This window comes from Nuphar pumila, chromosome 1 (genome assembly GCF_984573655.1).
Source record: "Nuphar pumila chromosome 1, dmNupPumi1.hap1.1, whole genome shotgun sequence".
Classification (NCBI taxonomy): Eukaryota; Viridiplantae; Streptophyta; class Magnoliopsida; order Nymphaeales; family Nymphaeaceae; genus Nuphar; species Nuphar pumila.
In genome coordinates this window covers 178,579,988-178,652,076 of record NC_143249.1, presented here as the reverse complement: position 1 = coordinate 178,652,076, position 72,089 = coordinate 178,579,988, and the positions used below count along the sequence as shown (strand labels likewise).

The following is a 72,089-nucleotide window of genomic DNA, read 5'->3' as shown; positions in this document are numbered from 1 at the left end:
TCTTCTACGCAACCTACTTTCCGACCCACGAGCGCAGTAGGAGATGCAGAAGTTCTTTGATCTTCAGCAGGAGAACTCCACTTTGGCAGAGTACGTCACGAGGTTCAGAAGTCTGGAGCGCTTCTGCCCTCATGTATATGTGACTGAGAAGGAACGAGCGATGAAGTTCGCTCGTGGATTAAAGCTCGCCTTATGTTTGAAGGTGATTACTCATGCCCCCTCGACTCTTGAGGAAGCTTTGGAAACGGCTATGCTCTTGGAGCAGGAATGGACAGAATCTCAGAAGACGCCGCATTCCAGAGGAAATCAACAGGTGACAGGCCAAAAGAGTTGGCCTAATAAGTGACCATTTCAGCAGAATTCGGGTGGAAAGAAGTTCACCCCACCAACAAAGAGAAATTGCTATCAGAACAACAACCGTCAGCAGCAGCACTACCGTCAGCCTCAGTAGCAACAGAAGCAGATCGCCGCGTCACCGAGTTGCCTGAGGTGTCGTACTGACCACCCTGGCAAACCATGTCCTCGTGACATCGGTGGGTGCATCTATTGTGGCAAGATGGGTCACTTTATCAGAGAGTGTTGGAAGAAGCAGTCCGACGACCTGAAGTGGAACACGCCTAGAACTTCACAGCAGACCTACCAGCGTCTGCCTCAGCCACAACAACAATCTTACCCACCACAACAATCTTCCCAACAGAAGACGAGTAACCATAAGACAGTGGCAGGGCGTGCTTACGCAGCCACCATCGAGCAAGTGACCAAAGGAGAGTTGGTCCAAGGTACTATTCTAGTCGCTAGACATACAACTTTTACCTTGTTTGACTGTGGTACTTCGCATTCTTTTATAGCTACTAGATTTGCTAGTTCTTTGCCTATGACTGTTGTAGTGTTAAATTACCCGTTGGAGGTTCGTACTCCGACTGGTGATCAGTCCTTGTGTACTTTATACCTTCCGAGTGTTGAGGTGTCAGTGGCAAGTCAGAACTTGTCAGTTGACTTAATCCTGCTAGATATGACGGAGTTTGATGTCATTCTAAGCATAGATTGGTTATTTGAGTATCACACTCAAGTTCTGTGTAGAGAGAGCAAGGTAGTTTTGTACCCTTCGGATCATCCGATTTTGGAGATCAGCCTCTCTCGACCTGTTCGAGACAGTCATCTCATTTCATCTTTCAAGGTTCAGAAGTATCTGCGAAATGGGGGTACTGCATTCTTGGTTAGTATCGCCCCAGTTGAACCGGTGTTAACCCCTATCGAGGATCTTAACGTAGTTTGGGAGTTTCTTGATGTGTTTCTTAAGGAGCTGCTCGGATTACCTCCGAAGTGTGAGATCGAGTTTTATATTGAGTTGTTACCTGGAACAACTTTAATCTCAAAGGCATTGTATCGCATGGCTCCAGCGGAACTCGAAGAACTGAAGCGTCAGTTGGAAGAGTTGATGAAGCAAGGATTTATCAGAAACAGTGCATCGCAGTGGGGTGCACCTGTTTTGTTCGTAAAGAAGAAAGACAGAACCATGAGGTTGTGCATTGACTACAGAATGCTCAACCAAGCGACGATTAAGAACAAGTATCCATTGCCGAGAATAGAAGATCTCTTTGATCAGTTGCAGAGAGCAAATATATTCTCAAATATCGACCTCAGGTCGGGGTATCATCAACTCTAGATCAGAGAGGATGATATCTCGAAGACAACTTTTCGAACTAGATACGGGTTGTATGAGTTTATGGTGATGCCTTTTGGGCTCACGAATGCGCTAGCAGCATTCATGGATTTGATGAATCGTATCTTTCGTCCGTATGTGGATACCTTCATGATTGTATTTATCGATGATATCCTGATCTACTTAGAGACTCCTGAGCAGCACCGAGAGCATCTGCATATAGTTTTGAGAGTATTTCGGGAGCACAAGTTGTTTGTCAAGTTCTCCAAGTGCGAGTTTTGGCTCCAACGAGTCATGTTTTTGGGTCACGTGATATCCAGTGATGGAGTGTCAGTTGATCCGGCAAAAGTGGAAGCAGTGTTGGACTGGAAGCAACCTCAGTCTGTTATAGACATCTGCAGTTTTCTCAGTTTAGCTGGTTATTACCGACGTTTCATTTAGGACTTCTCTAGGATTGCTCTTCCTTTGACGAAGCTTTTGTGTAAGGGAGTCAAGTTTGAGTGGACTGACTCTTGCAAAGAGAGTTTCCAGATCCTGAAGATGAAGCTGACTACTTCTCCGGTGTTAACTTTACCTTCTGGTAGAGGTGGTTTTGTGGTATACACAGACGCCTCTGGTACAGGTTTGGGATGCATGTTAATGCAGCACGGCCGAGTCATTGTGTATGCATCGCGACAGTTGAAGATTCATGAAAGGAATTACCCTACTCATGACTTGGAGTTAGCAGCTATAGTATTCGCCCTAAAGTCCTGGTGACATTATCTGTACGGAGATACATTTGAGGTCTTTTTTTACCACAAGAGTCTCAAATATTTATTCTCTCAGAAGGAATTAAATATGAGACAACGTCGTTGGCTCGAGTTCATTAAAGATTATGAGTTTACGTTGTCTTACCACCCTGGTAAGGCGAACGTCGTAACAGATGCGCTTAGTCGCAAATCGAGCAGTGTTCTGGCTAGTCTTGTGTGGAGCCCGAAGTTGATTGAAGATTTCGCGACTTGAAAGTCATTCGCAATCGAATGTGGAACGATCAGATTGTCTGGTTTGACCATTCGATCATAGTTTCTGCCTAAGGTTATTGAGGCTCAGAAGTGAGACACCCAGTATAAGAAGTTCGTCGATCGAGCTCGTGAAGAGGGATCAATCTTCCGCGTTGATGACGACGATTGTATCCGTATGAAACATCGACTTTGGGTGCCCGATGACCCTGAGTTGAGGAAAGAGATTCTTGATGAGGCACATCTGTCAAAGTACACCGTTCATCCTAGCGGTACTAAGATGTTCAAGGATCTTCAACGAAAGTATTGGTGGAACGGGATGAAGCGTGAAGTCGCAGCTTACGTATCAAGGTGTTTGACTTGTCAGCAAATCAAGATCAAGCACCAACGTCCTGGAGGTTCCATGCAGAGGATCGAGATTCTTCAATGGAAATGAGAAGATATCACGATGGATTTCGTGGTAGGTTTACCGCGAACCAGAGGAAAGCACGATGCGATATGGGTAATTGTGGACAGACTCACCAAATCTGCTCACTTCTTACCTATCAGGATCAGTCAGTCGTTGGAGAGCCTAGTCGACTTGTACATTCGTGAGATCGTGAGGTTACATGGTGTACCTACGTCTATCATTTCGGATTGTGATCTCAAATTCACATCACGACTGTGGGGACAGTTGCAGTCAGCGTTAGGAACGAAGTTGAAGTTCAGTACCGCTTTTCACCCTCAGACTAATGGTCAGTCAGAGACAATGATTCAAACATTAGAAGATATGTTGCGAGCCTGCATGCTCGATTGGAATGGTGAATGAGATTCTCACTTGTGTTTAGTCGAGTGTGCCTACAACAACAGTTATCACTCTTGTATTAGAATGGCTTCGTATGAAGCATTGTACGGGAGACCTTGTCGATCACTGTCATATTGGGACGATATCAGCGATCGATCCAATGAATCGTTGATTGTTCTTCAACACTACACTCAGCAAGTGCAGAAGATTCGAGAGCGTCTAAAGGCAACCTAGGATAGACAAAAGAGTTACACCGATAGGCGGCGAGAACTCCAGTTTGACGTGAACGACATGGTCTTCGTGAAGGTATCACCGACGAAGAGCGTCTTTCATTTCGGAAAGAAAGGAAAGTTGAGTCCTAGATACGTTGGGTCGTTCAAGATTCTTGAATAGATCGGTGGAGCAGCCTATCAGATTGAGCTACCGCAGCAGTATGCTCAAATTCATAATGTTTTCCACGTGTCGATGTTGAGGAAGTACATTCCAGACCCATCACACGTCATTTGATATGAAGATATAGAAGTGCAAGAAGACTTGACTGTAGCCGAGAGACCTGTCGAGATCGTTGATCGCCGAGATCAAGTTTTGTGTACTAAGACCATTTCATTGGTTAAAGTACGGTGGCAATACCATGGCATCGAAGAATGCACATGGGAGCCAGAGGCTAGTATAAGGGAGAAATACCCTGATCTTTTTGTGGCTTAGTGTTCGTGATTTTGCGGACAAAATCCCTTTTTAGGAGGGAAGGATGTAAAAACCACGATATTTCTGAGATACATTGTATTGAAATATGCTTCAGAATCCTTTGTTTCTTGCTTCGTCGCATGAAATTTCTCGTAATTGTGTTATTTCAGCAATACGAAGCCTTAATCGCGTAAATTTTTAAAAAATTCTAAGCGACGAAGGGCAACTCTAGCAATCTAAGGTCCCATGTTCGTAGATTTGTTTTATAACATATCGAAGTAGGTTCACTCCGAATTTGGAACCTAAACGAGAGAAATATCTCCTTATTTCATGAATTTTGGCGAAAAAGGGCATATAGGCGAATACAAGTCGGATCGAGGCCCAATTTCATTGGAATCGGAGATCTAAATATATATTACTATTATTTAGGTCTTAATTCATAAAATATAATTTAGACTTTCAGCTTTTGAATTAATTTAAATCCATTTATTTAAATAACAAGTAAATCAGATTTTTCATAAAGCAATTGCAATTTTTGTAAAACCTAAAAGTAGAATTGTAAAACATGGATGTAGTTTTTAAAAAAGGTTTTATGGATGTTGGTTTTTGGGTTTATAGAAGGTGGTTGGCATGGGCTCCACCTCAGCCCATGCCATTTTGAGGATTTATGGAAATGGATTTGCAAAAAAACTCTTTCTAAAAGGCATTTTTGAAAAGTTTGCAAAATGCAAACTTTGAGGGTTTTAATTGGGTTTTTTAAAAGTGGGTGGGCAGACCATGTTTTTCAAAAGGGGGGGAGGGTAGCCCCTACCCATGTCATTTCAAACAAAAAAAAATGCTTTCTTTTGTGGGTTGACCTTGGCTTTGAGAGAGCCAAGGCCAACCACTCCCCTTGAATCAAGAAGAGTGGTCGGGGGCTAGCCCCTTGACCACCCTTGACTCTCCATCTTGACCTAGGTGGGAGGGGCGTGGGGGAGGGGGAACCTCCATCTGGTCTCCTCTCTCTCCCTACCCTCCATCTTCTCCTTCTTTCTTTTTATATGGGAAAAGAGGCAAGAGAGAGGGTTGATGCCCTCTCTCCCTTCTTCTTCCTTCCTCCCTCACTCAGAAAGAGTGGTGGCAGCAGCTCCATCCCCTGCACTCAAGGTGAGTAAAAACCCTACCTTTTCATTTCGTTTCTTTGGTTTGAGCATGGGTTACATGCCCTTGGACGAACCGGGATGCACTTGCAAGGTGCATACCGGCTCGTAATGGCTTCAAGCCATCATGTGCTTAACGAAAATGCATAAGTTTCCATGTTCTTTGTTGATATTATACATATTGTTCTATAGCTTGATTTTTCAGTTTGGATTGCCTTAAACTCGTTATTTCTTTTTCTTTCTTTCTCATTTTTCTGAGTATGGAACCCTCTGGTAAAATGAGGATATCTCCATGGATACGCGTCAGATTGGAGAGTTCTTGGGCATTTCAGAAATCTCAGACAAAGCTCCATAATTTCGTAGTTGTTTATTTTGTCTGGTTTGGCCTGTAGAGCCGATAAAAATCCTCGTTATTGGCTGACAAGTTTTTCCGTCAGCAAACTAAAAACGTTCCGAGTGACGCCTGGTTTTTCGGCTATATCTTCTGGACCGTATATCGTAACGTGGATTTTTTGGATGCTGTAGAGAGCTAACAAAACCCTCTACAAGTTTTGTGTTTGGCATTTTTTCTGGAACAGCCTATAAACTGCCAGAAAATGGCAGCCTTTCGGCTGCAATTTAGAATATATATATATATATATATATATATATATATATATATATATATATAGTTGCGTCATTGTTTTGACTTGGTTCGTTGTTTCTAACGTTTCCTTTATTTTTTTTTAGGGACCGCGCTGCTTCATGGTTTGCACCCTTATAGTACATACCCAAATGGGTGCACTTTGGTCCGAGCATAAGCTCGACCAGGCACCCAGCCATTTTGATCTCCTTGTGGCGAGACGGCTAGGCCGTCGGGCGCTAGTTTTGCCTGACTAGTCCAACCACTGGGGGGTCTGGCCTCAGGTCTACTGCCCTCAGACTTTGTTGGTCTGAACCATAGGTTCAGACCAGATTTTTCTTCACCTGGTTGGGCGGTCTGGTCTGTCATACTAGACCCCAGACCATGCTGCCTTGCATGGTGGTGCGGCCATAGGCACCGGGTGCTTGTGCGTCCGGATAGCCTGGCCAGTCCCCATGCCCCTAATCCGGGATCACCCTGCACATGGGTGTAGGGTCTGGTCTGAGCCCTTATAGGCTTAGATCAGGGGTTGTAATTACCCGTGGTCTAGTCCAAAGGACAAGACCCCCCCTTTCCCTTGGTCATCACTTTGGTGCGACAGAAGTCGCCGACACTAGCCGGTCCGAGTGACCCCACCGGGCAACCCCTCTTGAGTTGACCATAGAGTGCAGTGTCTTGGGCTCAGACTTGAGCCCAAGGGGTTCCTAGTAGTCTGGTTCGACAGCCCAGGCCGAGGGGTCCAGCTGTTCGCTTCTCGTTTCTACCACCAATTCCAAAAAAAATGCGAAAATAGAATACGAAATAAAGAGAAAAACTAGGAAAGTCAAAAGAGGAAATTTTGGGATGTCATGTCCACTGTCCAACAGTCCCATTTGGGCACGTAACTCTGAGTATGCATGGCTCGGACTTGGTTTAATGACCTCATGAGCCCCAGGTGATGTGGTGGTACCTCGCGCCTTGCGATTTTCACCTTCGGTTGGCATATCGTGTAGTGGGTGTGGAGCACCCATAATGACCTCTTGGCTGCCTCGTTTTGGCAGTATTGAGACGATAAGTGTGGCGAGCGCTATGCTGCCCACTCGTGTGTTCACGTATTCCTACAGGTTGAGTTTTTTGACATTTCGTCAAAAACCATCACTTTGGCACTTTCGTGTTCTGCGAGTGCGGCAACACATCGTGAAAGCGACAATGTAATTCTCATTCGGATGAGATTGAGTTAGATTCCGCTCTCAACACACCTGGGTGTCGATTCCGCGATGGTCCTTAGCCAAAGGCTTCGCTTCGCGAGATTTGCCGCAATGTGAAGGTTGGAATACGCGTATTTGGGAAAATACGTATTTCAAGCCCGGGACACTCCTCGCTTATACCATGAACATCAGATATGCAATTTGAGCCTTGTGCAGCTCAAAAATTGTGATTTGTGCCAGTTTAAAATATATATTGTTGTATCGTTGTGCAGTTTACGATACTTGTGCGAATTTGAGACTTGATAGTTTTCCTTGTTTTTGCACATGCACTTTGGCACATCCTGACACATAGATCACTAGTTTTGGCTTATCGAGTACATCTTGTTTTGGCTTACTTTCGTATATTGATGAACATACGATGCACCAGAGTCGTGTTGTACACTCGATGTGACCTACACTTAGAAAATGAAAACACCATAGGGTATGACACATTTGACCTGTTGAGGTTTTAGGGACTCAGTTGGAGTCTTCAGGCAATGGCCCGGGTTCGTAAGAGTGTGCTCACGTATTGTGTCACCCTAGGCATAAAACTGAAAATGGTATGATATCGTCTTCACAGGCGATGTGCTCTTTGTGGTCGGGTGAGGCTGAGCACGTGAATGGGCAGGTTAAGTCCTCATTTGCGTACCCACTGGAACCACGAGGCATATTACCTCGGGAGGAGGTACGACATGAAAACTAAGACTAAATAAGATAAACCTGTCGCGCCTCATTCACAATTTGGCCACCTAGGGAGAGGGTGAATGGTACAGCCCCGAGTGACATGTCATTACTACGACCCATTTTTTCAATGAGTCAAAGTGCCCTTTGGCCTCCAGTCACTCAGAGTTAGGGAGGTCGAAGTTGCCCTCTTCAGGGACCTCTGCTATTGCAGTAGTACGGATTGCAATCCTTTGCCCCTGTGAGAGGTTTCTCCTGGTTGCGTGTCTCCCGCAGGTGGTTTTCTCAGTCTATAACATCCCCGGTTACCACACTAGAAATTGAATAACTGACGCCGGGTGCATGTCTCACAGAACTCGAGGGTCTTTCCTTCGCGTACCCGAAGGGGGTTAAAAAGAAGAACATAAAGACTAACCAATCAGACTGACATACTGTAGTTGTTACTTGTTACTTTAGCACTGCTTGTACTTTTGTAGTTGTTGTACTCTACTGCTTAGTTTTAGTTCTGTTGTTCTAGTTATTGTACTTGTTACTTCTTCGTAGTTGTACAGTTGTAGCACTCGCACTTACCTGACACGCAATTGCACTTTTAATTAAATGTTTCTAACTATTCCATCATGTTAATTGTAGCCTATTACTTAGTATATCTATGGCATGTTGTTTTCCTTCTGCTTTTCCATATAAATGATAATGTATGGATGATTTGTCTCACCATCTCGCAAGAGTTTTGACCCCATTTTATGGGGATACAGGTGACGAATAGACGCAGCGCGATGCGACGACGCACAACAGGAGACTTGGGACTCACACTTAGCAGCGGATTCTGGTTTCTTCTGGTTTTGGGGGTTTGAGGGGTTTTTTCTCTTTTTTTAGAGAGAATGTTCTCTTTTTGTACCCAGTCTCTGTTGTAATATTGTAAACATTATGGTAATGAAATGTACTTTGTTCGACTTGTAGTTTGTCTTTCTTTACTGTGGCTCGCTCAAACTTGCGGCCTTTGTTTTACCCCTGTTTCTCTTTTGTGCTTCCATTGATTGGTTTCAAATTAATTATCTTCAAAAAAAAAATCCTCAAAAACTAAAGATTTTTACAAGGTCGGGGTTTGGAGCGTCACATGCTTACTGGAATTTGATTCAGTTTGCTTTGTGTTCATCGATATTGTTTTATTGTGGATAATGAATTGTTTTCGTTCTCAGCGGTCACATTTTTTGTGTTCTAAACTTCTGTTTTGCAGTCTACTCTAAATGGTTCAAACTCAAATCTTCTAGATTCTGCAAATACAGGCCGGTCTTTTACAACTTTTTTAGGGCAATCAGGGTCAGCTCCTATTTTTCATCACTCAGGTGAGAAAAGTCTTTGGAATCTTGAATGCACTCCTCCTATGTTGATGATGAAACTGTATTCATACAAAAGTGCCTTGTTTGCAGGTGCTATACAAGGGCTTCATAATGTTCATGGGAGCTTTAATGTGGCTAATATGCCTAGATTCCTCACCTCTCGCAACTCAGCATTGGATAGTGTGCCTTCTGGTGTTCAACAGCCTTCTAGAAGCCTTTCTGCTGGACGATTTGCATCAAACAATCTCCTCGTTGCATTTTCTCAGGTGTCTTTTTTGCTTCATACACACACGTACACATGTATGGATGTGTGTATTTTTTTTCTACGTCACTAGAAATACATCTTCAATTGCACTCAATGCTTTTTTCCTTTGTTCAAATATAGTTTGAAGAGAAACAAGCAAAAACCAATCAAAACAAACAAAATTATGATGATAAGGCAATTAACTTTAATGAGAATAATGGCAGCTATAACAGACACTTGATAGCACTAAATTTACAAAATCTTTGTAAGTTAATATCATGGCTCAGTTTCAAGTGTAAAAGAAATGCTTTGCTATGGCTAAAAGGTGTACACAATGCACAGTAGAATAAGCACACAAACATGGTCTAAGCATATAGTAATCTAGAATTTCTCCCTGAGATGGTATAGCTGCCATTTCACAAGCTTCAGCTAATTATATTTAAGTCCAAGTCCTATTTGTATATCATAGAAAGATGAAAGCTCATGTTCATTATGAAGTATATGTATTTGCTTATGGCTGTCTGTTAGCAATTAGTTCCCTTTTCTTTTATCCTACACTTTTTTTAGTTATGCTTGGTGTACAAAGCTTGCTGCATGGATATGTTCCTTAACGCCAGATATGTCTAAATTCCAATGGGAAATTGCCACCTATTTGTCAAAACATAAACATGGTTATTACTGACCTGTCATACACTTTCATTCTTTATTTGTATTTTAGACACACGTGTCATATCAACTATTTGTTGTAAGTCTGCCTATACAAGGCCAAAATGAGCCGCATCATTCAGCTATAAGACTTACATTTTAAAACACATACATAAACTTACTTAGCAGAGTATAATAAGTTGCACCATTGCTGATTGATTTTTATACTTTGTAGGAGGAGGAGCTACACAGAATTTTTAACAAACAAGTTGAAGTAGACAGAAAAATTTTATTTTCATTTTGTTTGTTTTTTTGTGGATATATTCCTTCAATCATTGATGTTCAGTTTCTTAAAGACCTCAAATATTAATTTCATTTTTTTGGTTTTTTTGGTATGATGGATAACCCTGGATAGGATGGATATTTGAGCTCTTGTGTAAATGAAGATTTGGTTGACAATATTGAGGCATGCTAACAATCTAATGCTACGTGCATATGCAGTACACTACAAGAAACATGTGGATTAGCGACGACCTAAATCCGTCGCTGATCTGACGGTAATCTGTCGCTAAACAATTTAGCGACGGATTATCGTCGGATTAGAGACGGATAGCTTCCATTGTGAATTTTTCGACGTAAAGTAGCGACGAAATATATTTGATGCTCATTCCGTCACTAGCTACGAAATGTATTTGTCGCCAACATCCGTCGCAAGGTCGTCGTTACTATACGAAGATTTTGGTTTTACGCCGACTTTATAGTCGTCGCTACATTCAACGCTAATAGTAATTAGCGACGGATCTATCACAAACAAGGAAAACAATTAAAAAAAATATTTGAAAATGAAATATCGAGAAAAATTTCTAGTGATACAATTTATATTTCCTGCACAATTTATATTTTCTGTCAATAAAAAATAGAGTACACATCAAAATACATATAAAAGAAACTAAAACAATTAATCGATCCACTATAAAATTCGCAAGTTCTAATTATTTATAATTCAATATTTATATTTTTTAAACAAAAAGAAGGTAGAACAAATTTAACACATGAATCTAATCATCGTCAAGATTTTGTGCATCATCTTGTTCATTGTCTCGATCTGTCCCTTCAGCTCCACTAAGCTGATTATCGCCAACAACCTACACGAGAAAAGAAAGGTCAATATTGATAAACAAAATATACTGAAATAAATTATACTTTATATGGGATTCTATCATGCTCACATGTGTTCTAAGGCAGTAAAAAAACTGTATATGTGATTCTATCATGCTCATATGTGTTTTAAGGCAGTAAAAAAACTTTATATGTGATTCTATCATGCTCATATGTGTTCTTAAGGCAGTAAAAAATTTATATGTCATTCAATCATGCTCATATGTGTTCTAAGGCAGTAAAAAAAAATGTATGTGTGATTCTACCATGCTCATATGTGTTCTAAGGCAATAAAAAAACTTTATATGTGATTCAATCATGCACATATGTATTCTAAAGACAGTAAAAAAAACTGGTTTTGTGATTTTATCATGCCCATATATATATGCTCTACGGCAATAAAAAAACTATATATGTGATAATATCATGCTCATATGTATTCTAAGGCAGGCAAAAAACTGTATATGTGAGTATATCATGCTCATATGTTTTCTAAGGCAGTAAAAAAACTATATATGTGATTCAATCATGCTCATATGCATTCTAAAGGCAGTAAAAAAATTGTATATGTGATTCTACCATGCTCATATGTGCTCTAAGGCAGTAAAAAAACTGTATATGTGAATCTACCATGCTCATATGTGTTCAAAGGCAGTAAAAAAACTTCATATGTGATTATTTCATGCTTATATGTGCTCTAAGGTAGTAAAAAAACTGTATATGTGATTCTACCATGCTCATATGTGTTTTAAGGCAGTAAAAAAACTTTATATGTGATTCTAGCATGCTCATATGTGCTCTAAGGCAGTAAAAAAACTTTATTTGTAATTCTATCATGCTCATATGTGTTCTAAGGTAGTAAAAAAACTTTATATATGATTCTATCATGCTCATATGTGCTCTAAGGCAGTAAAAAACTATATATGTGATTCTACCACGCTCATATGTGTAATAAAGCAGTAAAAAAACTTTATACATGATTCTATCATGCTCATACTTTATATGTGATTCTATCATGCTCATATGTGCTCTAAGCAGAGTTACCGGAAGCGCCTAGGTAAGTGGGAAGCGCGGAACGTCAGGCTTCAGAAACGCACGGGGAAGCACCCTTTTTAAATGGGAAGTGTGCTTCCCATTTTTGGGAAGTGTTTTTAATGAGAAACATGCTTCCCTTTGATGGAAAGCGTGCTTCCAATCATGCTTCCCCACGCTTCCCCCTCGCTTTCCCAATTTTTTCAAAAAAGAATTGTATTTTTTTTTCTCTTCCCTCTCGCTTACGGTTCGCTTCCTAGGTCGCTTCCGAGACGTTTACTAGGTCGCTTTCGAGATGGTTTCCGACTCGGTTCTAAGTGGTCCCATGCTTCTCAGTTCTTAAAATTTTGAAAGTATTGCGCTTCCTGCTCTCGCTTCTCGTATCGCTTCCCACTCCCGCTTCCCCAACAGGCAAGCATGATTCTAAGGCAGTAAAAAACTTCATACGTGATTCTATCATGTTCATATGTGTTCTAAGGCAGGCAAAAAATGGTATATGTGATTCGATCATGCTCATATGCACTATAAGGCTGTCAAAAACATTGTATATGTGATTCTATCATGCTTATATGTGCTCTAAGGCAGTCAAAAAACTGTATATGTGATTCTACCGTGCTCATATGTGTTCTAAGGTAGTAAAAAAACTTTATATGTGATTCTATCATGCTCATATGTGCTCTAAGGCAGTCAAAAAATTGTATATGTGATTCTACCATGCTCGTATGTGCTCTAAGGCAGTCAAAAACTATATATGTGATTCTACCATGCTCATATGTGTTCTAAGGCAGTAAAAAACTTTATTTGTGATTCTATCATGCTCATATGTGCTCTAAGGCAGTCAAAAAACTTGATATGTGATTCTACCATGCTCATATGTGCTCTAAGGCAGTAAAAAAAACTATATATGTGATTCTATCTTGCTCATATGTGCTCTAAGGCAGTCAAAAAAATGTATATGTGATTCTACCATGCTCATATGTGTTCTAAGGCAGTAAAAAACTGTATATGTGATTCTACCATGCTCATATGTGTTCTAAGGCAGTAAAAAAACTTTATATGTGATTCTATCATGCTTATATGTGCTCTAAAGCAGTCAAAACATTGTATATGTGATTCTATCATGCTCGTATGTGCTCTAAGGCAGTCAAAAAACTGTATATGTGATTTTATCAAGCTCATATGTGCTCTAAGGCTGTCCAAAAACTGTATATGTGATTCTATCATGCTCATATGTGTCTTAAGGCAGTAAAAAAACTTTATATCTGATTCTATTATGCTCATATGTGTTCTTAAGGCAGTAAAAAAACTTATATGTCATTCAATAATGCTCATATGTGATCTAATGGAGTCAAAAAAATGTATGTGTGATTCTACCATGCTCATATGTGTTCTAAGGCAATAAAAAAACTTTATATGTGATTCAATCATGCACATATGTATTCTAAAGACAGTAAAAAAAACTGGTTTTGTGATTTTATCATGCCCATATATATGTGCTCTAAGGCAGTAAAAAAACTGTATATGTGATAATATCATGCTCATATGTACTCTAAGGCAGTAAAAAAACTATATATGTGATTCAATCATGCTCATATGTGTTCTAAAGGCAGCAAAAAATTATATATGTGATTCTACCATGCTCATATGTGCTCTAAGGCAGTAAAAAAAACTGTATATGTGATTCTACTATGCTCATATGTGTTCTAAGGCAGTAAAAAAACTTCATATGTAATTCTATCATGCTCATATGTGCTCTAAGGCATGCAAAAAAACTGTATATGTGATTCTATCATGCTCATATGTGCTCTAAGGCAGTCAAAAAACTGTATATGTGATTCTATCATGCTCATATATGCTCTAAGGCAGTCAAAAAACTGTATATGTGATTCTACCACGCGCATGTGTTCTAAGGCAGTAAAAAAACTTTATATGTGAGTCTATAATAATCATATATGCTCTAAGGCAGTCAAAAAACTGTATATGTGATTCTATCATGCTCATATGTGCTCTAAGACAGTCAAAAAACTATATATGTGATTCTATCATGCTCATATGTACTCTAAGGCAGTCAAAAAACTGTATATGTGATTCTATCATGCTCATATGTGCTCTAAGGCAGTCAAAAAAATGTATATGTGATTCTACCATGCTCATATGTGTTCTAAGGTAGTAAAACAACTTTATATGTGATTCTATCATGCACATATGTGCTCTAAGGTAGTAAAAAAACTGTATATGTGATTCTACCATGCTCATATGTGTTCTAAGGCAGTAAAAAAACTTTATATGTGATTCTAGCATGCTCATATGTGCTCTAAGGCAGCAAAAAAACTTTATTTTTTATTCTATCATGCTCATATGTGTTCTAAGGTAGTAAAAAAACTTTATATATGATTCTATCATGCTTATATGTGCTCTAAGGCAGTAAAAAACTGTATATGTGATTATACCACGCTCATATGTGTAATAAGGCAGTAAAAAAACTTTATATATGATTCTATCATGCTCATATGTGCTCTACGACAGTAAAAAAACTTTATATGTGATTCTATCATGCTCATATGTGCTCTAAGCAGAGTTATCGGAAGCGCCTAGGTAAGTGGGAGGCACGGAACGTCAGGCTTCAGAAACGCGCGAGGAAGCACCCTTTTTAAATGGGAAGTGTGCTTCCCATTTTTGGGAAGTGTTTTTAATGAGAAACATGCTTCCCTTTGATGGAAAGTGTGCTTCCTATCATGCTTCCCCACGCTTCCCCCTCGCTTTCCCAATTTTTTCAAAAAAGAATTGTATTTTTTTTTCTCTTCCCCCTCGCTTCCGGTTCGCTTCCTAGGTCACTTCGGAGACATCTACTAGGTCGCTTTCGAGATGGTTTCCGACTCGGTTCTAAGTGGTCCCATGCTTCTCACTTCTTAAAATTTTGAAAGTATTGCGCTTCCTGCTCTCGCTTCCCGTATCGTTTCCCACTCCCGCTTCCCCAACAGGCAAGCATGGTTCTAAGGCAGTAAAAAACTTCATACATGATTCTATCATGTTCATATGTGTTCTAAGGCAGGCAAAAAATGGTATATGTGATTCTATCATGCTCATATGCACTCTAAGGCTGTCAAAAAAATTGTATATGTGATTCTATCATGCTTATATGTGCTCTAAGGCAGTCAAAAAACTGTATATGTGATTCTACCGTGCTCATATGTGTTCTAAAGTAGTAAAAAAACTTTATATGTGATTCTATCATGCTCATATGTGCTCTAAGGCAGTCAAAAAACTGTATATGTGATTCTACCATGCTCGTATGTGCTCTAAGGCAGTCAAAAACTATATATGTGATTCTACCATGCTCATATGTGTTCTAAGCCAGTAAAAAACTTTATTTGTGATTCTATCATGCTCATATATGCTCATATGTGCTCTAAAGCAGTCAAAAAAACTTGATATGTGATTCTACCATGCTCATATGTGCTCTAAGGCAGTAAAAAAAACTGTATATGTGATTTTATCTTGCTCATATGTGCTCTAAGGCAGTCAAAAAAATGTATATGTGATTCTACCATGCTCATATGTGTTCTAAGGCAGAAAAAAAACTTTATATGTGATTATACCATGCTCATATGTGTTCTAAGGCAGTAAAAAAACTTTATATGTGATTCTATCATGCTCATATGTGCTCTAAAGCAGTCAAAACATTGTATATGTGATTCTATCATGCTCGTATGTGCTCTAAGGCAGTCAAAAAACTGTATATGTGATTCTATCATGCTCATATGTGCTCTAAGGCTGTCAAAAAACTGTATATGTGATTCTATCATGCTCATATGTGCTCTAAGACAGTAAAAAAATTGTATATGTGATTCTATCATGCTCATATGTGTTCTAAGGCAATAAAAAAATTGTATATGTGATTATATCATGCTCATATGTGCTCTAAGGCAGTCAAAAAACTGTATATGTGATTCTACCATGCTCATATGTGTTCTAAGGCTGTATAAAACTTTATATGTGATTTTATCATGCTCATATGTGCTCTAAGGCAGTCAAAAAACTGTATAAGTGATTCTACCATGCTCATATGTGCTCTAAGGCAGTCAAAAAAATTGTATATGTGATTCTATCATGCTCATGCTCTAAGTTAGTCAAAAAATTATATATGTGATTCTACCATGCTCATGTGTGTTCTAAGGCAGTCAAAAAACTTTATATGTGATTCTACCATGCTCATATGTATTCTAAGGCAGTAAAAAAACTTTATATGTGATTCTATCATGCTCATATGTGCTCTAAAGCAGTAAAAAAACTATATATGTGATTCTATCATGCTCATATGTGCTCTAAGGCAGTCAAAAAAGTGTATATGTGATCCTACCATGCTCGTATGTGCTCTAAGAGAGTCAAAAAACTGTATATGTGATTCTACCATGTTCATATGTGTTCTAAGGTAGTAAAAAAACTTTCTATGTGATTTTATCATGCTCATATGTGCTCTAAGGCAGTCAAAAAACTGTATATGTGATTCTACTATGCTCATATGTGCTCTAAGGCATTCAAAAAACTGTATATGTGTTTCTATCATGCTCATATGTGTTCTAAGGCAGTAAAAAAACTTTATATGTGATTCTATCATGCTCATATATGCTCTAAGGTAGTCAAAAAATTGTATATGTGAATCTATTATGCTCATATGTGCTCTAAGGCAGTCAAAAAACTGTATATGTGATTCTACCATGCTGTGAACACCCCAATTTTTTCATAAAATTCAAAAATTCCTTTTTTGCCCCTGACTCACATTTTCTGAATAATCGGGTCAACTCTTGATTAAAAATTCATTCATTTCTTGGATTCACTGGAATCCAAATTCAATTTTTATTTCTGACCCAATTCTGATCTTGGATCTTCTATTCTTCAAAAAAATTCAAAAAATCAATTCGTGGTATTTTCTTGGATATTTTATTTGAATCCAAACTCATTTCAAGATCCAAAATCAGTATTTTCAAAAAATCTTGGATCCAGCTCCATTTTGGAGTTCATTTTCTGAAATAAATCATGTATTTTTCGCAAAAACCTTATTTTGAAAATCCTCATATCTCAAAAATAAAAAATTTTGCAAAACCCCGTTTAGACCCCATCCTTTGTATCTCCTTTATATTTTTAGGGTTTTACCCCCCTTTTCTTAAAAAATTCCGAAAGTAGCTAAAAAAAATTGTAGTTAAACCCCCTTGTTCTGAAAAACTTTGTAAAGTAGAACCACCATTTTGAAAAGGCTATTTTTGAAAAACCTTCTGTTCTGAAAATTTTGAAGAGAAGGGATCACTCTCAAAAAAATCTCCCTAACGGCTTTTCGTTACAAAACAGAGCCACAGGGTCGATTCGCCATCGCCCTCTGCTTCTCGACTCTTCTTCTTCCCTCTCTATGTAAACAGACCCTCCATCCTCTCTCGATTCACCGCTTCTTCACCCCTCCACTGACATTCCTCAGCGTGTTTCACCCCTTTTTCTCTGCTTCTTCTTTTTTCTTTGTTTTCCTTCCCCATTTGGTTGAAGGGAGCCGACCTCACCTTGCTGCACCATACAGACGTCAAAGCTTAGTCACGATGAGCATCCCTTTGTCTCTGTGTTTCCTCTGATTTTCCTTAATTTTTCTTGTTTTCTTTTCTTGACCCCATTAACGCACCCTTGAGGGAATTGGGTTGCTTATTGCTACATCAATCCCTCTCCTGTGCAACAGCAAAAAGGAATTTTCTAGTTCCTACATTTTTTTTTCTTTCTTTCGTATTTTGTTTATTTTCTTTGCTTGTTCTACGATTCATTTCTATTCTGCTCATATTGTCGGACTCCATGATTCGATAATTCTAGTCCAATTCTTTTGCTAAACTTTGCTCTCCTTATGAATTTTGAATTTCCTATATGATCGTTGTTTTGACATTTGATTTTTTGCCCTTATTGGTCATGATATTTTGATTTCCACTGATATTAGTGTTGTTGGATAATGTTTAAATCTAATATTCATTGCATTTCGTTTAAAATTTTATGTAATATTCATGTTTAGGCCCTATGTTGCAATATGTTGTCATTTTCTTTCATCCGTGTAATTTTATCTGTTTATTTTCCATTCAATTTTTGGTTTGAAATTTTACCTTATCATATTTTTTCGCTTTAATTTTGTTTTCTCTTCTCTTCATTTTTTTATTATTGTAAGGCATCAAGGATGGAATCGATCTGCATATAGCAGGATCGATCCACCTACTTCTATATCAATAGGAAGCCTTCGATTCCAACATATTTCTTTCTTTCCTCTATTTATTATATTTGCCTTTATGAGTGATTTCCATTCTGTATCTTACATTTTTTTTTTGTTTTTCTTTTCCTTTCAGCATAACATACTGTATCTTCTGTTATCCATCCGCTATGTATTTTCCCCACCTCTGGATTTCATTGCCAATAATCATTTTGATCCATTGCAGTAATATGTCTTCATCAATTGATTTCGCTTATTTCGTATATTATAGTTTTCTCTTTCGGTATGATTGATTCATTTCGTTTTGTTTGATTCGTCTATTTTGATTGATTGCCGCCGAGAACATTCAGAATTGATTTGATTCTATTTGTATTTTCACCATGTATTGGTTATGTTTTTATGTACACACTACCAATGCTTATACTGGATACCATCATCTGATTGGTAACAATACCTTGTGTATTGCATAGCAAAAACACCTGAGATGCTAACAACTCACAGCAGGAAGTCAGGGGACAGGGTATCCCATTGCATCATCGTTGAGTATAAAGGGATACATCTTCAAAACTTTGTCCAAAAGATGCATAGTCCAATGGGAGAACATGTTTAATAAGAAATTTGAGAGATACCACTGGGAAAAATTTTGAATTCTCTCTTTAGGCATCGACTACTATGGGTCCCTTTGCTCTGATCGGTTTCATTGGTAATTTAAGCCTCTTAAAAAGTTTCAGAAGGAACAATTCATGCGATCATTCTTGAATCATCAGATACTCTAGGCTGCATGTATCTGAAAACCTTTGGCTTATTGTTCTGTATCCTCTCTGTGCCTCGGCTACCCTCTTACCTATTTCCTTTGGAATTTGACACTTGATTGGTCAGGAATTGTTTACCCGATTTTGCTCTTGCTTTTGTTCACTTTCATTGATGGTAAGATTTTACTGCAATATGCCTAGAAAATATTGGTCTTGCTATAAAAATAAGTTGTTGTTTATCATAAATACTGTTTGCTAGCTCTGTTATGCTTGACGCTGAGCAAATCACTCAATACAGGAGAAGATGTTCATAGTTGTCATCTTCCATATCGCCCCTCTCCACCTCTTAATATATCAAGCGTGCATGTGAGGCTGTGACATATTGATATTTTGTATGGGTGAGCATCACTGTTGATGCTAATCTAGGAGACATTTATTGGTCAGCTCTCATTCATTTGCTCTGATGTTGATGGTATATGATACCTGCGACCGGGCCATAGCGTGACAAGTGACCACTGGGTCCAAATGGCATGGATACCCTTGCTAGTTTTCAATTTAATCCCAGTAGTCTTATCATGGGGCTTTTAATCCCAGATGTGCTTCTGGGCACAAACCTGTCTTTCATTTCTGATACAAGGGGATAAAATTCAAATACTAGGATCCCCCACAACTTTGGCGTGTGGTGCTCATCGAGATTCAGGTGATATTTCTGAGAAGCATCGTTTATGGGTTACTTTAGTATGCAACTCGAAGGCTTCAAGAGTGGGTTTTTCTGTTCATAACCTTGTAAAGTGTATCTCTACTGAATTCTTGTTTTATATCAGTCTTTTAATTCCGCTGATTTTATACTCTCAATCAGTAACCGGATCATAGGTTGCAGTAATGATGCATCTTATGTTTATTACATTCTAGCTTGCATAATAGTTTGTTTTTTTTATCGCCTAGCTCACTTCATTTTAGGAGTTCTTGCAACCCCATCAGGTGATTGCTAACTTAGTTACAGGTTGTGACGAGTTACCTGACATTCCTTATCATAAAAAGATCAGCACGTAGGTTAGGGCTTAGATGTCTTCTGATATCAAGTGTGAATTTGCATTTTTCCTTTCTCTTGAGCCATCAAAGTGGGTTTGTTCACTGCTGGATCGGATTCTGGTTAAACAAGAAATGTTCATTTTTGCTGCTAGAACAGATCTCCAGTTTTATTGTGATATGCATTAAGCTATTTGATTCACTGTATAATATATATCCTGTGTATTGCACAATATCCATCATTTTACAACATCTCGGTCTCATCAAAGCCCAAATACAACATCATTTAAACTTGCAGCTATGGTTCCAATTCAATCTTCCCTAATACGTGTTATGGGAGCCGAATGATTCATTTTGATAATCTCTGATCAGCTGCAGTTTGATATGGAACAACTTGATATATTTTGAATTGTGGAGAAAGGTAGATATTGAAATCAGGTACATGTTGCGACCACCCATCTCATCACATTCCACCATTGCTATCCAACCTTTCATTTCACATCTCACTGCAATTCTATCCTTTTGCATAGCAGTCACCTGAATCACACCTTGTGCATAATTGGTGAATGTTATGTAATCCATTCAACAGTACTATTTCCCTACCTTTCAAAGTACATATGTATTTTAAAACTACCTATGTGTTGTATTTCACCACCTGTGCATATCATACTAGGTTGAGGTTGTGCATTTCATTACTTCATTAGACATTCTCAATCCACTGTACTTTCTTGTATATACATATTATATTTGGTTCATTACCTTTTTACCTGAATATCACTCCATTCATCTACCCTCCGCAGTGGTTAATTTCCTGCATTTTCCATTTCATATATATTCTCCTGCTACATCCACCTTACCTGTTGCACATTTCCTGCAAAAGCCACTATTCACATCACTACACTCACCTCCAGCTGATGCAACCTTCCAGCTTCATTAATCCACCTTCAACAACCTCATCTACTTTAACATTCAGGGCCATACTCTACCACTCTAAGTTCATCCCTATTCTCCCTCTGATACTTGCATTTTCCTGTTAAATTGCACCTGTCATCGTCATGCTAAATCGATACCTTCTTCACCTTTGCTACACAGCAGTACCACCTGTTGCTCCCAGCATTTCATCCATTCCCTGACCATCATCATCATCCCTTTACCGCAGGTAGCCTGTTATAACAACACTCCACGTACACAACATTCTCACCACCATTTTCCCCTTTTCACTTTTCCACATTTTTTTTAGTCTGTTACAACTTGTTGATCTCACCTACCACATAGTGAGCTCTTGCTGCAAAAGTCACTATTCACTACACTTCACAATACTTACCATCTAACACCCACTGTACATTTTTTTTATTATCACTTTTCATTACCAAGGCACCTCTTACCATCCCTGCCACTTCATTACCCATCTCACAATATTTGTTGGATCACTCATTGTTCAATCATTACCTCACGACTGCACCACACCTTGCATTTTCATACCCAGTAGTACCTGTGCATTCACTAATCATTTCACTGCATATTGCACAACATTTGCTGCAATCATTTCCTCTCATCCATCATATCACTAGTCACCACAGTGGCCTTTTTCAAGATCAATTTACAGAAATAGATTAGCAAATTAAGTTGTGATGTTGTGGTGCTGATTCATTGCCTTATTCTGCTAAAATCAGTATGTTATTGTGTTGCTGATTCATTGTCTCATGTTGCTGAAATCGGCTTACTGTTGTGTTGATAATTCACTATCCCATGTTGCTGAAATCAACATACTAGGTGAGATCTTCAAAGTGTGCCTATGACTGCATTCACTATAATATCCCTTGATAGGCTGAGTCAAATCAGATCTTCGATCTTACTGAGAAATCCCTTTAGGTATCATTATTGAACCAAAGTTTGAGTTACCATAAAACATATGCCTTGTTGATTAAAGTTTGATTTGCTATATACCTTGCTCATTACATATGCCTCACGCAGATAAAAATTTTTTTTACTGATGTTGTATCCTAGTGCATAGTTATGTATATTTCTGTATCTTAAATAACAACATGTGTATATCTCTGCATTAACTCGGGGCTACAGTTTGTCCAAATGTTGAACAAAGATCAAATCAGATCTCTGTCATCAACTGATTGTCATCAATGACATTGATTTCTGCTGAAATTAATTTGAGTTGTGTCTCATCAATTGCAGAGACTCTTTTTCTCTCTCCTTTCTTCTGCATACATTTTGAATGGTGTCATTATTAGCATCTACAGGGTGTCAACTAGTAATAGTTCAATTGTAATCACATCAGTCTTTTGTTTTGAGATGTCAAAATTACATTAACCATGCTTGTGTATGTATTTGCATACTCCAACCTGGGTCTTGCTGCACCAAAATAGTCCCTGTTTTCCCTCATTTAGCATCCCTTATTCGCTGCAAGCATGACAATCTCCACCATATGGTACTATGTCCCTGTTCACGACAAGTTCACGCTTGCCTTCATATTAGGCACCTGTCAACCATCTTCATGCATCATCATCTTCATCTCACTCACTGCATATCCCTGTCATTTGTTTGCACAACCTTCATTCATGCTAGTCATCTACAGTCTTCACTACATTCCATCTGTCATATATACCCCTTTCATGTAAGCATCCCATTTGTATATATGCACGTAGGCTTTTGGTGTAATGTCTTCCATTATCTTCCAGGTTTTTATGCTAACCCTGTTTTGCAGGGAATGTATGGAAAATATTATTTCTTTCCTTAGCTTAGAAGTTGTAATTTATATTTCAATTTCAGAATTGTAATAGCTAGATTATAATGATGGAATAATGAGAATTTTACATTTCCTGTATTAGATTAGAATGTATGAGCATACACTTTCATAGAATTATATGTTCCATATCATTTTTCACTTTTATTTCTGAAAATCCACAATGGTGAAACATGAATGGCACGTGCACCATTCTAATAAAAGGTGATTAAATCCTAAGTTGACGATTTGCATTTATGGTCATAGCCAAAATGTGAACAAAACTTAGGGTTTTCATCTTTTATGAAATAACATTGGATCCACACTGGATCTTTTTTCAAAAATCATCATATTTCTCTAAATATTTTCTTCCTTTATCAAAGTTTGATTTAAAATTAGCTTAAAATATATCAATGGCCGAAGTCAGGATATATTAAGAGTTAATTTCATTTCAAACTCTATAAAGGCAACAAAATATGTTTTATTCTTTATTTGAATTTAAATATGATTATTATATAATACATTTTATGGCCCTAGTCAAAGATGTTATATATTTTCAATCTTATTTCAAATTCACTTAAAGAATGAAATATGCTTTCAAATTTCACTCTTCAAATAAATTTTAAAGGCATTCATCATTTATGATAGAATTACATTATATTTTTCAAATCACTTCGAATTTTCTTGAAAAACCCAAGTGATTTTTCTTCAAATATCTTCTTCATTTCTTAAAAATCTTCAATTCTTATTCAAATTTATCTTCCTATTCTCAATTCTATTTTTCGAAATTCAAAATTCAAATATTCTAAATTCAAAGTTCAATTTAAACTTTGAAATTTCCAGTTCATTTCTAAATTCAAAATTCAATTTCCAAACTAGCTCATATTTCAAAGTTCGTTTCAACTTTGAATTTCCAAATTCATTTTTAGAATTCAGTTTCAAATTTCAAATTCAATATTCCAGATTCATCATATGATTTCAAAAATTTGAGTGTTAAATTAAGTTTATTCTCTATTCCTCACTTCAAATTCCCAAATTCTTTCTGAAATTTTCTAAGTTTGGATCTTCAAAATTCAATTCAATTATGTTTTTGGAAAACCGACTCTTGCTTATCCATGAGCAGGCCTTCTCATGGATAATTATGAACGTGCATGCACATGACCACACATATCAACAGTAAGCGAAGTCATGTCCCAAGCCCAAGGCCCAGGTTCGAATCCCTATGCCACATGGGGCTTAAGGGATATCTAATAGGGGGTCTGCCTGCCTAACCCCAACTTGCCTTTCAAAACAAAAATTAGATTCAACTGATAACCATCGCTCTGATGCCTGGATCATGTAATTATCTTGTAAGAAATCCTTTAAGGCTTACGAGATATTAATTTTTTTTTTTTTTTTGAAATGCAAGCTCGAGTTAGGCAGGCCCCTACCAGTTATACAACTATAGTATTGGGTTTTGAACATGCAACGGCCCAACACAAGGTGGCGTGCAGTAGCTGCCTTATCAGACAAGCGGAGCCCCTGTTGGTAATTCGACCACGCCTTCAGGCAAGCTTCAATCCCGACGAGGTTGAGAAGATAATTTGGGATTCGGCTAAGCTTAATGCTCTTGACCTGGATAGGGGTACCCAACAGATTTCTTATGGTTTTGGGATCTTATGAAAGGTGATTTAATGACGTTTTTTTATCAAGTTGTCCCTAAGAAAAATTGGGTAGACAACATTCATGGCTTCAGACCCATCACTCATGGGGGGCAGTGACAATCTACAATGTACATGGATTTCTTGGTGGAATGACGAGAGCAGATCGAGTGATCTGCCAAATCACACCGTCTACAATGTACAGGGATGAAGCAATATACGATGAAGATTTTAAATCTCTTTAAGTGATTCTCAAATGAGTGACCCTTGGTTTGGTTTGGTATTGTTTGACTTTGGATCAAGGGAATCACATAGTATCGACAGAAATTCGATATGCTGCAAACCTGAATCGACTATTTTTAACAAATGAAAACAATACCAAAAAATAATTTTTTAATATTAATTTTAAATTATTTTGATAGTTTTAACACGCGTCACATTATGATTGACACATTATACATTTTTTTATTTATTTTTGGGCCGATACAGAACGATATACAACTAAATCAGTGGCCAATGCCGATACTGACAACATTGAGGCGGGTGGCTGATTTCTTTCTCTATGCCTCTTAGCAGCCAAGAATCGTTACTTGTAGCACATGATGGCACAGTAGAAGTTTGTAGTTAGCGATGGTGATTCCGTTAGTATTAGCTCATGGACCTACTACAATAGGTCTAATTTGCTATTTGGGTCAGATAGAGGTTTCACAGGGTCAACAAAACCCAAATATTGATCTGATCTGATTGAGACATCTCTGATATGAACCAGGTCTAGAAAGAGTACGAGCCCAAAGGCGGATCATGATCTGGTTGCAGCAGACCTGGATCGGGTCTTGCCGGTTGACATCCCAAGGTGACTAGGTCAATGCAACCAACCCAAGCGTGAACAATCATTACGGATCCAACAGAGTCTGACCCGTTTAGAACAACCCATCCGGATCCAGTATGCGACTTTTTATGATTTTTGGTTGTTTTCGGACACATCCGGATCCAACTTTTCTATGTATTTAGCTTATCCGGATCCGATCTGTGTGCGTCTCTGCGTAAGTGAGGAAAGATTTCAGTTCTTCAAACATTTTCTGGAGGGGGAGAGGCAGAGGCAGACTTCATTCACCATAGGCGAAGCTGGGGGGGGGGGCAGGACTGGGTTGTAGCCTCCCGGTCCAGTTAATTTTTTTTATTTTTTAAAAAAAAAATCTCAGTCTTAGCCCAGCCCTGATTCCGGGCAACCCAATCCTGCCTCCCGACCCAGTAAAAAAAATTATTTTAAAAGCTCAGTCCTAGCCCAACCTTGATTCCGGGGTGTAGCCATTTTTATTAATAATTGTATCTCAAAAAAATTTGGATTTTTTTTATTATAGCCATTTTTTATTAATAAGTTGGATTTTTATTAATAATTGTAGCCATTTTTTATTTTATCTCAAAAAAAAAAAATTTCGGGGGCGCTGCCCCCAAACTTGGGGTGGCAAAACCTGACACGACCCGCCAACCCGCCTCTTAGGCGGGTTCGGGTTTGGAAAAATCGAACCCATTTAATAAACGGGTCAACCCGCCTAACCCGTTTATTAAACGGGTCAGGTTCGTGTTAGGGGTATGCCAACCCGCCAACCCGGCTGACCCGTTTAATAAACGGGTTAGGCGGGCGGGTCAACCCGAGCCGCCAACCTGACCCGCAAATCCACAAACCTGTTTACCCGACCCAACCCATTTATTAAACGGGTTGGCGGGTCGTGTCGGGTTACACGTTTATATGCTGACCCGCCAACCCGTCGGGTCGACCCGCCAACCCGACACGATTGCCACCCCTACCCCGAACCCCCGACCATCACACCAATTTTTTTTTTCTACACCCCTGTTTACGCCCCCCCCCCCCCCCTCACATGAATCCTAGCTACGCCACTGCCATTCACCATCGCTAGAATCCTCAGGAGCGTCGACAATGTCGTCCGAGGGCGCCCTTCTCCCTCTCGCCGCCCATGCTCAGCAGCCCTACGTCACCGAGCTCCTCTCCTTCACCCTCGATCGCCTCCACAAGGTAATAATCACAGAAAACCCTATAAATCGGCTTCGGTTTCTTCGGCGGTTGCCAGATCTGAAATCCTGCTCCCCTCTCTTCCCCCTTGTAGGAACCAGAGCTTCTCCGCATCGATGCAGAGCGAATCCGGCGGCAGATGCAGGAGGTCGCCGTCAACAATTACAGGGTGTTCATTTCGGCCTCCGATGCCCTGAAATCGGTCCACGAAGAAGTGGTCTTGGTCGACAAGCATCTCGAATTGTTGGTACACTGAGCAGATCTCTTTTCTCGCTTTCAATTACATTGCTTTCGGTCCTGTGGTGCTTCCTTACCCATTTTAGATTCGAGGGAATTTTATCGATTGCGTTATTTTGTTATGGTTGTAGATTGGTTCTTGAGATTGTTACTGGGCTGTGGATTGGCTTCAATCAATTTAAGGGTGCCCAACGAAAGACCAAAAAGTGTTTTTTTTTTTCTTTTCTCTTAAATTCAATATGCTCGTTATACTAAACTTGCATAAGTTTCGATTCACAGATCTGATATTCAATTGATTCTAGATATGCTGGAGTGTTTAGCTTTGTGAGTTATTAGTTGGATATGTACAAGTAGGTAGCAAAAAATAGCTTGATGGAAAGAACAATGGTGGACAAAGCTTGTCAAATGAACAGTGTTATACATGTATGCACTACCAGCTCACTGACGGTTGCATTTTCATGCTTTCATGGCCGTGGAAAGAACTTTTGTTTCATTCTAGATTTTATGAGTACAGAATGTTTTTTACGGATTGAGATGTTATTTTGTGTATGGTCTCCTTGTCAAGGTACTTTCACTTGAGTAATGTTGAGAAATTTATGATCCTGTTGTGATGTTTGATTTCCTAAATTTGCGCAGATAGAAGAGATTCCAAAGCTCACAGCCGGCTGCACGGAGTTTATTGACTCTGCTCAACAAATTTTGGAGAAAAGGAAGCTGAATCGTACATTACTTGCAAATCATAGTACATTACTTGATCTGCTTGAAATTCCTCAGCTTATGGACACGTATGTAATGAATTTATTTGCATGTTGCATTTATCTTCTCTGCATGTGCATGATATATGCTGAAAGAGTTCCTCAAAGTGGTCTTTTGAGTTCTTTTTCTGCCTAAAATCACATGCATCCGTGCACTCTTGTGCCCGTGCATGCACAGGTACACACACATATGTACGTATGTATGTATATATTGGTTCCTGCTAACACCTTACAGTGTGGTTGGGGAATGAAAAGTTTAGTTTTCAATAGTACAGGTGGTTTCTGCTTAATCTGAATATGAGAATGTGTTCATTATTGCTTGTTTATGCTTTGGATCCAACTATTTCAATGAAAAAATCTGAATTTTTATTGGAAAGTTTAAATGCAATATGTACCGTTGATTTTTAAATCATTTATAAACATCTATAAACATAAAATTCTCTAATTTAATGCATGGTTGCCACTAAATAAACCATTGATATAACATGTTTACGGTCCTTTTTTTTCCACATTTGTAAGATCTAATTTATGAAACATACAATAAAACATTGAAACCTAAAACTGTCCATTCTTAGCACACACTGGAAAGTATTAGGAGGACCATATACATACACACATATATACGTATTTATATATGTATATATATGTGTGCACATATGTTTAAATGAACACACATAAGTTTAATTGCATATATGTATGTATATATGTATGTATGTAGGAATTGTGGATGGTTTTCCGGTATGGATGTGAATCACACGTCAGTAAGTCTCTTTTGCTCATGCATTTTCTAGTCGATTGGTTTGTGCAGATGTATTTAGCATGGTTTATCTAGAAAATGTTTCACATCTAATAATTTGGATGTGAATACTCATTTTTTTGTTGGTTATATTTTGATGGAACCTGAAGTTGTTGATTCAAAGCATGTTAAGTTATATGGATCCTGTTGCTTCAATCTTGATACATTTGGTGTGAAGTTAATCCATTTTATTATCATGACGAAGAATTGAGAGTTTCATTGCTTCATATATTTCTTCTACTTGTTAGAGTATGATTTCCACTTGTTATGCCTAACTTTGGAGGTGTTTCTGACGAAACAGTTGTATACGGAATGGGAACTATGATGAAGCTCTTGATTTAGAAGCTTTCGTATCCAGGCTAGCCAAGACACATCCAGAGTGAGTGTTAGGTCCATATTTCTGTTATAATGCTCTTTTTAACTGTGATATATGACTCATGCACAATGTTCTGTTATGTAGGTCTCCAGTCATTCAATCATTAGCTGCTGAGGTTAAGCACACAACCCAGTCATTGCTCTCTCAGCTACTCCAGAGGCTGCGGTCTAATATACAGGCATGTTGTATTGGAAGATATTATTTTAACTCTGACATCATATTCTCTCCGTGTGTAGTTGAATACATAAAAGTTTGGGCGTTCATCACTTTTCTAAAGATATTTAACTTGTATGAATGCATTATTGCAATAGATTTTTTTATCTACAATATTTTGAAATTTGAACTGTTGCTGGAATCATTTCTCTATAATGCAGTTGCCAGAATGCCTTAGAGTTATTTCATATTTAAAGCGCATAGGCGTGTTCACTGAGTCTGAATTGCGTTTACAGGTATGCTTAATAACAATATCATGTTATGCATTGTTCCCCTGAAAAGAAAATGTAATATCTATGCCTTTTACATTAAGGGTCTGTTTGGAAACTGGTAGTTGGAGGGAGTTTATGCATTTCAAAAAGTGCCAGCTGCCAAATTCTGGATTTGGTAACTACCACTTCTAGGAGGTGGTAGTTATCAAATCCAGGATTTGGTGCAAATACAAATGGGAGATGGTCTTACTTCCTTTCCCAAATGCATAAACTCTCAATCTAACTACCAGTTTCCAAGCATCCACCACCAAGGTGGTTTGACCAAGCTTTTACAATTGCATAAACACCCACCCCAGCTACCAGTTCCCAAACAGAGCCTTAGGCATCTGGGAATCAGTCTTTTTCTTGCCAGGATGTATTTTATGCTTGAATATCTGCTCATTTAATGATGGGTTTTTTCACTGAAAACAGTTTTTGAGATGCAGAGAGTCGTGGGTTGCCAGCATTATTGATGATCTTGATCAGAGAAATGTTTATGAATATTTGAGAGGAATGGTGAACTGTCATCGGATGCATCTATTTGATGTTGTTAATCAATACCGTGCTATATTCGTTGATGATACATCTGGAAATGAAGAAATTTATGATGGTGGTCTTCTTTTTAGTTGGTCTATGCACCAAATATCGTCTCATCTCAACACTCTGAAGACCATGTTGCCGATGATATCTGAGGGTTCACTGCTTTCTAGTATCCTTGACCTGTGCATGGCAAGACACTTTACTCTTTTCCTTTTTTTTTCTTTCCTGCATGCTCACTTTCATATCATCAAGCTTATTGCTGTCTTACATAGTTCCTGTTGCTTCCTGCCACACTTTCCATTTACTTGGCTAATCAAAGGAACAGCCTGAGTACCACTGTATCAAATGGACATGGACAAGGGTGATACAGATGCAATGTGGATGCATTATTCAAGCATGACTAGGAAAAAGTAGGACTAGGAAGTAATACATTTATGTAGCTAATTACATAAGTTATTCTATATATAATATAGTTTACAAGTAGACACAATTTGCTGTCCAACTGGCTGGGCTCTAGCTATTTAGATGGCAATAAGAGAGTTCTCTCCTCAACTTCTATTCTGTATAATTATTCCTTGTAAGGGAGAGAAGTGAAAAAGTTAAGGGGGTGAGAGTTGCACCATTTTAAGTGGTATGGGGTTCAAATTGTTAGGGCATATCCTCGACATTGGGTATACAAAATGAAGATTAGTCATCTAAGCAAATAATAAATCAAAAGAAGGGGGAAGAATATTTTGTGCATGTCTCTATTCTGTATAATTATTCCTTGTAAGGGAGAGAAGTGAAAAAGTTAAGGGGGTGAGAGTTGCACCATTTTAAGTGGTATGGGGTTCAAATTGTTAGGGCATATCCTCGACATTGGGTATACAAAATGAAGATTAGTCATCTAAGCAAATAATAAATCAAAAGAAGGGGGAAGAATATTTTGTGCATGTCTCTAACTTAAGGGGCTTGATCTATTTTTAGGACCCATGATCATCCCACATATTTATAACTCTAATGAGTTTAAGATTGACCTGGTGATTAGATGCAGTAAGTGTAATCAACTATGGGCAATTTACAATGTTATGAAGAAAATACATTTGTGTGTGTGTGTGTGTTGTGTTCTCTTGATGGTGATATTTGCTCAAGTCCACCTTGATTCCTATGTGGGTGCTGAAAATATACTTGTGTTTTTGTAACTTTTATGGTGTTATTTTTATTTATATACCAATATATACATGAAATATCATAGTCACATATATTTTATGATTTATTGTTATTTTGTTGTTGATTATATTTTTTCATGTTACTTAATAAGTTTGTTGGATGTTTTATTCTTTTCCTTCTGATATCTGACTCTCCATTGCCAAGGGCTATATTTGGAAAACTTTGCATGTACCTGCCTGTTTATTCTGTTTGACCTTTATTTACTTGTCAAGCTTTACCTTCACAGGTTGAAAAGTTATATAATTTAGCTATAGGTGAATTATTCGTTACTGAATTGTATCTCTTTTCAAATTTTCTTGACAGTATTCTGGCATGAGTCTTGGATTTGTTGGCTTGGATTTCCGAGGGTTGCTTCCTTCACTTTTTGAAGAGTAAATACACAGCCTTAAGTTTATATATTTATATCTGTTCAAATATTACACTGTTTCTAGTGGATCATCTTTTTGCATCATTATCCAGTGCAGCGCAGAAATTATTCTCAAAAAATATTGCGACTGCAATCGAAAATTTTCAGGTATGTTTGCATATTTCTAGGATGCCATTTTCATTTACTGGATGATAATAAAAAAGATAAAAGAAAAGAAAAATCCACTGTATGCTTGTACATATACCTGGATGGATAGAATTCCATGTCTTTAACATGGTGTTTCGTAATTCCCAATGAGGGTGAATTAGGCTGGATAGCTTCTGTCTACTTTATGCTTGATGTAGTCCACATGATCTGTAGTTTTTAATCAGATAATTCATTTCTATTTGTAACTTTCAGCTTGTTTTGGATTCTCACCGTTGGGTGCCGGTACCACCACTGGGCATTACAACTGGAAGAGGAGCTGATGATACTCAGGATGATGTTGCACCTCCATCGTCTTTAATGGAGCATCCTCCTATTGCTGTTTTTGTCAATGGTAAGCTTATTTGCTGCTAGTTTTTATTCTATTCTTCTCTCCATGCAATTGGGTGAATGATAAGATGAGTTCTTACTTTTGCTGGTGTTGTCTACTATGACTTTTCTATGGATTTCTTTATTCCACACCCAAATAACTTTTCCTTATACTGATGAGTCATTATACAATATCTTCTTGTTTTTTGAAATTTTGAAATATGTGCCAAGGTCCTTTAACCAAATATTGATTACTCCCATTCTAGTTATATATCCACTTTGGGAACTTCAGAATCTCTCTAGAACTACCATTCTTTTGGATAGTCTTGCAGTGGTAGTTCCATAGATCAACACTCTGATATGAGTTTACTTTGACTTTACATCTATGTTGGAATTATTTCTAGGATCTAGTCAAAGACCAGGGAAAGTCTGCTTGAATTTTCTTGGAGGAAAAGATCTCAGTAATCTAAAAATAAAATAAAAATATATATAATAATGCAAGGAAATACAATTAGAAATGTAAATAAAATGAAAAGGGTTAAAATATGATATTATGAAAATTATCAATAGAATTTAGGGGAATTTTATCAATCTTTTTGTTCTATACATTTATTGCTATGAATTATGATAAATTTGATTTGCAGCTGATATTTGTGATTGACCTTGCAAAAGCTAGATGTAATGGAAATAAGCCAAATCTATTTGCTGCCATCTTTTTGAAGTGCAAATGTTGTAGGATCCAATGTTTGTGGACTTGATTTGATTTATGTCTGACCTAAACTCAGATGGGCTTGAGATACATGGGGTCAAGTGTTTTAGAACAAACCATTGAGAGAGAGAGAGAGAGGTCACAAAAATGATAAGTATGAAATTAGGGAACTATTTGGGATGACGTTTATCAAGAAAAATTAAGAAAACAAAAAAGGGGACGGTTTGCATGCATTTATTTTTTTATTCATAAGTCATAAACTGAAATGATGTTTTTAAACAAAAACTAAGAAAAACAAAAATATAATGACTTTTTGGATCACAAAAATTTGTTGTGGCCCTCATTGACCTTAGTGACCCATACATGGCATTTGTGCACCCCCCCCCCCCCTTTCTCTGCCCCCATAGAAAAACTCGATTACAATGATCAAGTACAATGGTGGTGGTCGATGTTTGATGTTGAGTAAATAAGGAAGGAGAGAGGAGAGGGAAGGACAAACCCTTCTTCTCCTATAGTTAAGTGGAGAAGAGAGGAGAGTGTTCAGTGGTGGGTAGATGACGATGAAGGGAAAGGGACAATAGAGAGAACGTTGAATCGTGCATAGATGAAGAAGAATAAAACAGGAGAGGAGAGGAAGAAGGGTTAGTGGCGGGTAGATGAGAAAAGAAAATGGGAAGAGCTTGATAGGTGGTCGGTGGTGGGTGTTGTGTGGAAGCACAGAATATAATTGAATTAATTCCACCAAATGATGCAAAGTAAAGATAAAACAATCATTAAAGAGAAGACACACATATATGGTTCACCACAACATGTTTCTGTCAATGAAAACACGGGAAAATTAATATCTTTATTATGTCAAGGCAAGCACAATACAAAAATGTATATGTATAAGGTCTCACTCATAAGAATAAGGCCCAAACAAGAGTCAAAAGTGCAAAGGTCAAATCTATCCACAAATTCTACACCTTTTCAAATGGAGATAAAGAATATTTTGCAACCTCTTTCACCGAAGCCTTCAAAAAGAGAAGCCCTCTCTCTTCCTCTATTCACCAAAAAAGGAGGTACAGTTGGGTGGTCTTCTCCTCTCACGCACAAGTCTCACAAAAGTCCAAAACCCTTTCAATACATATCAACAAGTGGTATCAAAGCTGCATATTCAATTTTGGTTTCTCATGGATTTTAAGTTTTCTAATGCAAAGTTTGACATTGATAAAATTGATAGGAAGAACAATGTCAGCTTATGGCAAGTCAAGGTTAAGACTCTTTCAACATAGTAGGGCCTGCATAAGGCCCTAGGAACGAATCTTGCTTCCATATTTGTTCAAGATTGGAAAGACATGTAGTTGAGAGCTTTGGGTATGATTTAGTTGTGCCTCATTAATGAAGTCTTCTATAATGTTCTTGATGAAGAAGACACTACAGTCAAGCTGTGGATTAAGCTTGAAAAACTCTATATGGCAAAATCTCTCTCAAATCATTTATATTTGAAGCAATAACATTACAATCTCAAGATGAAAGAATGTACGCCTATTACTGAACCCCTCAATTGTCTTTAATACGATTATTTATGAGTTGACTAGCATAGAAGTGAAATTAGAAAATGAAGATAAGACCCTAATTTTGTTGTTCTCTCTTCCTATATAATATGAGCATCTTGTTACTACATTGATGTATGATAGAGATATCATTGGTGTGGAGGGTATTGTAATGAAAAGGGGGAGCGGCGGAAGCACCAATAAAGCAAATCACTCTTTAAGAGTGATTCCAAGAGCCAAGAACACAAACACTAAAAGTGTATACAAAAACCCACTAAAGGGAAAAATGACCAAAAGTCATAAGTTGGATATTATTGAAGAAGGAAAGAAGAGGGTGAACAACCCGTACAATACAAGAGGAAACCTCCTCTATTTATAGAGGAGGAAGCAATGAAGAAGGGACCACAAGGGGCTCCCATGTAGTCGTTGGGAGCCCCAACGGTCATAAATATGACCATTGGGGCCCCAACGACTACATGAGTGGGGCCCTTGTGGTCTTACAAAAAAGTAAAAAGAAAAAAGAAAAAAGAAAAGGAAAAAAGAAAAAGAGAAGAAAAGAAAAAATAGAAAAAGGAAAAAGGGTTTACATGGGGATTTACCAAAATACCCCTATCGGGTATTTTGAGAACAAAAAAGAAAAACTGTATATATATATACTTATATATATACGTATGTATATATATATATAAGTATATGTATATATATATATATTTTTATATACATAATTTAACAGGTATTACTGCAAATGAATTAAGAAAGAAGTCTAGGTTTGTTGACACCCAAACAAAAGGTTTAGTTGCTAGAGGAAGATCAACAGAGAGGAGTTTTGCTAATCAAAAACAAATTTATAGCCAAATCTACATCTATGAATAGATTTGTTAAGTGATGTGGCTGAAAGCGCTTTAGGAATTGACACTATAGTCTTGTCAGTTAGTATGAGTAGTGACAACAATTCATATGTTTAGATTCTTGATGTTCCTATCATATATACCCTAATAGGGATTGATTTACCACCTATGATGCTGTTGATGGTTGTTTAGTCTTGACAGAGAATAACTTTGCCTGCAAGATTGTTGGAATTGGAACAATTTGACTTAAGATGTACGACAATACTGTTTGAACCATCACTGATATCAGGCATGTCCCTGTGTTGAAAAAGAATTTGATTTCTTTGGGTGCATTAGACTTCAATGGTTGCAAATTTGTGGCTGAACATGGAGTTATGAAAGTCTTGAAAGGTGTTTTAGTTGTTATGGAGAGTAAGAAAATTGGTAATTTTTATGAGTTGCAAGTATATATGTTGAAGAGAAAGGATGAGTTTGTGACCTCTAATTAGTGGAAAGCCTTAGTTGACAATTAGAGCGACAAGAAAATTAAATATTCAAGAGCTGATGATGGTGGTGAATATTGTTCTTTTGAGTTTAAAATGTTTTGCAAAGATAATGGAATCAAATGCCATTTCACTGCTTTAAGTACTCGTCAAAATAGAGCTGTAGAATGTATGAATAGAATCTTGTCAGAGAAAGTGTGCAACATGTTGAGCAATACCGAATTAAGTAAATAGTTTTGGTCTGAAGTAGTCAATACATGTTTTATGGTGAACAGATCACCTAATAAGAGGTATGAATTGGTAAATCTACTGATATTCTTATTTGAAATATTTTTGGCGTCCTGCTTATGTTCATGTTATGAATGATAAGTTAGACCCAAGGGTAGTTTAGTGTATATTTCTTGGTTATGCAAATGGAACTAAGGGTTATCATTCATGGTGTACTGACCCTAAGTCTCCTAATTTTATAAGCAGTTGAGATGTTACCTTTAATAAGATTGCTATGTTGAATGTGAAAAAGCATATTGTTGATGAAAACCAGTCTACTAATGAGCTTGTTGGGGTGGAGGTCGATACTTCAACTATTTATCATGACACAAGTCACAAGTATTAGATGATTTGCACGGAGCTTTTAGATGATTTGCGTGGAGCTTCAAGTTCATGTGACAAGGTCACAAGACTACCACTCTTAAAGAAGAACCTCGGCTTGACAGAGGTAAAAGAATTAAATAGGCTCCAATTTGTCTTGGCCTTAAAGATATAGTTGTTTACACCCTGTCAATTGAGCATCAAGAACCATTCAGTTATAAGAAAGCAATGCATGACTGTGATATAGTGATAGATGGAAAGTTAGAATGTGAGTTTGTGAAATTGCCTATGTGCAGAAGGGTAGATTTTTTCCCCATGTTTTACCTGGGGAAACCGTGTATAAGCCTGAAGACATAGTCGCCATCCCGACGGCATAAAATGTCAGGGCTGAATACCCTCACCCCCAGGGCCTATGCTTGCTTCGGCTTATGCTAGGGGATAGCGCCCACGGGAATCGAATCCCGACTGCTCGTATGACAACCGAGGCCACTCCAACTATGCTAACCCCTTTTGGGTTCTGCAGGGAAGGGTAATTAACTGCAATGTATGAATCTAAAGGTTCTGTTAATCTGGGCAAAGACTATGTGTTTAGATTTAATAAATTTCTGCATCTTCTGAAGCTACTATTGATACTAGAGAAACTTTAGTGAACATAGCTTTTCTTAAACTTAGCCGAGAATAGTTGCGAGTCCATGGAACATGACAAATTTAGGGATTTCTGTCAAGGTGAAGATGACTGAAAATAAGTTTTTTATTTTGGGTAATAAAAATGCCATTGTAGGGCATGTGGCTTATAAGACCCATCAAGGGAATTTTGTGTATGATAAGTTTTGCTCCCTTTTGGAAACTCAATAGGATAGTAGGTTGGAATTTTATCATTGTGTACAAACTCCTTAGGGATTGGTATTATAAAATTTCTGTGTTGACTTCCATTAAGAGGCTTTTGGCCTTTTGTATGGCCTTTGTAGGAGGAGAAGACCAATCCACCGTACCCTTCTTTTGGAGAGAGAGAGAGAGAGAGAGAGAGAGAGAGAGAGAGCTCATCCTTTTGAAAAAATTGGTGAAAAAGGTTGCAAGACACTCTTTTGCCCTCATTTGAAGAGGTGTAGAGAATTTGTGGACAGATTTGATCTTTGCACCCTTGACTTTATTGTTTCAAGTCTTGTGCTTGTGAGTGAGACCTATATTTAGGTCTTTGTATTTTGATTGCCTTCACACATAATAAAGATATTATGACGGTGTTTTTATGGACATAGCCACATATTGTGGTGAACCATCTTTTTCTCTTTGTGGTTTTTTTTTTTCTTTACTTTGCATTGTTTGGTGGAGCCAATTCGATTGTGCTTTCTGCACAACAGTGGGTAGACAAGGGAAGAAGGGGGAGAAGTTAGGAGTTTGATAAAGAACACAAGCAAAAGAATCAGCAGTTCTCTCCCTATCCTACTGTTTGTAAAAAGAAGGGTTTATATCCTTTCTATTAAATTTACAAATGATAAATAAATTGAACAATTTTTATGTTATTTAAAATAAAAATTGATAAAAATGTTTGTTTATAGTTACATTCAAATGATACATGAATCCTTACGGCTTAAACTATAGATCAGGTGGCTATATCCCATGTTTTTTCTGCATAGCTATATGGGGTTAGTATAGAAACTGGAAATTCATAAAAGAAGTTATATTTGATGGAGGCTTTTAATGGATGCTTTAGAATTTTGTAATCATTGTCCAATACCTTCTAGGGTCATATCTTGTGGGATGGAATCCAATGCATAGGTTTAATTAGCCATATATGGTTGGGGGCCAACTGCCACTTCATGCTTCAATTGGCTCCTCATAGTCATCTGTGTAAAAATAGGTATGTGTACCATATATCAATGAGTGTACACACGATCCTATTGTATTTGCTGTTTTGAATGTACACTTTTCTGTCTAGTATTAGTTTCAAGGGTGTTATTGTCTTTCCAGTTCAAATATGTCTTGTGTATGCATAGTGCACCTGCCGAGAAGTCTGTTGAGTTCTTCAGCCTCACATCTCTCTCTCTCTCTCATGTGTGTGCATCTAGAATTCTTGGGACAACGTTAAAAGTTTGTCCTGCTTTTTGCCTTTGATTTTGGCAACATTGGCCACATTCCCATCTTACAGAAAATCAATGTCATACTGCACTTTGTACTTGGGAACTTTCACATGCTGTAAGTGCTAAGTAACATGGGTACTTCAAAATGCTTGGCTTGTCCATGTTGATACTGGACTTCTGGGTGCTAGATTTGGCACTTAGACACACACACACACATTGCTTAATGTACATGATACATTCTATGATTCTGTAAATACCTTAAACCTCCTGTTTTCTTTTATATTGTAGTTGAGTTATATATATCTCTATGTATGTATAGTGGACATATAATTGCTACAGTTGACCGCATCTGTGGACGACCTTGCCTTTTATATTTTTCGATATTGTTTTTCCGTAGTAGATCTAAGCTTATGGATATGATCTGCATAGTTTGTTTATTGGCGATTTGGCGTTTTGATCATTCGATTTTTGATGTCCCAGCAGGTTCTTCAGGGGCTTTAAAAATTGGCTGTCTACTAGCAAAATTTCATGCCTTAAAAAACACTTTTTCATTGAAAAATGCAACCCAAATTTCGATCCCTAGCAAATCTACTATGCTGAACACATGCTGTGTCAGATTGACTCAAAACAATTTGCACCAATGAGTTTCCAGGTCGACCGCACATGCGGTCGGCTGTAGCAGTATAATTCCATAAATGAAGAATATTTCATAAAATAGTACCATGCTGTCTAGTGAAAAATCATAAGTACAAAGTTTATTTATTCAATCTGACCCCATAGATGTGTTTATCATGGTCTGGTTATTAGAAAACACGCTTTGGTTTTTCATAAATCTTTGCCTTTTTATTATGAAATGTTGGTGCATTGCAGGCTGTCAAATTTTCAAGTTCCTAAAAAACCTGCTACATTTCATAATCAGTGGTCCAAGGCATATGCGTTACTAAATAAACTATACAGCTCATAGCTGTATGGTTCATTCTATGAAATGTCCAACAAATCATGACTAAATCCATTGGATTTACTCGATTGCAGGTATGGTCGACTCTACAAAAGATTACACACACTGGTTTATGTATGCATAACCTAGCCACACCCTTCCCTCTTTTTGTAAAACAACCTTGTCAACTAGCCATGCCAAGTGCCAGAATCTATGCCTATGTGTCAGACTTTATGTGCGTAACATGCCGGAATTACTTTTCTCTCCTTTTTTTCTTGGGACCAGTAAGAGAAATAAATGAAAGTTATAAAGAAGGGATCTGTGCAATTAAGGTCCAACCTTATAGTGCATGATCTTCTTACAGCGTATTGGTTCTTCTCACGTCACCATTCTGGTCCCCTTTTATCTTATTTGAGGTAATGATGTAAAATGTAAGAGGATAAGGGTAGAGATGAAGAGGGAGAAGGAAGAAGAGTTGATGAAGGAAGAGAGAGAGAACACTAGGGCACAACGAAAAGGATACTTTTCATTTCTTCCTTTTTGCAACTTATATACATCATTTACAAAGTATAAAGGTTGTGACCAAAATGCCCTTATAAACAAAAGCAAAGACCACTTTACCTAAATTAAAAAAAGACAACTATGCCCTTTACAAACTCCTTCAACACTCCCCCTGAAACTAGATTTTCTCCTACCAAAGCACAATAACCTGAAGTAGATCTTCTATCTTCAACAGCTCTTGCCTAATCAACATCTACATATATCTGAATATCAAAGTGATCATGACTAGCATATAAAATTCCTTTCCCTGGGTTCTGCTTATTTCAGTATGTGATACACAGTATCTATGAGTTTTTGTGGGTGCATGCATAAACCTACTCACCACACTCACAACATAAGCGATGCCTGATCTTGTGATGGTGAGATATATAAGTTTTTCCATTAGTCTTTGATATCTCCCAATATCCTCAAATTTTCCATCCTTATACAATCCCAACTTATGGTTTGGTTCTATAGGTGTATCCACAACTTTACACCCAAGCATGCCAACTTCATCTAATACATCAAGCACATATTTTCTTTGAGAAAGTAATGTCTTTTTTTGGATCTCAACACTTCAATTTCCAAGAAATAATACAAGGGGCTAAGGTCCTTGATATCAAACACCTCATTCTAGTATCTTTTGAGTTTCTGAATCTTCTGTTCATGATCTCCAGTAATTATAATATCATCAACATAAACAATTAAAATTGACAGTTTCTTCTCACCTTTGATAAAAAGAGTATGATCACTAGTACTTCTAATATAGCCAAATTGACTGATAGCTGTACTAAATCTCTCGAACCAAGCTCTAGGTGATTGTTTCAGTCCATATATGGATTTATTTAGTTTGCACACTTGATTCTTTTTTCTCGATAAGTTGAACCCTGGAGAAAAACTCATATATATTTCTTCATTCAGGTTTTCTTGAAGAAATTCATTCTTTACATCAAGTTGGTGTAGTTTCCATCCTTTATGAGCTGCCAAACTAATTAGAACTCTAATAGATGTCAATTTAGCAACAAAGGCAAAGGTTTCTTGATAATCTACACCATAGGATTGGTTGTATCACTTAGCCACTAAGTGTGCCTTACCTCTCAATGGATCCATCTGCCTTATATTTGAGTGTGTACACCCACTTGCACCCAAGAGGGGTCCTTCCTTTTGGTATTGACCCTACCTCCGATGTTTGGTTTTTGTCCAATGCATCCATCTCTTGAGAGATAGCCTCTCTCCACTTAGAATGTCTCATTGCCTCTTCCACATTCTTAGGGATCGGATTAGATTGGGAGTTGGCTACAAATGCCTGGTAAGCTTGAGATGTAGCAGTATGAGTGACAAAATGGCATAAAGGATATGAGGTGCACAGTCTTTTACCTTTCCTGAGGGCAATAGGTAAGTCCACATCTGATGAAGGATTAGCTCCAGTTTCCAAAATCTCAATGTCATGTTCTTGGCTCTGAATCCTTAGAAGTTTCTCCAATCATGGTAAATTGGTAATGATTGAGTCAGGCATCACAAAATTTCTCTCCCCTCTTGAATAAGTCCTCATCCTAGTAGTGTCTTCATCTTCTGAACACTCCTTGTGGTCTTCATCAACAATTAAGGGAGTAAGAGGTAAGAATGGACTAGGCTCAACTTTCTCTTTGTTAGTCTCCTCCTTTTCATCATGATAGAACTTTGTTTAAAAAAATGTTACATCCATGGTAACATATTTTCTTCTTTTAAGAGGGTCACAACACGTATAGCTCTTCTGAGTTGGAGAATAACCCAAAAATATACATCTAATAGTGCAAGGATCCAACTTGTCCCTAGTTTGGGCAAAGACATGAACATAGCAAGTGCATCTAAATATTCTTGGTGTGGCATGAAACCTTTTGGTCTTGGGATCATCTCTAAAGGGCATTTCCCTCCTAATGAATCACTTGGCATCTTGTTAACCAAATAGGCAACCATTAAGACTATATCACCTCAATAGTCCTTGGGAACATTCTTATCAAACAATAAGGATCTAGCCACCTCAAGAAGGTGACATTTTTTCCTTTCAGCTACCCGGTTCTGTTGAGGGGGTATAGGGATAAGTTGTATGGGGTTTAATACCATGCTTTATTAGGTAGTCTCTCAGTTGTTGAGAGGTATATTCCCCTCCATCGTCTGATCACAATACCTTGATAGAAACATGATATTGTCTCTCCAATAATGTATGCACAGTGGGAAAAATGGAAGAGACATCATCCTTGTTTTTCATTAAGTAAATGATCGTCATTCTAGTATAGTCAACGACAAAAGATACAAAATAGCAATGCCCTTCATAAGACATGATTGGGCTTGGACCTCATACATCATAATGTAAAGCCTCAAAGGGTCTACAACTCCTAGACTCATTGCCAGGAAAAGGAGTCCTATGATGTTTAGCCCTTTGACATTCATCACAATCCAAGGTAAAGTCGTTTCCTACACTAATTACGTCAGGGACAACCATTCTCATTTTTGACAAAGGTAAGTGTCCTAACCTACTATGCCACAGTCTAACATCTTCTATGGCATGAGATACACTGGGTCCCTTGACAGACATCAAGACTCTAGGTTCATTCAAAATATAGAGGCCTCCTCTCTCATTACTACGGCCAAATATCTTCCGTCTTCAGGTCCTGAAACACACAATGATAAGGGAAGATGGTTATAGCACAATTTAAAGACTTTGTTATGGAACTCACTAAAAGAAGATTTACTGGAAAAGATGGCACATGAAAATCAAAGGATAAGGTAAAGGATGGTGTCATGATACTACCCTTCACAATCATGGGAGTGGTGGAGCCATCGGCTAGCTTTATGGGATGCTTTGTGGGTAAGGATATATAATTCATGAAGGGACTCCTCTCGTCTACCATGTGGTTTGTAGCTCCCGAATTTATAATCCAACTCTTAAGAAATGCATTAGAGTCAACTTGATTACCTTTAGTGGAATTATAGGCATGAGAAATTGTAGCAAGAGAGGATGTAGGTGTAGATCTATCTCCGAACTTCATCTTGAGTTCTTCCAACTCTTTTCTCAAGCTTGATAGTATATCCTTCTCTTCAACTTTAGCATTTTCACCTGAAGTCTCGAAATTCATGGAGTGAAGTGCTTTGTTTTTCATGAAGTTAGGCTTCCCAATGATGTCCCAGCATTGTCCCTTGGTGTGCGTTGTCTTGCCGCAATGAGTGCAATTTAACTTGTATTTGTCATCACCCGTCCATGCACCTTTACCTCAACCACGACCTGGAGCTCCCTCCTCGACCCTGCTTCTATCAAAGGGCACTCTAGTAACACTTAGTCCTCTTACAAGGACAGACCTTTCTACGTTCCCATCAATGTTTTTTTTCTAATTTCCTTCCATCTTCTTCTCTGATAAACAAGGTGTACACGGACCCTAATGAAGGATCTCCCTTCTCAAAAACATTCACCTTGTTGCCTCATATTCTGGGGCCCACACTCTTAGGAGATCAAAAACCTTTCTTTTTTCATTCTTTGCATTTCTTTTCTGTGCACGTGAAGAACAATCCATTTGATCAAAGTGGTACCACTCATCCCGTGGGCTTCTTATTTCAGCGTAGTACTCACTTATAAACCGGTTTCCTTGTTTGCACTTCATAATCTTTAGCCACATTCATGCCAGAGGTATGTCTGTTTGTCTTCTATTCTATCATGGCCAGTGTTCAACATCAATTATCATAGTGATACATGCAACACAAAGAACAATATGTTTTGCAACAGAGTACAATTTCTGTGATATCAGAGCTTAGTTCCGGGCAGACATGGAATCATCTGACAATGAGGTAGCCTCCTCTGCCAGTTCCTAGACTCGCTGTGGCTGAAAACCAGTTTAGAGTATAGAAACCCAACATCACACTATGAAAGGTTTGGCCACCTGAAATAACTACCTATTATTGTTTCGTCATTGGAAGGATGGGATGGGATACTATCACCTTGCCAGACAATCCTATCCCTGCTGTTGTATCAGTATTGCGTGCATGGGTTGTGATCTGCAGAACAAAGTCTGCTGGATGATCTGTGTGACACTTTTGTGTATGGATGATATATGATTGTCTCAAATGTTATTTGTTCTTCTCTAATCTGTCTTATGAGTATTAACTCCAATCCATATCCTGTTTTTCATGTTATTCTCTACAACAGGCGTGTCGATGGCAATGAATGAACTGCGACCATGTGCTCCTCTCAGTCTAAAATATGCTCTTGCACAAGAAGTACAAAATGGCCTGCAGGCTGTAGCAGACTCTCTGATGAGGTATAATGCAACTCGGATGCTCCGGGACAATGAGTCTGTACTTTTCCATTCACTTTGTCGTGCATTCCTCGAGGTCAGAACCCTTAATGCACCAGCCTATCCTTTTCTTGATCTTGTGTATGAATTATCTGAAGGCTAACTTCTCTTATACACTGCAGGTTGCATGCCCTTACTGTGTTACATGCTTTGGACGGTGTTATGTTGGTGCTGCTGCACTGATCGACATAAAGAATTCATTTGATGGAGTTCGCCGGCTTCTCGTGTCATCTTTGCCTATCATAAAAGGAAGTAAGAAAGCATCTGATGGTCTCATTCAAATTGAGCGGAGGAATAGTATCTCAGATAATGGAGAAGCATTGGTTGAGGAAAATGGTGAGACGCAAGATCAGGAAAAAGAGGCCGCCAATGCAGATGAAAGGAAGGTTGGTGAAATTTCAGGATAATGATTTAACCTTGATGCAGAAAAGAATCTAGTAAAAGGTTTTGTCCATATCATGTACCTTCGAATTTGGTAAAGCCAGCTACAATTTTAATTCTTTTAATCAATATCAGAATATCAGGAATCCCTCTGTCTAATTCCTGCAGTTTTTCTACTTTGGGCTGTTCTGGTCATGATGCTCTCAAATGACTGGGATCTATTTGTTTTTAACACAACTAATTTGGTTTCAAAGCAATTTTGAGGTAGGACGTCACTTGACAAAACCCATTGGGGCATTCCTTACCGCCAGGTGTTAGGTTGGAGTTGGTAATAGTGATTAGTTTTTTTTTGAAAGGCAAGCTAGGGTTAGGCAGACCCCCACTAGTTATCATTCAACTTACCACTGGGGTTTGAACCAACCATGCAGAGCCCCCCCCCCCCTGTTTGATGGTGATTTTTTTTATGCAATGGTATCTTTAAAGAAATCATTTACTCACAAGAGTCTAGGCTGAGAAAGGCGATCACAGGAAGTATAAGATGTGTGTCATGTATAACTTATTATTTGATTGAGATGCAGGGCCAGTGTCACGAGCATAGAATTTTTTGCAAACCTGCGACACACCAGACTGAGCAGTCTAGCCAGCTTGATGGCTAAAGGCCGTGCACCAACACTTTTTCATGTGTTGAATCATTTCATTGGCCTTACGGAATACCTCGTGTGCAGTTGTCTAGCAAAAGCTGATCAATCATATTTTCAAATGCGTATTCTATCTGGTCCATGTCACTTAGTGCATAACTGTCTCATACCAGCTATCACTTCTTAAAAAGGCATAAATTTGCCTTAGCCTTGCGTACTATGAAGCATATTGTGACTCTATGTGCATGATACAACGAAACCTTGCAAACGAAGGAATAAGACCTTGCGGTCTTCAATTCGAAGATTAGTTGATGATTGAACACCATAGCGAAGAGTACCACTTAAACTCATTCACCGGTGCCTAGGCATTCACTCACATAGCCCTGAGTCACCATACTCGATTGGAATCACCTAAGGTGATTCTTAGAGGAGTTAGCCCTAACCCACACGCACCTCATGCATCCAAACGCTATGCGTGAAAAACTCTTGCAAGCCGAGAGGTCCTTAACCAAATTTTCAAAGACAACATTCTTTGATCCGCTAATACTGCTTAACCAAACAACGCTTCACCTCTGTGCCACCACACAACGATGCACTAATAACGATAATGTTGCCTACAGCATGCTATGCTATCACCGCACGTTCCTATACTCGATGCATTTTTCACTCAGTAAAGCTCCGCATTGCACTTGCCCTATTCCGAAGGCTCGATGTGGGACAACTAGAGTCCAACTATTTCTAAGATTGCAAGTTTCAGGCTTTCAGTTGTGTTGTTGGATATGTTTATGCATATGGATACGAGACTCCCTTTTGACATATGAAAATGTGATCCCGTCCATTTCAATTCCAAATCCTCCCGGGTTACACACCCTTGAATGGAAGGCAAGCACCCACTTTTGAGGGGGTTTGGACACGGCGATGCACGTAGACCTGGGCATAAGCTGCTAAGCTTTGGGCCTGACATGGTCTGTTTCAGGATGGGCTCATATTGGGCGTACAGGCAGTCTATAGATCCAATTCAGCCCATCTTTATTAGACAAAAATTCCAGGATGTTTTGCAGAGCAGACCTGATAGCAGGTACCGGCGATGGGGTTGATGCAAAGAAGCCCTTGTAGTTGTATAGGAAATTAGGAAAGAGAGGGACTCGCAGGCTTCGTAGCCCTCTCCTGAGTACAATTGTGGTGAGCACACTGGCGAATGCGAAATGAATCTTCGAGTCTTCACTGGGATCCCATTTCAAGACAAACCTACCTAAATCCAAAATAAACATACATTTGCTCTCAAAATCAATGGTTTTCCTAGCTAGGAAAATGGCCCAAGAAATTTGAAAAATTTGATATAAAATCCTAGCAAATAGTAGCCCTAAGGGGGTGGGGCTTTGTGGGAGAGTTGACCAGCATGTTTTACACCGTCAGAGAAGCCACCGTAGGCTGGCAGGGTTGATCAGCAGAGCCAGGTCTCTTACTCCAGGAGTGGTTTTCTCTACTTCTCATTGGAAAAAAAATCCTTGCAAACACAGAATAACTATTTTTAGACCATAGAGTTGGGGAAGTAGCCTTGGCGTGGCACGTGGCCAGCTCACAATCAACCCTAGACAGCCACATGGTTTGCTTTGAAAAAAATGCCATGCCAAAGGCTTGGCACGGCAATAGGAGTGCTGTGCCAAGCAAGCTCTTGGCAAAACACTTGACTGCAGCCAAGTTGAGCAAAGCTCGACCAAGTGGCTCGGCTAGGCCCATGCAAGGTAAAAAAAGGGCCTTGGGGTCTCTTCCATTTTGTTTGACCACATCCTATTTTGGATCTTGGAGCTCCAATTCGGGTAATGTGGATCTACTTTGAAACTTAAACTGGGTTCAAAGGGGGATTTGCTAAGTTTTTACCTGGGTTGACGTAGTTTAACAGATTTAAACATGGTACCTATATGGTTTTGACCTAGTTTATCTTATTTGGACCTATTTGGATTATGTTTGACTGAGTTAACCTAGTTTAACTGGTTTTGACCAAGTTTAAACTAATTCAACCATGTTCGAGCTAGGTTAGCCTAATTGGACTTGGGTTGTTTGGGTTTGACTAGGTTCAACATAGTTTGACCTGGTTTGACTAGGTTGGACCTAGTTTTTACCAAGCCCCTGCTTGGTTCATACGACTCTTGACCAATGTTTGGCTTGGTCTAGTTTTGGCTGCTCTCTTAAAAAGTTCAAGGCATTTTGCAAAATGATATTGATGAAAGCAGGGCGTGTACAACATGTTCGTGCATTAAAGTTGTATTTTTTTTAAAGCATCAAGTTGGGGTTGAAGCCACTTAATTCACAAATTGTAGCTGGTGCTCTTGCAAGTAGGGTGCCAATCTAGAGGTTGGTCCTTCCAGTACATTGAGTTTGCTAGGCTGGGCCGGTGATCATACGTAGCATTATGCACAATGTAGGATGAGGGTTTGCAAAATCTACAAAACAAAAGTTAGTGATAGACACTCTTGATAGGCATTAGCAAAACATGTGCCCGGTGGCGCCAGGCATGTCAGGAGGCCATGCCAATGTCAGTAGACCCCCGGCTTCCAGAAGGTTATGGGCATGGCAGGAGACCACGTTCCCTTTTTTTCAGTTATAGGGGTATGGACGCACCACTAGCGCACTCCCTGGAGCTAGGGTATGGACATACCATTTTGTTCCTTTTTGCTTTTTGTTGAGGGCAACCCGTTGTGCGGACCGCACCTTTTAGAGTTATAAATACCCCTCTTGTAATGTTTAAAAGGCATTGATGAATGAAAAATATTTTGCTCTCTCTCTCTCTCTCTCCTCTTCTTCCCCCTACCAGACCTACTGGTCTCCTCACTTCTCCGACCTTCCCTCGTGGGTCGGCAGTCCCGCACCACTGCAGCCCCTGCGCTGCACCGCACGCCCCCACGTGCCAGTCGCCTCAGCATCCCACGCAGCCCCATGTTCCTCAATGCGTGTCGCAACTGCATCGCCCCACATGCGAGTGGCTTCAGCGTCGTGCTCACCTATGTGCGCCACAACGCGCATAGTCCTGCATGCCTAAGCGTGTGTCCCTCATGGCGCCTCACCTCACGCCCCAATACTCGTGCGCCCCTACTCACCTCAAACACATAACTCTCTGGTGACACGTGCAGCACTTTGTGTGTGGGCCTCACGTCTCCGCTTGCAAGGTCTCCCTGTGCCGGGCACTTCAGCTGGCATATGCGCCCTCTGTCGCGCACCATGATCTAAGTCCTTCTGCATCGGGCGCATCAGCTCACAAGTAACCTTTTGTTGCCAACCTTTATTTTTGCAAGCATTGCTCCCAAGGGAGGCTTTCCCAGTGAGGTCGGGGCTCCCCGTTTGTTCCATGAGGGCGTCGTTCGGAGGCGCGCTCTGTTGAGGACCTGCGACACTTCAAACTTGAGCTAGTGCATCCCATCGTAGTCCTTGTGCCACTTGCTGAGTCAGTCTCGACCGAAGTTTTTGGCAACTCGAAAGAACCAGTCTTATCAACTTGGTATCAGAGCGAACCTGCGCTCATGGATGTTCTTGAATCTTCAAGGGAACGTGAGCGAGTCGAGGACTCGCTTCGCCACAACAAAAAGGCTCGAGCCTTGGCTAAGCAGACACAGTTGGAGATGGAGAAAGATCGGCAAAAAAATGCCGAGAACTTTCAACGAATATAACATACGTTGGCCTTATTAACGGAGCGTCTCGAGGCACTGAGCACCTCCGTGCTCACAGGGCCAGGTGCAGGCGACACCCAACAACAACTCACTAGACTTGGCATGGGTGGCGGCTTCGCCCATCAACAACGTCCTCAAGGTGCCATAGTCCCTGGCTTGGCTGACCAGGCCAACATGTTCGATAAAACTGAAGACGTCGTTGAATCACTATTGGGCGAATCACCCCGGTATGCATACGGCATACAATGATATGACTATGAGGCCAAGCTTAACCGCAAAATGAGAATCAAAATTCTGGTATTTTTTGAAACAAATGTTCGTGAATGGCTGTACAAGGTGGCACACTTCTTTACTTACCACGACACACCTCACGATGCCAAGGTTGACGAGGTGGTCGCCCATCTCGAAGGTAGCGCCCTCCGGTGGTACCAGTGGATGGTCATCGTGCAGGGCAAACCCGTATGGGAGCAGTTCGTGACAGGAATCATGGAGCGTTTTGGTCCAATGAGCCTCATAAACTACCATATCGATTTGAAAAACTTGCGATAGAAGGGTAGCCTCGAAGACTACCAAAATGAGTTTGAAGAACTCTGCACATTGCTTCCTCACGTAGATGGAGAGACTTTATTGGGATCATACACGAGAGGACTGCGTGAAGAGCTTTGAATCGAAGTGTTAGCCGCCAATGTCAGAATGCTCGAAGAGGCGTACAAGACAACCCATTTGCATGATAAAAAGCAGAAGCGCTTGGGGGCTCTGAAGAAACCCCCTTACCTATTTGAGTCATATGCAAAAGGCAAACAAAGCAAACCCATCTCGAGGTTTGCTAGAGGGGCCTCGCCAACCACCCCAAAGGTGGAGTTCATCTCGTGGGCCCAGAGAGGAACAAATTAGAAAGGGACTCTATTTTAACTGTAACGAGAAGTGGTCAAGAGACCACCAAGGCAAGAAGTTTCATGTTTATCAGGTGAAGAATGACAACGAGGAAGAAGAAAGAAGCTCCACCGAGCTAGACAATGATGGAGAAGAGGAAGATGATGGAGACCCCACGCATGGGATCTCTTACCATGCCCTCTCTGGCGCTCCCAGCCCCCAATCCATGAGAATTCAGAGGAAGGTGTGCTCCCGTGAAGTGGATGTATTGATCGACACCGGGAGTACACACAACTTTATTCGGGAGAGCATGGTGTTATCCTTAGGGTGCAGGTTCAAGGAACACCCAATATTTGATGTGATGGTGGGAGATAGATCCCATCTCAAATGCCGCAAGTTTTGCGCCGGCGTGCCACTGAGGCTACAAGACAGTGGGTTCATGGTGGATCTTTATGTGATTCTCATGAAAGGAGAAGACATAGTCTTGGGGATGCAATGGTTAAAGGGGCTCGGGCAAGTTGCTTGGGACTTCTCCACCATGGAAATGAAGTTTAAGAATGAGGGAAGGGAAGTCAAACTAGCGGGTATCAAGGTCCCCACAGCCACCACCATTGAATCTGCAGCGGCCCTCAAGCTATTATGAGGTAGTCACACTGCCTACCTCCTTACTGGCGAGGCCATGGGCACGACCAAGGAGAAGGACCCCTCCTGAACAGTCTCACCAGAATTGGCAAAGGTGTTGAAAAACTTTGCGGACGTTTTTGAAGAACCTCACGGATTACCCCCCACTAGGTCCCACGATCACTGGATTCCTTTGAAGCCGGAAAGCGGACTCGTATTGGTAAGACCTTACCAGTATGCTCATTCTCAGATGGGGGAGATAGAGAAGATGGTGCAAGAGATGGTGGATCAGAAGATCATTCGACCAAGCACAAGCCCCTACTCCTCACCGGTGCTCTTAGTGAAGAAGAAAGATAGCAGATGGCGATTTTGTGTGGACTATCGCGCATTGAATGATATCACCATTAAGGATAAGTTCCCCATTCCTGTCATAGAAGAGTTACTAGACGAACTCCATGGCACTACACATTTCACAAAGCTGGATTTAAGATCTGGCTACTATCAGGTGCAGATGAACGATGGGGACGTCTCCAAGACAGAGTTCCGAACTCACGAAGGGCATTATAAATTTCTGGTCATGTTGTTTGGCCTCACCAATGCCCCAGCTACATTCCAGGGTATCATGAATGACGTGTTTTGGGGTGCCCTAAGAAAGCATGTGTTAGTGTTCTTCGATGACATACTAATCTACAGTAGGTCGTGGGAAGAACACTTAGTGCATGTGATGGCGGTGTTGGGCCTGCTAAGGAGCAATCACTTATATACAAAGAGGTCCAAATGCTTGTTTGGCCAGCAGGAGGTTAGCTACTTGGGACACATAGTGACTGGTCGCGAAATCTAAGCTAATCTAGAGAAGATTCACGCCATGATGGATTGGCCCCTACTGCACACCATTCAAGGCCTTTGCGGCTTCTTGGGCTTAACCATATACTACAGGAGATTCATACGGGGTTATGGACACCTGGCACAACCCCTGACTGACCTTCTGAAAAAGGATGGCCTTCAATGAGTAGAAAGGAGCATGAAGGCTTTTAAGCAATTGAAGGCGGCGATGACCCATGCCTCGGTCCTAGCCATTCCTGATTTCTCCAAAATGTTTGTCGTGGAGACAGACTCATGCGAATCAGGAATCGGGGCGGTGCTAACTCAAGAAGGTCACTCCATTGATTTTTTAAGCAAATCCATGCCCAATCGGGGCAATATTTTGTCCACATATGATAAGGAAATGACTGCCATCATGCTGGCAATCGATAAATGACAACCCTACCTCTTAGGTAGGCGATTTACTGTGCGAACAGACCACAGAAGTCTCAAGTTTCTACTCGGACAAAGGATAATCACCCCAAACCAGCAAAAGTGGATAATGAAAATCTTGGGGTATGATTTTGATATAATATACAAGAAGGGAGTGGAGAACAAGGCGACAAATGCTCTTTCCCGAAAGTTTGAAGACACTCCAAAATTGCACACACTCATCACTATTACGGATGATGTAACGAGCAAGATTTGTAAGTCTTAAGAAGAAGATAGTAAAATTCAGACAAAATCAAAGAGGTCCAAGAGGACCCCTAAGTTCACCCCCACTACGAAGTCAAAGGAGGCACCCTTTACTATAAGGAAAGGATCCACCTTCCAAATAGTAATGAACTTACCAAGGAGTTCATTAAGAAGTGCCATGACACTCTCAAAGCAGGGCACATGGGGGTTTCAAAAACATTTCAAAAGCTTAAAAAGTGGTTTTTTTGGAAGGGGTTGAAAAAAGACATCCAAGCATATGTAAGAGAATGCCCAGTTTTCCAAGCCAACAAATACGAGCAGATCAGACCCTCCATATTTGTTGCAACCCTTGCCGATTCTGGAGGAGGCATGGCAAGATATCTCAATGAATTTTATTGAAGCCCTGCCACCATCAGGAAAGAAGGAGTCCATTTTTGTCATAGTGGATCGATTCACAAAATATGCTCATTTTATGACACTCCTAAAGGATTACACCACTCGCAAGGTGTTGGAGGCATTTTTAGAAAATGTAGTGAAACTACATGGGCTACCGAGAAGCATCGTGAGCGATCGTGACCCGCTCTTCCTGAATCAATTATGGGAAGAATATTTTCAATAGAGTGGGACTAGATTCCAGTTCAATACCTCAAATCATCCTCAAACGGATGGCCAAACTGAAGTGGTAAACCACACCTTTGCCACATATCTGAGATGTTTTACTAGTGCTCGGCCCTCGCAATGGGCCACCTATCTCAACTGGGTTGAATATGCTTACAACACAAGTTTTCAGTCGACCATCGTCATCACTTTATTCAAAGCGTTGTACGGGTACCCCCCCACCTTCCATTATTTCCTACGTACATGGGAGCGCCTATTCATTGGATGTGGACCGTGAACTCCGAAGCCGTGATGAAATCAGAGCCATGCTCCAGAGGAACATCATGCAAGCACAACAACGGATGAAGCGAATCTACGATAAAGGGTGGCTCAATCGAAATTTTGAAGAAGGTGATTGAGTTTGGCTAAAACGAGCTCAAAGATATCAGAAAATACTTTTCGGCCAAACCTACACTCAGTTGCTTCCATGGTATTATGGGTCATTCCGTATTACAAGGATAATTGGCAAGGTGGCATACCTTCTTGAGTTGCCCCAAGAAGTTAAAATCCACCCAGTTTTCCATGTTTCAAGGTTGAATCCCTTCTTCGAAACACCACCCCTAGCCATCGAGGTTCCACCAGGGGATGACGCCCCTATACACACAAAGATCCTTAAGACCAAAAGACTACGATGCGAAGAAGAAAAACTAGTGAAGAAGCACTTGATCGAATGGGACAACGGAGGCACCAAGACGACAAGTTGGATATGGGAGAATGAGCTTTAAAGGGACTATTCGAGATTCTTGGCTTGAGGACAAGTCATAGCGGAAGCATGGTGGAGTGATACGCATAAGGAAAACACGTGCTCGAATGGCGCCAGGCGTGGCAGGAGGCCACACCCTTGTCAGTAGACCCCCGACTTCCAGAAGGTTCTGGGCGTGGCAGGAGACCACATTCCCTTTTTTTCGGTCACAGGGAACGGATGCACCACTAGCGCACTCTCTGGCGCTAGGGTACGAACGTACCATGTTGTTCCTTTTTGCTTTTTGTTGAGGGCACCCCAGTTGTGGGGACCACACCTTTTAGGGTTATAAATACCCCTCTTGTAATGTTTGAAAGGCATCGATGAATGAAAAGTATTTTGCTCCCCACCCCCCCACCCCCTCTCTCTCTCTCTCCCATCTACTCTTCTTCCCCATGCCAGACCTACCGGTCTCCTCATTTCTCCGACCTTCCCCCGTGGGTCGACAGTCCTGCAGCATTGCATGCCTCAGCGTGCCATTTGCTTCAGCAACCCGCATGTCTCAACACATGTCGCCCCTGTGCCGCACCGCACGCCCCCCGCATGCCAGTCACCTCAGCATCCTGTGCAGCCCCGCACGCCTCGCGTGCCAGTGGCCTCAGTGTCACGCTCAGCTGTGTGTGCCGCAACGTGCATCCCCCGTAGTGCCTCACCGCACGCCCCAATACTCACACGCTCTTGCGCACCTCGAGCACACAACTCTCTGGTGCCACGCGCAAAACTTTGTGTGTGGGCCTCACGTCTCCGCTCGCAAGGTCTCCCTGTGTCGCGCACTTCAACTGGCATTTGTGCCCTCTGTCGCGCACCATGATCAAAGTCTTCCTACGTCAAGTGCATCAGCGTGCAGGTAACCTTTTCTTGCCAACCTTTATTTTTGCAAACATTGCTCCCAAGGGAGGCTTTTCCCAACGAGGCCAGGGCTCCCCGTTTGTTCCATGAGGGCACTGTTCAGAGGCGTGCCCCATTGAGGACCTGCGAAAGTTTGGACTTGAGCTGGTGCATCCCATCATAGTCCTTGCACCACTTGCCAAGTCGGTCTCGGTCAAAGTTTTTGGCAACTCAAAAGAACCAGTCTTATCACTCTTGCAGGTCGGGCCATCTTGATCTGACCCAAGCCCATTTAATCTTAGTTTGCTAGGTTTTGAGGGTGACGAGGCCCAAAAGTGAAAGAGAGTGGGGCATCGATTTGTTTTTTTAATGGGAGCATACCTCAACTTGCATAATCAGTTTTAGTATTTTACCAATAGAGGTGCTCCAGAGACCCAAGGGGTTTGGCGCAGTGGATGGGGGCCGAGACCTTTTGGCAGACAGTATAGGTTCAAATCCCATGGGCGTTACCCCCTACTTAAGCCAAAGCTTGGTGACTCCCTGGGGTCAGGGGGTAAGCCCTCATATTTTTACACCAACATGGACAAAGACCGTTAGTACGACAGGCTGAGCCCGTGCGGCTAGGTCTCTGCGACTGGGGTGGTTTCTCTGATTAAAAATAAAAAATAAAGGTGCTCCATGTGGCATGATATTGTTGGTGGTCAGCAAAAACCAGACCCCAAGGGGTCTGCATAGCAATTTTATCCTCCATTTTCGTATGGAGGTGAAACAAAATGCCAACCCCATTTTTACTGTGGGGCCCACAGTCAACAAGAGTTTCTTTTCACATTGACCATGAATTTTATACAAGATCCCATTCACACCACTCCCCTACAAATGGATTTGCATATGAAACTTTTTACTCATGGGTTGGCCTTCTCATCAAGGCATGCCTTTCCCATGGAGGTCTTTTCTTATTGGTGGGAACAAAACAAACGAATCCTGAAAGAGTGTCAATGGAATGAGTTCAATCATACCCATATAATGCTAGAAATGTTCTGGTGATAAAGAGGTGCAAGATTTTTTTTTTACTAAAATGCATCAGCTTATTTGTTACGCTGTATAGTAAAGGATGCCAAAGCAAGATATTCTTGGATTTGACGATGTGTACCCTGATATATGAATTCCAGCAATGAGGAACAAACACAGAATGAAAATGTCATGAATGTCCATGCCAAGTGCAAGCAAGCCAATGTATGTTCATGCAACGCACTCCAAATCCAGTAAGGGAGGACGTGTGCTATCTACAGATAAACAAGGATGTACACATTTATTTCTTGGGTTTCGACATTGTTATCAAGCCTCTGCACAAACAGGACTGTTGTTAGCTGATTAAGAGATAATTGCTCTCTTCAATTGTATCAAATGGCCTGACAAGTAGTGTTATACCTTCAATAGTGTTGCTTCTATCCTTCCTAACAGGGTACAAAACATAATGTTGGACAATAAACAGAAGATCAAAGAAAACTACTTCCTGCAAAAAGTCTCATTTCAGTATGATAGCAAAGTCAAGCTAGTGACGATCTCTAAATATAACATGAAATAGGTTTCCATGAACTATGAGTAAAAGCCCTGAGAATGATTTCATCATGATAAATGTATTACTGAATAACCACTTGTCATTTCAATGCTTTGACAAATCAGAAGAACTCTGAATCTACTTTGACAGGTAAATCGATGTAAATCTAATTTTTCGCTTCCCTTAAATTAATGTTTTTAGTTATTAACATATCTTATTGTTTTGAACTTTGAAAAGAAATGGTTGGAGGTGATGATCTAGTATTGCAAGTCACTGAAGTTTCTATGGCAAATATGAAAAACACTATTTATATAGGGAACGGTGACCACAACTAAAGGAAGGTCGATCGGACAACTCCCCTTCTCCAATGTTTTGAGTGTTGCATCGATCAGAGCTTATATATTTATTTTTTACGGCATCTAGACATATTTTTTGAAACATGAAAATTTGACGGCTCACAATGCTTTTAAAACTTTACAATACAAAGTATTGTGGGCTGTCAATGTTTAGTGCTTTAAAAAATACATCTAAATATTAAAAATTCATAAACCAAAATATGTCGCTTACTAAATAAATGATAAAAGTCCATTAATGTGAAATCCAACCAATAAAGAACCTGGTCATTAGAAAAGGAACTCCAAAGCCCATCAATCATCGTTGGTTGTAGATTTTAGACCTTTCTTTAGTTGGATGGTCCCCATTCCCTATATATATATATATATATATATATATATATATATATATATATATATATATATATGTATGTGTGTGTGTGTGTGTGTGTGTTTGTGTGTGTGGAACTGCCATACCTTTGAAGTTGTCTCTACAAATACAAGGAACAAGCTCAAGCCAACTAGCCAAAGTAATTATATATAGGTGAAAACAAACATGCAAATGCAGAAGATGGCTCAAGAGATTTAGCAGAAGTATTCTGAAAGGACTAGATAAAGAACAAGGTTAGGTTTTTCTATTCTTTTAAAGTAAAGAAGAAGACAAAAACCTAGAAGTCCTAGAAGAAAGGATTCACTTTTTTTGTGAAGGCTGATTATAAACGTTATAATTTGTAATTTGAAGATTTTGTATGTATCTAATTGATACTTAGATGGTATTTTATACTTGGTCCTTGCTGGTTAGTTCATAATAAAGTTTCTGGAAGCACTTTGTGGGAATCCCACTTTTAAGAAGCCACATGCTTCCAGTACAAGTGGCCAGGAATGACAACCCGACATGGGAATTGAATTCTTGTATTCAAGAATAAAAATTCCTGAAATTAAAAAATTGGGATTCTTAAAACAATTATCATACAAAGTTAATATATTTTTTTGTTGAGCAAAAATTATCAGCCATATATTTATAGTATTTAATTATATCTTTTAATACTTAAAGCACATTGTAGATTATGTGTGAATGGTTGATCAAATTTTTACCTCGATATACAAAGTAAAATTAGTATTCTACTTTTGTGTAAACTATTGCATAGTTATTCCTTTCAAATCTGGCATATGTTGCAATTATTTTCTATTTATACTCTGAACCAGCCAGAATAGGTCATTTGCTTATAATATAATTCTGTAAAACCAACACCTCTTTCATGGATATGATGGGTCAAGACCATTGTTATTGCTTCTCATTCTCTCTTACTCTACTCTGTTGAAGTAAACGTGATTTAAAAGATAACCTATTGTTAAATTGTATACACACACACACACACACACACACACACACACATATATATATATATATGTATGTATGTATTATTGTAACTATAGTTTTTAGGTTAGTTTCTTTTTAGTTCTTGTTGAACTAGTCAACTTAATGTTGAGAAGTTGGAGCAGGTCCAATGGATCTACCAGTCCCAACGTCTCTATGGTGCTTCCATGATGTATATAAATAGGGGTGAACCCCCTCTCTAAATGTAATTATTCTTGCATATTTTGAACATCAATACAATATTATTTTTTATATTTTGAAAGCCTCTTTTATGTGTTTTGTGAGTGAGCCCTTTTGGGGCTCTTTTATAATCCACATTGGTGATTTAGTGGACTTTGTTAGAGGATCTCATTTCCTTTCATGGTATCAGAGCTTTGTGATCCTAAGCTTCATGTTGATGTTCGTGGGATCATGGTTGCACACTTAAATATTCAAATCCAAGTCTTCGTGTAATCCATTGGTGGTACAAGATCGGTGTTGTCTCTACTTCAAATTTTTTGAAGGAGTGATCATGCTTGCTTCTTTTGTTCTTCCTCTCTATATCTTTTATCTCTATGTCTATCTCTATATCTACCACTTCTCTCTCTCACCCTTGTAAAATGGATGACAAAGAAAGTTTCACCATCATGTCTGTGAAACTTAATGATTCTAACTATGTAACATGGTCTGCAATCATGAAGTACCATATTTGTAGGAAAGAGTTGTGAGGACCAGTGGGTAGAGCCTAAATTAGTTCCCACTAAGGTAGAAAATGAGAAGAGAATTTTCAAATTAGTCTCCGATTATTCTACATTGAGAGTCTTTGTGTAAATATTTGTTTTTACTAACAATAATGATAAACTTTCATCCAGGAAATAACTGAGTACTCTTTTTTGTTGGATTTAATTCCAAAATATGATGATTGTGATTTTGATCTTTATGAAGACCATAAACTTAGAAATGATGTGGTGAGTGAAAAACAATCAAATGATGATGAGATTAGAGAAGAACAATCCTGTAAGGATAAAAATTGTACATAATATTCTAGGTGTAATGATTCTAAAGGTTCATGTGCACTTGAAAGATATTTTGATATTGAAAATCAGACGAAAATACAAACTGGAACGTCTTCTAGAATCTCAAAACCCCTTGAAAAATGTCATATGACTCTTTTGCGCCTAAGTACCAAGCCAACATTGCATTAATACATTTCTATATAGAACCCTCGACCTATGCTCAAGCAAAAGAACACTCTGAACAAGTAGAAGCCATGAGGGTAGAGCTAGAAGTTTTAGAAAGAGCTAATACTTTGATTATTCAAGACATTCTCAAAGAAAAGAAACCTATAGGTTGTAGATAGGTGTATAAGGTACAAACTAAGAGTGATGAAACTCTTGAAAGATATAAAGTCAAATTAGTTGCCAAAGGATATTCTTAAGAGTATGACATTTATTATGAAGAAACCTTTGCCTCAGTTGCTAGGATGACCACAGTTAGGACCATAGTAGCCTTAGCCTATGTGAGAAGATGACCTATATATCATATCAAAGTAAAAATGTATTCCTTAATGGGAATTTGGTTAAAAAAGTTTATATGAAAGCACCACCTCGTGTAACTATTCCTAGAGGAAAAGTTCTTCACTTGGATAAAGCTCTTTATGGTCTTAAACAAGCACCAAAGGTTTGGTATGATAGGTTTAGTCAAGTTATGCTTGATATTTGATTTCAATTGTATTTGACTGACACAACTTTATTTGTTAAGATTTCTGATGCACAACATGACCTTTACCAGAGGAGACAAACAGAGACTTGAAAACATTAAGGAACTCCTAAAGAAACATTTTAAAATGACCGATTTGGATTTTTTAAAATATTTTCTTGGAATTGAAATTTCTTATTGCCTTATTCTTCTAGAGGTTTTCTATTGACTCAATCTAAATTTTCTCTAGATATGGTTGCTATGTCTGGAATCTCAGATGATAAGAAGGCTGACACTCCTGAGGTTGTCAATGCTAAGATGAGAAATGATGATAAAGAACTAATTGAAAATCAAACGCTATACAAAGAACTTATCGGGGCACTTTTTTATCTTTCAATTATGAGACCTGATATAGTGCATACAATTTACACAGTCAGCCAATTTCAGCATGCTCCCACTTCTATTCACATGAGAGCAGTCTTGTGTATTATTAGATATATTAAGACTTTTATTTATCGATGTCTTTTCTTATTTGTTTCTTCCACATTAGATTTAAATGCTTATACTTATATTGGCTGGGGAGGTGATCCCAATAAACGGCACTCAACCACGAGCTTTTGTATTTTTTTAGGTGAATCGTTATATCATGGTGGTGTAAGAAGCAAAAAAAAGGTCTCTTTCTTTGACTGAAGCAAAATATCGAGTCATGACTACAACCACTATAGAGGCGGTCTGACTTAAAAAATTGCTAGCCTATATATGAGTTGAGATTAAAGAAGCATCACAAATGTATTGTGACAACAAAAGTTTCATCTACATTGCCAGCAACTGAACCTTTCATGAGCGTATCAAACATATTGAGAAGGATTGTCACTATATACCAGAGAAGTATCTACATGATACTATAGATATGTAAAGATAGATGAAACACCTTCAAACACGAAGAAAGTGTCCACCAAAAAGTACAAAATGCACAAGCACAAATGCCACTAAGAGCACAATCATAAGTGCCACAAAGGGTATACACAAAAAATAAAAAAAATGATTATATTGAAGAACAATATGAAAGAAACATACAAAGGTAGACTTGATCCAAAAAGTACAAAATGCACCACCAAGGGCACAATCACAGGTGCTACAAAGAGCACAATCATAAGTGCCACCAAGGGTATACACAAGGAATAAAAAAATAACGATTTTATTGAAAAACAATACGAAAGAAGCATATAAAGGTAGACTTGATCCAACCTATATATATATAATCAGACCACGGGAGAGTTCGTATCAAAGAAGGCTAGAACGACAATGGTATGTATTTATTGTATTAATAATCATTGTAATATATAAGTTATCATAAACATCGTAATTCTTAATTGTTAATGCATATTGTAAACATCATTTTATAAGAGGCATATGAGCAACAGATGGTAGAGCGATATGGTGATGACTCTACTCAGCATCCATCATTTGATCCTGCAGCATGGGTGACTGCAGCAGGTGAACCCAAAAAGGGTCGTGTGTTCGGGTTTGGGAGTAATATGAACACCTCACCAGTCGTTGTTTCCTCCAGTCACGGCTCACAGACTTCTCCCATCAACATCAGCTCCAAGCATCCTATTTTTTCCAATGATGATGTACACCAGATCGTTAAGGACACAATGCGTGACTACTTCCATGAAACAATGTGTGATGTTCTCCGAGATGAGTTCAACATTTTTTTGCAGGACAGAAGAACTTCGATTGCAAGTGTTTCTCAGGTATGAAAGTTTCATGTGATGTATTGCATGTCGTTAGATTTCATATAACTTTGATTGCCTTAACTTAAGTGCATTGGATATAATTTATTTCAGTATATAAGCATGGTAGAATCACATATACAGTTTTTTTACTGCCTTAAAACACATATGAGCATGATAGAATCACATATACAGTTTTTTAACTGCCTTAGAGCACATATGAATATGATATAATCACATATACAGTTTTTTGCCTGCCTTAGAACACACATGAGCATGATAGAATCACATATGAAGTTTTTTTACAGCCTTAGAACACATATGAGCATGATAGAATCACATATACAGTTTTTTTACTGCTTTATAACACATATGAGCATGTTAGAATCACATATAAAGTTTTTTACTACCTTAGAACACATATAAGCATGATAGAATCACGTATGAAGTTTTTTTACTGCCTTAGAACACATATAAGCATGATAGAATCACATATACAGTTTTTTTACTGCTTTATAACACATATGAGCATGATAGAATCACATATAAAGTTTTTTTACTGTTTTAGAACATATATGAGCATGATAGAATCACATATACAGTTTTTTTACTGCTTTATAACACATATGAGCATGATAGAATCACATATAAAGTTTTTTTACTGCTTTAGAACATATATGAGCATGATAGAATCATATATATAGTTTTTTGCCTGCCTTATAACACATATGAGCATGATAGAATCACATATGAAGTTTTTTTACTGCCTTAGAACACATATGAGCATGATAGAATCACATATATAGTTTTTTTACTGCTTTATAACACATATGAACATGATAGAATCACATATAAAGTTTTTTTACTCGCTTAGAACACATATGAGCATGATAGAATCATGTATGAAGTTTTTTTACTACCTTAGCACACATATGAGCATGATAGAATCACATATACAGTTTTTTTACTGCTTTATAACAATATGAGCATGATAGAATCACATATAAAGTTTTTTTATTGCCTTAGAATACATATGAGCATGATAGAATCACGTATGATGTTTTTTTATTGCCTTAGAACACATATGAGCATGATAGAATCACATATAAAGGTTTTTTACTGCATTAGAACACATATGAGCATGATAGAATCACGTATGAAGCTTTTTTACTTCTTTATAACACATATGAGCATGATATTATCATGTATAAAGTTTTTTGACTGCCTTAGAACACATATGAGCATGATAGAATCACTTATACAGTTTTTTTACTGCTTTATAATACATATGAGCATGATAGAATCACATATAAAGTTTTTTTACTGCCTTAGAACACATATGAGCATGATAGAATCACATATAAAGTTTTTTACTGCCTTAGAATACATATGAGCATGATAGAATCATGTATAAAGTTTTTTTACTGCTTTATAACACATATGAGCATGATAGAATCATGTATAAAGTTTTTTTACTGCCTTAGAACACATATCAGCATGATAGAATCACATATACAGTTTTTTTACTGCTTTATAACAAATATGCACATGATAGAATCACATATAAAGTTTTTTTACTGTCTTAGAACACATATGAGCATGATAGAATCATGTATGAAGTTTTTTTACTGCCTTAGAATACATATGAGCATGATAGAATCACATATACAGTTTTTTGCCTGCCTTAGAACACATATGAGCATAATAGAATCACATATGAAGTTTTTTTACTGCCTTGGAACACATATGAGCATGATAGAATCACATATATAGTTTTTTTACTGCTTTATAACACTTATATGAGCATGATAGAATCATGTATAAAGTTTTTTTACTGCCTTAGAACACATATGAGCATGATAGAATCGCATATACAGTTTTTTTACTGCCTTAGAACACATATGAGCATGATAGAATCACATATATAGTTTTTTGCCTGCCTTAGAACACATATGAGCATAATAGAATCACATATGAAGTTTTTTTACTGCCTTAGAACACATATGAGCATGATAGAATCACATATATAGTTTTTTTACTGCTTTATAACACTTATATGAGCATGATAGAATCATGTATAAAGTTTTTTTACTGCCTTAGAACACATATGAGCATGATAGAATCGCATATATAATTTTTTTACTCCTTTATAACACATATGAGCATGATAGAATCACATATAAAGTTTTTTTACTGCCTTAGAACACATATGAGCATGATAGAATCACATATACAGCTTTTTTTATTGCTTTATAACAAATATGAGCATGATAGAATCACATATAAAGTTTTTTTACTGCCTTAGAACACATATGAGCATGATAGAATCACGTATGAAGTTTTTTTACTACTTTATAACACATATGAGCATGATAGAATCATGTATAAAGTTTTTTTACTGCCTTAGAACACATATGAGCATGATAGAATCACATATACAGTTTTTTTACTGCTTTATAATACATATGAGCATGATAGAATCACATATAAAGTTTTTTTACTGCCTTAGAACACATATGAGCAAGATAGAATCACGTATGAAGTTTTTTTACTGCCTTGGAACACATATGAGCATGATAGAATCACATATACAGTTTTTTGCCTGCCTTGGAACACATATGAGCATGATAGAATCACATATACAGTTTTTTGCCTGCCTTAGAACACATATGAGCATGATAAAATTACATATGAAGGTTTTTTACTGCCTTAGAACACATGTGAGCATAATAGAATCACATATATAGTTTTTTTACTGCTTTATAACACTTATATGAGCATGATAGAATCATGTATAAAGTTTTTTTACTGCCTTATAACACATATGAGGATGATAGAATCACATATAGAGTCTAATTTATTTCAGTATATTTTGTTTATCAATACTGACATTTCTTTTCTCGTGTAAGTTGCTAGCGATAATCAGCGTAGTGGAGCTGAAGGGACAGATCGAGATAATGAACAAGAGGACGCACAAAATCTTGGCAATGATTAGATTTATGTGTTGAATTTATTTTTTTCTTTTTGTTTCAAAAATATAATTGCTGAATTGTAAATAATTAGGACTTGCGAATTTTATAGTGGATCAATTAATTGTTTCAGTTTTCGTTTATATGTATTTTGATGCGTACTTTGTTTTTATTCACAGGAAATATAAATTGTACAAGAAATATAAATTGTATCACGAGAAATTTTTTCTCGATATTTAATTTTCAAATAATTTTTTTTTTTAAATTTTCCTTTTTTGTGATGGATTAGAGATGGATATATTCGTCAATAATTACTACAGTTGTTGAATATAGCGATAGATTAGCGACGGATAAAAATTCGTCGCAAAACCAAACCTCCGCAGAGTAACGACGACCTTGCGACGAATTTTGGCATTCGTTAATCCATCGCAAGTTAGCGACGGAACAAGCGACAAATATATTCTGTTGCTAATTAGCGTCAAAAAAATCGCAATGAAAGCTATCTGTCGCTAATCCGACACTAATCCATCGCTAAATGGTTTAGCGATGGATTAGCGACAGATTTAGGTGATCGCTAATCCACAGATTTCTTGTAGTGATCCGTCGCTAAACAATTCAGCGATGGACTTACGACGGATTAGCATCGGATATCATCTGTCGCTAATCTGCAGAATTCTTGTAGTGTATGACCACTACTTGAATGCCTTAACTCGTATGCCTTAACTCATATAACTCATTACTGATAACTTTTTGCCAAACTCTTTAAAGGCTATCCCAACGTCCCTCTTAAGACCATTTTAGGGTGCTCTTTATTTCAAGATGCATTCTTAGATAGCAAAAGGTTTTCGTTTTTAATGGTTTTGTCAAAATATCTCTTACTTGCTCCTTCAACTTGCAATGCACCAACTCAATTTCTTTGTTTTTCATCGCTAAAGAACAGAATAAACTGAATATTAATATGTTTATCAAAAAAAAATGTGCATTAAGCACCTATTCACCCTCCATCTTGGGATAGGGCGTGTCAGGTGTGGGGCCCAAGACCTGATGGAGGGCAATCAGGTGCTTAATGAACAATTTCTGTGCAATCATATTGCACATTATTCGGACGCTTGTCTATCAGCAAATAACTTGTCCTAGAACCAACTTGAACTGTTCAAGTCTAAAGAATATGGTAGTCCGATAAGACCTGGACCCAAACCTAAGACCATCATCTCAAATATGGTTTGCATCTGGTTTCACCTTGGTCCGAACCAAACCCTACCTGTTGACACCCCCAAGTGGGAACAATGTTGTTAACATCGATTCACTAGGTGAATTGTTTACCTAAGAAACCCCTGAATCGAATCGAATCAATAGATTGCGAATCGGCATCTTTTTACCAAAAGATGGCATCTGTTATTAATCAATAAAAAATATTAAAACATGTTAAACAATTATTTTAACTATTTAAAAAATTATGTTCAGTGACATCTGAATCAGCCAATTCAGTGTTATTCAAACTGATTTTGACAACATTGTGGGAGTTTACAAATTCATCTTGATAAGTGGTTGCATCCAAACACTGCCTAAACAGGAGATAATTGCAGATATCTATTTTGTTTTGCATCCCCTTCTTTTCTCCAACACCCAAGTTCCTCCAACCCAAACCCCAAAAAAGAGTAGTTAAATAAGATATTCTTTCCTGATAGTCGATTACATAAGTTGATCATATAGAGCAAGTTGCGGATTATTGACTTGTAAACATTATTTCTGCCAACATGTAGCTCATTTGTCAATTATTGCAGGTTGTTGGTAGTACTACTTTGAATTGACTGTCCTGTGTTTGAGAGTGAGGACAAATTTGGCCTAATTTAACAATCATTCAATTCAATAAGAGTGGTTCGGCATCAATTAATGAGTTGAGCATTGGAAGACTTGGTGAATTGACTCTCTACATGTGGTGGTTAACTTCAAGGTGTGGTCACATTCACTTCACTAAGTGTATAAGACACTGAGGATGCACAGTAGCGTCCCTGTCATCCTCTGGCCTTCCCCAACCTTATGAGAGAAGATATATAGAGCCAAAAGCTTCTGAAAACAAGATAAAACCAAGATTGGCTTGGGAAAGTGCACCAGCCAACTCAAGTAATTGTGGCTCAACTCAATCTTGTATACTTTTAGGCATTGAATTCAAGCATAGTTCCAATGCTTGGCTAAAAATACCACGCAGTCAACCCAAACAATCCATTCGACTCAAACAATTCAATGTCTAAGCCAACAAGGCAAGCTAGGGTTAGGCAGACCCCTACTAGTTATACAACCATACCATTGAGATTTGAACTTGCAACGCCCCAACACAAGGTGACGTGCACTAGTCGCTCCTGCCAGACAAGCCAAAGCCCATGTTGGTGATGTCTAAGCCAATGTTGCCAGTATGGATCTCGGCCCTATATAAAAAATATTGTGTCAATCAAAACGTAACACGTGTTAAAGCTATTAAAATAATATTAAAAATATTTTTAAATATTTTTTATATTTATTAAAAAATAGTCGATTCAAGGGTGAAGCGTATCGATTTTCTGCGGATATATACGTATCGGCCGATTCGCACCTATACTGACTACATTGGTCTAATCATCATTAAATTATCTTTTTTTATTTCTTACTAGGCCAAGGGAAAACTATTAGCATATCTTTAAAACAAAATCCATTTATCACCGATATATACTTATAGAAACTCCAAAAACAACACTGAAAGGGCAGAAATATATATATATATATATATATATATATATATATATAGAGAGAGAGAGAGAGAGAGAGAGAGAGGGTGATAGCTGAGCAACCCTTAATTAGGTGTGCATGTAACAGTGACGCTTCGCAAAAATACTTTTACTGATGCACTAAAATTGTGTGTTAGTGAAGGTCTGTGACATTCAGCGGCACACCCTGAACCTGTGCACTAAAAGCGGCACTAATGGTCCCAAACCTTTACTGGTGCACACTTTTAGTGCTCTAATAAAGATATTTTTGCAAAAATTGATGTTGAGGGTTCATCTTACCAAGCGAGCGTCATCCCATTGGCATTGCACCCTCAGTGATTGCACAGGTACTATATATATATATATATATATATATATATATATATATATATATATATATATATATATATATATATATATATATATATATATATATATATATAAAGTAAAATATATGGTGGTTTTTGTGCCCTAATACCCTATGATGGTACACTTGTTTCCTATATCTAGCCCTTAAATGATAAATCTAACCTTAAGGATCAGTTTAGCATTATTTTATTTATTTAGTATATTAAAAGGTTGTATCATGTTTAACATGCCATAAGATTCCATTTTTTAGACAGCCAAAAACAATGGCTCACAGTTTATCAAAATAATGGTGGTTTAAAGACGATAGAAAACATCATATTTGAATCAACTTTAACACATGAAAGTAATAAACAAAGCATGCTAAACATGATCCAATGGTTAGATTTGCTTTCAAAGTTTAGATCTATATATAATTTAAGTGTGTGACACCATAAGCTATGGTGGTGGTACAATTCCACCATAGAAATATATATATATATATATATATATATATATATATATATATATATATATATATATATATATATATGTGAGCATGATGCTAAATGAAACTATGTTCCTAGATTTCTTTTGTTTGTTTGTTTTGAAATCCTGGCCATTCATATATGCTTCTTTTTATAGGAATCACTTCTTGGCGCATGTGATTCTGATAAAAGGATAGGTTTTTATGAGGTTTCAAAAATCAACAGCTTTTTAAGGCTTCAAATACCATTTTTTTCATCTAAAATATATGATCCAAGTGTTTGTTTCTAGTAAATCAATCATGTTGAACACATCTTCGGGGTCAAATTTTTGATAAAAAGCATCAAAAATTCATTAGCAGGCTTCAGTTAGCAAAAGGTTTTCATTTTTAATGGTTTTGTCAAAATATTTCTTACTTGCTCCTTCAACTTGCAATGCACCAACTCAATTTCTTTGTTTGTCATAGCTAAAGAATAAAATAAAACTAAATATTAATATGTTTGCTCTTTTCATAGAATACTAGGTTCTTTCTTAATGCAATTGTTGACTTGCACCATGATTGTAATAGGGCTTTTATGAAAAATCTATAAATTCTCATTATAGTCAATTCAGGCCCTTTGCTTATAAGCTTTTGCCACAATTCTTGATTTGAATCACTCTACCTCACCTCTTTCATTCTTCTTTGTTTTGTACACCCATTTCACATTAATTGGTTTGTTACCTTTGGGGAGAGTAGTTAATTTCCATCTGTTTTTTTTTTGGCAATGACTTTGATTTCTTATTTATCCTGTACCTCTCATCTTTCATCTTAGATGAATCTTTATAACTTAAACGGTCATAATCAATAAATAAACAAAACAAAGCAGGCTCGTTGTTATAATTAATTTGGGTTTGAGAATAAATTTTATTTAAACTCTTCATTTTTTGTGATCTTTCTCCATCATGAATAAAATTTGGAGGTACTCATTAGACTTGTGAAGGTAAAGATGGTAAAACATTGGCTTCTTTCTTCATGGTGACAAATCTTGCAAGAATTTACATAAAAGTTAAAAAGCTTAATTTCTCATGAGCTTTTTTTTAAAAACATAAATAGCTTGATTTAAACATGATATTTATGGTTTTAGTGGATTTTAAAAATTATAAGGCATTTTAGAGAATGTATTATTTTTGTCGTACAATACGATAATTTTTTATTTTAAATAGGCCTTGTTTTGCATTCGTTTGGTAGCCAAAAGGATCGTGGGTACATAGCACAGGTTCTATTAGAGCTATCGAAAGGCCGAATAATTGACCCATCAAGGTGCACCTGAACATGCCCATATAACACATAATCAAACTATTTATCATGAAAAACCCATGTGGTTTTTATTTATGAATATTCTTTATTTATATTTCTTTGTAAAAGTATTTTAAATATTTTTATTTATTTTTTATTGTTAAGATTTTACTGAAAATGTGAGATTTTAAAAAAATCAATTTCTCGCAAGTTTTTGGCTGCCAGCTTGCTCTTCCCTTTGGTTTTCTTTTTCAAGTTCAACCACAACATCATTTTTGTTGTCACTATTTTCCTAATTCAACAAAGCATTGTCATCAAATACAACATCTCTACTTATAACCAATGTCTTATTATCGGCACCATCTAGCTTATAATTAAGCTTTTGAGCTTTCATAATAATCAATAAAATACACTTTTACCTTTTGTCATCAAAATTAGATTGCTTCTAATTTAGAACGTGAGCCTACTTGATGCAACCAAAAACTCACAAATAGACCTTCATTTGGTTGGACTCTCTCTCTCTCTATATATATATATATATATATATATAGAGAGAGAGAGAGAGAGATCACTAGAATATGTTAACTGGATATATGTGAACCGGAAAACCAAGATTTTTGAGTTTTATTTTATTTATTTATATTAAATTTCACTATACAAGTGTCATCTAGATGTTTGGTTTTATAGAAACAGACTCTTGAATCATTCGATTGTGATTGTGATGCATAAAAGAATCTTTTAAGGCTTTAAAATCAACTGCTCAAAATTTTGGTAAATATTCAAGCATCCAAAAATCATTTTTCATAAAAAATGCATAATCCAACCGTCGATTCCTAACAAATGGACCATGCCAAATACATCTACAAGGTTCCATTTGCAAAAAAAAATTTGTTGAAAATGCCTACCAATATATATATATATATATATATATAATGGTTTCATGATTCTAACCGGTAAATGGTACATCTAACCATGTAGATGTCTTTAATATGGTTTATTTAGTATGTTAGAAGGTTTTCTCATGTTTAATACACCACAAGATTTTTTTTGAAATAATGAAAATTCAACCGCCCCCTATGACTCAAAACATTGGCGTAAAATTAAAATCAACCGATGGGGTGGGTTTACTTTACATATGGGTATTTACGACGTCAAATGGTTGATTCCCATGTACTGCTGACTTGGTGGTCTACAATTAGGGAAGCCGATCAGGTCATGTTGAACATGAGTGTTTTTGCTCATGCCGACATCGTGGCCGTCTGTTTGCATTTTGGATGAATGCCACGTGGTTTTGTTGACTTTTGAGCTTTTTGAAATGCAAATCCGACGGCCACGATGTCGGCATGAGCAAAAACGCTTATGTTCAGCATGACCTGATCTGCTTCCACAATTAGGCACCCTTTCTTTCTTTCTTTTCCAGGGAAGAAGATCAGGTGATCAAGTCATGCTGAACATGAGTGTTTTTGCTCATGCTGACATCGTGGCCGCCGATTTGCATTTTAAAAAGCTCAAAAGTCAACAAAACCACGTGGCATTCATCCAAAATGCAAACAGACGGCCACGATGTCGGCATGAGCAAAAACGCTCATGTTCAGCATGACCTGATATGCTTCCCTTTTCCAATACATGAAATTTTGGATGCTAAATAGTGTGTTTGGGCATCTCACAAGACGTGTCCAAGTTCGCGTACTCCAATATACTCAATACAAAAAAAGTTTGTGAATTTCGTGTTTTATTAGTAGAAAAATAGTTCTAATTATGATTGAGTATTGAGTGCGAGCATAGTGACAAACGTTTTTTTTTTTGGCAAAATCTCGTTTTTCAAAAACTCGTGAGAAATTAAATTTTTTTTATAAATCTGGCATTTTTTGACAAAATCTTGGCAATAAAAATATAAAAATTATTTTTTATAAGAAAATATTAATACAATTTATTTAAAAATAAAAATACATGGTTTTTTCGTGATAAATATCTGTTTAAAACGTAAATATCGCCTGGAAATCGTGGTATTTATGTTTTTTCATAAATCTCGCGATATTTTGAAAATATCGCGAGAAATTACCATTTTAAACTTTCAGGCAATTTCTCATGATATTATCACGAGATTTTCATAAATCTCACGATATTTGTCGAGTGCAAGACCCTAAGTTAATTGGACCCCTTCGAGTATTGCCCAGAGCATACTGGTGTGGTGAGATCAAGCTCTAACATCTCCACTGTCCGTTGGTCCAATAGCACTGTCCTCTGTGTAAGTTACGGGTCCCATATTAACAAGCTGCTGATGATGTCATGATGGCCAGATATGTCTAAAAACCAATGTTGTCAGTCAACTGGTCGGGTTTGGTTCACAGCCGGGTATGGTATCAGGTTCGGATCCAGATTTAATTGGACTCATCATAAGATAAACCATACACGAACCCCGATAAGAACTACATGAACTAGACCCGGTAAAATAATATTTTTTATCATTTTTACATTGAAAAATTGTGAATCTTAATCTGAAGTCAGGTCAGGCTGGCATAAAATTTCACAAACTATATCCAGATCCATGTATTAATCGGACCTTTGGGTCCAGACCCGGGTCTTAATCAGGTCTTCTTATTTATAACCGTACCCGGACCCTATAAGGTTTGGCATGGGTTCCGGTAAACCCATCCCGTTGACACCCTAGTTGTCAGTACATACATATCGTATCGGTAGAAAATTGATATGATACTAACCTGAATTGATTATTTTTAATAAATGTAAAAAATGCTTATAATTACTTTTTAAATATTATTTTAATAGTTTTAACACGTGTCACGTTTTTATTGATACAAAATATTTTTAAATTATTTTCTAGTTGATTCAGAACGATTCACTTGAGAACAAGTATCAGCCCAATTCACCTGAATCGTTGACCAAATGATTCAGGGCGATACCGATACTTATCTGGTATGCTCTGATCGTGAAAAGATCAGGTGCAATATGATTGCAAAAAAAAAATGTGCATTAAGCACCTGTTCACCCTCCATCTTGGGATAGGACCTGTCAGGTGTGGGGCCCAAGACCTGATGGAGGGCAATCAGGTGCTTAATGAAATTTTTTTGTGCAATCATATTCCACCCTATTCGGACGCTTGTCTATCAGCAAATAACTTGTCCTAGAACCAACTTGAACTGTTTAAGTCTAAAGAATATGGTGGTCCGATTAGACCTGGACCCAAACATAGGACCATCATCTCAAATATGGTTTGCATCTGGTTTCACCTGGGTCCGAACCAAACCCTACCTGTTGACACCCCCAAGTGGGAGCAATGTTGTTAACATCGATTCACTAGGTGAATTGTTTTCCTAAGAAACCCCTGAATCGAATCGAATCGAATCGCATTGAATCGAATCGAATCAATAGATTGCGAATCGGCATCTTTTTACCAAAAGATGACATCTGTTATTAATCAATAAAAATTATTAAAACATGTTAAACAATTATTTTAACTATTTAAACAATTATGTTCAGTGACATCTGAATCAGCCAATTCAGTGCTATTCAAACTGATTTTGACAACATTGTGGGAGTTTACAAATTCCTCTATAGGTGCACCCCACGTATCCAGATAAACAGGATAAGTTGGGAAATCACATTATCATCTACAATAGAAGATCCCACCTTCTCCCGTTCATCTGGATAAGTGGTTGCATCCAAACACTGCCTAAACAGGAGATCTATTTTGCAGATATCTATTTTGCATTCCCCTTCTTTTCTCCGACACCCAAGTC

At 38.1% G+C, this 72,089-nt stretch overlaps 1 protein-coding gene and 1 non-coding gene across 2 annotated transcripts; one reads left to right on the top strand and one right to left on the bottom strand.

Annotated features, from left to right (window-relative positions):
* Positions 1 to 9,066: 9,066 nt before the first annotated feature.
* LOC149851452 (small nucleolar RNA snoR35) lies at positions 9,067 to 9,140 on the bottom strand. Its single transcript, XR_016426597.1, has one exon. It is a non-coding gene; the product is annotated as a small nucleolar RNA snoR35 (small nucleolar RNA).
* A 17,347-nt stretch (positions 9,141 to 26,487) lies between these two features.
* LOC149851451 (conserved oligomeric Golgi complex subunit 8-like) lies at positions 26,488 to 44,465 on the top strand. Its single transcript, XM_090015180.1, has 12 exons — positions 26,488 to 26,635; positions 26,727 to 26,879; positions 27,506 to 27,654; positions 28,722 to 28,799; positions 28,881 to 28,974; positions 29,171 to 29,245; positions 29,693 to 29,989; positions 31,313 to 31,380; positions 31,469 to 31,523; positions 31,776 to 31,914; positions 43,784 to 43,968; positions 44,054 to 44,465. The coding sequence occupies exons 1-12, from the start codon at positions 26,540 to 26,542 to the stop codon at positions 44,336 to 44,338; spliced, it is 1,674 nt and encodes a 557-aa protein (XP_089871306.1). The 5' UTR covers positions 26,488 to 26,539; the 3' UTR covers positions 44,339 to 44,465.
* Positions 44,466 to 72,089: the final 27,624 nt, after the last annotated feature.

Excerpts from the sequence above, each read along its gene's own strand:
- LOC149851451 (XM_090015180.1), top strand. The coding sequence starts at position 26,540 with ATGTCGTCCGAGGGCGCCCTTCTCCCTCTCGCCGCCCATGCTCAGCAG. Across the intron at positions 29,246-29,692 it reads AGTCTGAATTGCGTTTACAG|TTTTTGAGATGCAGAGAGTC; the intron begins GTATGCTTAATA and ends CACTGAAAACAG. Across the intron at positions 29,990-31,312 it reads GTATCCTTGACCTGTGCATG|TATTCTGGCATGAGTCTTGG; the intron begins GCAAGACACTTT and ends TTTTCTTGACAG.